General features: G+C 40.9%; 2 protein-coding genes and 1 pseudogene across 2 annotated transcripts; all 3 read right to left on the reverse strand.

Annotated features, from left to right (window-relative positions):
• Positions 1 to 706: 706 nt before the first annotated feature.
• On the reverse strand, positions 707 to 14,468 carry LOC133114849 (receptor activity-modifying protein 1-like). Its single transcript, XM_061224527.1, has 5 exons — positions 14,382 to 14,468; positions 11,216 to 11,272; positions 10,863 to 10,901; positions 5,811 to 5,979; positions 707 to 3,589 (listed from the first exon to the last, which is right to left on the reverse strand). Exons 1-5 carry the CDS (start codon positions 14,428 to 14,430, stop codon positions 3,340 to 3,342), a joined length of 564 nt encoding a protein of 187 aa, XP_061080511.1. The 5' UTR covers positions 14,431 to 14,468; the 3' UTR covers positions 707 to 3,339.
• A 16,795-nt stretch (positions 14,469 to 31,263) lies between these two features.
• On the reverse strand, positions 31,264 to 34,321 carry LOC133114486 (C-reactive protein-like). Its single transcript, XM_061223943.1, has 3 exons — positions 34,308 to 34,321; positions 33,883 to 33,955; positions 31,264 to 32,076 (listed from the first exon to the last, which is right to left on the reverse strand). Exons 1-3 carry the CDS (start codon positions 34,308 to 34,310, stop codon positions 31,463 to 31,465), a joined length of 690 nt encoding a protein of 229 aa, XP_061079927.1. The 5' UTR covers positions 34,311 to 34,321; the 3' UTR covers positions 31,264 to 31,462.
• A 28,589-nt stretch (positions 34,322 to 62,910) lies between these two features.
• Positions 62,911 to 72,030, reverse strand: LOC133114171 (C-reactive protein-like; annotated as a pseudogene).
• Positions 72,031 to 72,089: the final 59 nt, after the last annotated feature.

A 72,089-nucleotide genomic window follows, 5' to 3' on the forward strand; every position in this document is an offset into this window, starting at 1 on the left:
ACTGCTCTTACCGCCTGAGCCAATGTAGCCCCGGGTAAATTAAATTAATCATCTAAGTGTTGAAACATACCCAAAACCAGACTCTGTGGCCCCCTACAACTGGAATCTGACACCCCTGCTGTGTAGCCTTTCATATGACCTGATATTCAGGAAGAAGAGGCATTGTCCCAGACTTATTCTAAACTCTGGTCTAAAAAGGCAGTCATGATAGAGGACGCTAGACCTAGTTCCAGGCTAGCCTGATAACAGATTCCTCTGGCCTCCAATTGACAGACATCTTAAAAGAGTTTGTGCATTGCTGTCAACGCTGTAATCAATAAACCATCAAACAGTCATGTTGGAGACAGTAAAGAATACGACAGTATTATAATAATTGCATGAGATTTTGCATGAAAAATTAATCTGAGCGAATGTGTATTGTTGTTGCTGTTTGTTGTGTAGAATACAGTATGTACATAAGTTGTATGTATATATCTGCATACGAAAAGAACAGTGTGTGTTATGTGTGTTGGCCACCATCTAGTGGAAGCTGAATCCATGCTGCAAATAATTCACTCTTCTGGAGGCCTACCCGGTACTAGCTGCTACCTACTCAACAGTACTGTATATAATAAAGTGGCCATTGAGTATATGTGAGTGTCTGTGTGTGTGTGTGTGTGTGTGTGTGTGTGCATTAGGGATAAAAACTTTAGATGCTTTAGACTGTTTATTGTATCTTTTTCATCCATACAATGCACAAGGCTCAACATCCCATGTACTACTTGCTCAATAAATTGTACAGATCACAGATGGTTAAGAAATGTAAAGATTTTGTTCCATTTATTTTTGTAAGCACTCAAACCCCCTTATGTCTAAATAGCCATAGACCATGTAATAATACTCCCCTGCTATCCAATCGCTGCTGGAAGTGATGTAGAAGCAAGCAAATCTTTAACAATTGATAGCTATGAAACATTATCCAACTTCCAAGAGTCACCATACCCAAACACTGATGAGATACTGCACTTGAGGCAGCTGACATTTTAGCTCACATTGCCAACAACTCAGCTCGTACAGTAGCTAGCATAGCAGTTAGCTTGGAGCATGAGGTATCAGCCTAGTACAGATCTCAGGGCGAATCCCATTGAGTTTAAAAATGACATTTTAAAGGGACCAAGGATGCAGCAAAGATACAAGTGGCACAAAACCATTTCATAAAGTATGATCTCAGGACTTTTTGTGATTGCACAATAAAAAGCCATTCAGATGTTCATAAAACACATGATTCACACCAAATTGTTCAGAGGAATGGAGCTGTCAAATAAAAACAAAATTACAGATTTAATTATAAAACATAATTTAAAATTTCTGTCATGCACAGCAAACAGTTTTCCAATCTGGGGTTGTGAAACATGATGGAAATTCCCATAACTTATTTCAGGAGTATCTCATTGGTGACTTTGCAATTAATTTTGGGAGCCTGTGACAAATAAAGATATATAAATTTTAAAGAGGAATATGGACCCACAAATGATTGGACTGACCGAGTACACGTACTCACACGTATCTTTGTTTAGAAATCGCAAATACAAGCACAAATAGTGGAGAGCATGAATGTACAATAGCTATTTATATCCCACTAGTTCTACATTATGAGAAGCAATTCATCTAAACCTTACTTGCGTTATCAACAAGCAGGCCATTACACATACTGTACCACACAATGGCCATTGTTATCACTTGCAGATATTGCAGAAGGGTATTTTTCATGTTTTGGGTGAAATCTTCTTTTAAGGATTTTCAAGAACGGGATTTTTCAAGAAGATTTAAGAATGTGTGAAGGAGTGGTCCGTGTGTCTTGGGTTGAGTTTTGGGTGTTGCGTTTACGTTGGATCCGACGTTGGATTTTGATCTGCTGTACACTCACAGGGGCGGTCAGAGGCATCTCTCTTTGCTAGGGAGTGTAGGAAATTGTTGGGCGGACAAAGGCAGGAAAGTCATTTGAGCCGCATGATGTTCCTGCCTTTGTCTTTAGCCTGTCACCTTCACCTTCCTCTTCCTCAGATGGGTCCAAAAAAACCCAAAGAAACATCCTGGTGCTTTGCCCCGGCAATGGGAGCCTGGGTGTAACCAATATACACACCTAACTACAACACGTTTAATTTAGAGCTTGGTGTCAAATGCCAAATAAATGTTCTCAGGGGTTTCCTTTTCGATTCAGTATTCACTTGCTTCCAGTGGGAGAGACCTCAGAATATATTTTTAAGAGCGAGCAAAGTTTTTTGACTTTGCATTTAAAAGCGGTTCACACACACATGTAATGTGAGGTGTTATTCACAAAAGCATCGATGCTTATGAGGAAAAGTAAAGGTAAGGAGCGATGAACGCTACTGGACTAAAGGCAGTGGCACCATCGTGTGGCTAACCTCAGGAACTTCAGGAACACTTGGAGTGAAGATGTACGGCAAACAGCAGGTACACATCAAAAGCTCTGAATCCATCTCATTGGCCATATTTCAACTAAAAATGGCAAATGGGCTGGTGACAGCTTAATGACGTGCCTTCTACCTGTCTCTCCTGCAGTTTTGCTCCCAGAAGCTGTATTTACACCGCAATGGCCAATAGAGGTTTCAGTTGCAGCCATTCTAAGACAATAGGCTGAGCTATAACATATTTTTCAGACAAAATGACAATCTTTTATATTTACCTTTATATATATATTCAGTCAGGACAGTACTTTAAATGCATTCATTTCATGTCTTTTTTTGCTATTATTTTGGCATTTATATTGGTTTTGTTATAAATGGTATTAAGTGGCATTTAAAAAAGTCCTTTGGTCAAAAAGTCAAATTGCTCAAACATACATAAACCTTCAAAGAGATCTGAGGCAAAACAATGTCCTCAAACTAATTTTGGATCTGTGTGTGTGCCTACATGCATTGAGTGTGTCCCAAATGTATCCATATTGTATGCGCATGTTTAAATAGGCAACTAAGTGTGTGTGGGTCAGACAGTGTGTTTCTGTGTATGTGAATATTATAATATTGTGTGTGTGTGTGTCTCCTGTGTGCATGCGGCAGGGTGAGTGCATACACACGCATCTTAGTACACACATCAGACCTGGGTCAAATACGTAATATTTTGGATTCAAATACAATTCAATGCTTCACTCAGCTTATCTGGTGTATTGGAACCAGTAAAATTCCGTTCCACTTGTTTGGCTCGACTCCACAAGGCAAAATCAAAATCGGAGCCACGGAAAAGATTGAATCCAAAACGGCTACGTCCTCGACCCAGGTCCGTACGCGTTTTTCCGTGTGCGGTCTAGGACGGAGAGGTCTACCCCGGTCTACCCCCGGTCTACCAGGAGCTGCCGTCCCCGTTCTTAGTCTTCAGCACCACCAGCACCACCATGACGGGGATGATGCAGATGGGCGTCATGGCCAGAGCGAAGCCCACGCTCGCCGGAGGGTCCCGCAGCTCCTCCGGGCAGTCCAGGAAGTAGGAGGAGTGGATCAACCGGAAGGTTTCCTCCACCACCGGGTTGGGCCAGGGGATGAGGAGGCAGTCTGCCGCGTCCTCCGAACACAGGGTGAAGGTGTTGTAGGGCCTGTGTGGGGGCCGGGGGGGGGGGGGAGGATGGCGTCAGTGATCGGGCGTGGTAGCTGCTCGCGTACGTTTACGGGCGGCCTGTAGCGTAGTGGTTAAGGTACACGACAGGGACACGCAAGGTCGGTGGTTCTAATCCCGGTGTAGCCACAATAAGATCCGCACAGCTGTTGGGCCCTTGAGCAAGGCTCTTAACCCTGCATTGCTCCAGGGGAGGGTTGTATCCTGCTTAGTCTAATCAACTGTACGTCGCTCTGGATAAGAGCGTCTGCCAAACGGCATTAATGTAATGCAATGTAATGTAATGTTTCCCGTGACCTCCTGATGTCGCTACACTGCATAATCGCTCGAGGTCCACTAATACTCAAGCGACACAGCATGAGAGGAATTGCTTTATCGTTATTAAAACAACATTAAAGGTACAATAGGTCATTTCGGACTCCTAGCGGTCAAGTGAGGAATTGCAGCAACAAACATGCCCAAACAAGAAAACTGTTTATCCCGCCCCTTCTCTGTGAACGCGCTGACGTTGAACCGCCATTGGTTGTGGCAATTAGAACCAATGAGCTTGAATTACTGTACAGCTATACAATGTTTTGGTACAGAGTGTCGGTCCGTAAACTTTAACCAAATCTAAGGACTATAAACACAGGCAGAGTGTCAGTCAACATGTCAGTGAGCCTTTTTCAATGACAGGACAGGATTTACAATGGTCTTGTAACAATGTTTTAACACAAAAATCTTACCTATTGTACCTTTAATACAGTAAGTGCTACAGGGGTGTTGTTAGGCAGGACACTAGCCGTGACTGTATTGACAATATAGCATATAGCAGTGCTATATAGTAACAACACATAGAAACAGTTAACTTACTACACAATATTATTATACATATACAAATAAAAATATACACTGCTACTGTTTTGCATTTACATTCACTGCAGAGTATCAGCCAATCAGCATCCATGATTGAGCCCGCAATACCAATGCTGATCGTGCTGGAAAGGCTGATGAGCCAAAATCTGGGCATTTTATTTGTGTTTTTTCTGCTTGTGAAAAAGGTTCAAAATATTACATGCAGATTCCATGTCAGAAATCACAATTCTCACACCCAATACTGTACTTAAAGGATTCTTAAAATGACGTTAAGACTGAACTGGCCAATGCATGATGATAGGAAGACTGCTGCTATTATTATAGCAAAAGTTACAAGAGTGATTATGTGAATATGATATGCATATAAATAAGCTTTCCATTACAATTAGGTGTCAGGGGAAATGGAGACTGCAAGGAGCCGACTGCAAAACAAAGAACAGAAACTTCACAGAGTGTGAAATCCATTATGGAGATAGAGGCCATGCCGTCTGGACGCAAAGATGTGCATTTCTGTGCACTGGCAAACTGCACAGTAAGTGCCTGATACCATCAACATTGGGCCCCCCCAAAACTTCACACGGTTACACTACCATAGCCAGGAATTAATAATAATTGATGCTATTGTTTGAGTCCTGAAACATACAGCATAAGCCCATTATTCAATATGTGTTACGAACACGAAAGACATCCACACAAACATACAGATATTACATCAACCTAAAAATCTCCCAGATAAAACGCCTCACCATCAAATTGAAATTGCATTGTTGGACCAGGAGTTCAAATGCATTCAAATGGATTCTTGGACAAAACAGCACTTGGATCTTGGATCAGCGAGGCTATATATGTGCTGTGGGATATGTGTCGCTGATGGCTTCAGCTGAAACTCTGAGGGCCAGATATACTAAGAAAAGGTATTTACATTTTTAAATGACAGATATAATTTTCAAGTTAAGCTTACAATAACTTGAAAATGTAAATGCAAATCAAAATAATGAATAGAAAGCAATCATTTACATTTTGGATCAAAATGGCAATGCTTTTATTTGCTAGCCGCTAGTAAAAACTGGCTTACTAGCTTCTGCCAGTGTAACAGCCAGAAAGTTTATTCATCAACCCTGCTAGCCAGACCAAGTTAAATGTTTTGCCTGATCTCCAAATAGTTTCATATATTTTTTCTGACTCTTGTCTCTTTTGGGGCTCTGCCATTACAGACAATTTTAAAACAAATATGTTTTTTCGTTTTTTTTTCATCTGCAGGTGTTTTTATTTTATTTTTGATTTTAGAGACATCTAGTGCAGAGGTAAACAAGTTTAAAGTGTATACCAAATCTGGTGAATCTCACCTTTGTATATTATTCCATATGCACAGGTTGGTGTTGTTCATGGCATCCATTGCACGCACAAACTGCATGATGCAGTTATGTAAATGCATTGTGAAACAGGCTCCACGGGAGGCAGACCCTTCACAGGAACGGCATATCTGCGGACAGATTTTGGTCTTATCTCCGCAAGCTGAGAAGAAAAAGCAAAATACACAGTATCAGCTGCTTTATGGAGCTTTTTAATGCAAATATTTAATCAGCCAGTCGTGTGACAGCAACTAAATGCATAAGAGCATGCAATCATGGTCTGCAAACTGGCCAATACATCAACATTATCCAAGATGGCAAAAACAGGTCTCTCCAACGACTTGCCAACAACGACAGAAAGGAACGTTTTCATAATGTGTGTCGGTTGTGTCAGAGGGCACTCGTGCACTTTGTTTCATAATGTGAGAGTGTCGGTTGTGTCAGAGGGCACTTGTGCACTTTGTTTCATAATGTGAGCGTGTTGGTTGTGTCAGAGGGCACTCGTGCACTTTGTTTCATAATGTGAGAGTGTCGGTTGTGTCAGAGGGCACTCGAGCACTTTGTTTCATAATGTGAGAGTGTCGGTTGTGTCAGAAGGCACTCGAGCACTTTGTTTCATAATGTGAGTGTGTCGATTGTGTCAGAAGGCACTCGTGCACTTTGTTTCATAATGTGAGAGTGTCGGTTGTGTCAGAGGGCACTTGTGCACTTTGTTTCATAATGTGAGCGTGTTGGTTGTGTCAGAGGGCACTCGTGCACTTTGTTTCATAATGTGAGAGTGTCGGTTGTGTCAGAGGGCACTCGAGCACTTTGTTTCATAATGTGAGAGTGTCGGTTGTGTCAGAAGGCACTCGAGCACTTTGTTTCATAATGTGAGTGTGTCGGTTGTGTCAGAGGGCACTCGAGCACTTTGCTTCATAATGTGAGAGTATCGATTGTGTCAGAAGGCACTCGAGCACTTTGTTTCATAATGTGAGAGTGTCGATTGTGTCAGAGGGCACTCGTGCACTTTGTTTCATAATGTGAGCGTGTTGGTTGTGTCAGAGGGCACTCGTGCACTTTGTTTCATAATGTGAGAGTGTCGGTTGTGTCAGAGGGCACTCGAGCACTTTGTTTAATAATGTGAGAGTGTCGGTTGTGTCAGAGGGCACTCGAGCACTTTGTTTCATAATGTGAGAGTGTCGGTTGTGTCAGAAGGCACTCGAGCACTTTGTTTCATAATGTGAGTGTGTCGGTTGTGTCAGAGGGCACTCGAGCACTTTGCTTCATAATGTGAGAGTATCGATTGTGTCAGAAGGCACTCGAGCACTTTGTTTCATAATGTGAGAGTGTCGATTGTGTCAGAGGGCACTCGTGCACTTTGTTTCATAATGCGAGTGTGTCGGTTGTGTCAGAGGGCACTCGAGCACTTTGTTTCATAATGTGAGAGTGTCGGTTGTGTCAGAGGGCACTCGAGCACTTTGTTTAATAATGTGAGAGTGTCGGTTGTGTCAGAATTCACTCGAACACTTTGTTTCATAATGTGAGAGTGTTGGTTGTGTCAGAGGGCACTCGTGCACTTTGTTTCATAATGCGAGTGCGTCGGTTGTGTCAGAGGGCACTCGAGCACTTTGTTTCATAATGTGAGAGTGTTGGTTGTGTCAGAGGGCACTCGAGCACTTTGTTTCCCGTGACAGGGGCTGGACCCCAGCACACCCAAGCATAACAGGAAAATGTGTAAGGTGGAGGCAAGTGTGACTGCATTTACCAGATGTTCTTCTGGCCAGATTTCCCTTTCTCTTTTAAAAAAGTAACTTATACACTCAGCGATCACTTTATAAGGTAGAATTGGACACCAGCTTGTTAATGCAAATATTTAATCAGCCAGTCATGTGGCAGCAACTAAATGCATAAATGCATTCGGAAGTCGTCAATAGGTTTTCAGACCAAATGTCAGAATGGGGAAGAAATGTGATCTAAGTGACTTTGACCGTGGAATGATTGTTGGTGCCAGATATGGTGGTTTGAGTATCTCAGAAACTGCTGCTCTCCTGGGATTTTAACACACAACAGACTCTAGAGTTTGCAGAGAATGGTGCGAAAAACAAAAAACAGCAGCAATTGTGTGGGCAGAAACGCGTTGTTAATGAGAGAGGTCAGAGGAGAAGGGTCAGGCTGGTCAAAGCTGACAGGTGACTTACGTTTTTGTCACAGTGAGCAAATAACCACGCATTACAACGGTGGTATACAGCAGAGCATATCTGAACCCACAACGCATCAAACCTCTACAACGGCTGAAGACAAATGTCAAACAAATATCCATCCATCCATCCATTATCTGAACCCGCTTATCCTGAGCAGGGTCGCAGGGGGGCTGGAGCCTGTCCCAGCATACATTGGGCGAAAGGCAGGAATACACCCTGGACAGGTTGCCAGTCCATCGCAGGGCACACACACCATTCACTGACACACTCATACCCACGGGCAATTTAGACTCTCCAATCAGCCTAACCTGCATGTCTTTGGACTGTGGGAAGAAACCGGAGTACCCGGAGGAAACCCACGCAGACACGGGGAGAACATGCAAACTCCGCACAGAGAGGCCCTGGCCGACGGGGGACCTCCTTGCTGTGAGGCGGCAGTGCTACCCACTGCACGTCAAAAAAATATGTCTAATAAATACGTAATAAAGTGCTCAGTGAGTGTAAATGAATCCAACATAAAGGGGTAGTGGCATGGAGAGCGGTGGGGAATGCACTCAAGACTTGTATTTATGGGGAACAAAAGCGCCAGTTTCAGTTTAAACGTTCAGTAACTCAGTTCAGTATAAGTTAATCAGAAGCCAAATAACAGCATCAAAACAGCAACAAACATCCCTCAGGGCGGTGGTAACCAGCCCTGTTCCTGGAGACCATCCTGGAGGTTCTCTTTTCGACTAATTAGCAGGTCAATGCTATGGCTTTGTTAGGGTTAGTGTGAAAACCTCCAGGAACAGGGTTCGTCACCACCGGCCAAGGGTGTTCTTGCTCGTAACAATGCAGTAGCAAGTGTGTGATATTTGGCAGTAACATTCTCCTTTATAAGAAGCAAGGACCATTCTTATTTGACACGTTTTGTTTCTTTCAACAGCTATTGTTTGCGTTAAAGATGAGTGAGAAGTGAATGAGATGGAACACGCTGGGTAATGCTGGGTGAAAGCATCACTAGTGTTCTCAGCTCCTAAAACGAAAAGAAGGAAATTAACACAGCTTCAAACGACCCTACATCCCAATCTCCCACGATTCTTGTTGCCTCTAAAGATGCAGAAAATAAGTGTGTGATGTTTGCCAGTTTTTTGTAATGTCGCTCCACAGCATGTGCTACTTCTTAACACACTTATTATGCTGCAAGTTGGGGCTCGGGCAGACGAGACACTTTGTGTGCTGATTAACCGGTACTTTCCGGCCGAATCAGTGAGGTAGGTCTCTGGAGGAAGTGAGGAAATATGGATTCCAGCCGACTGAACCCTCCCTAACTCCATTTGCAATTTGTCACCCTAGGCCAGTGGTTCACAAACTTGGTCCTGGAGCCCCCCTGTGTATACTGTTGTTTGTTCCAGCCACAATTGCAATCCCATTGTTTGTAAATGAACCAATTGTTTGCAATATAACACAATAAGCAAAATGTGAACATGGGAATTTTGTTATTGATGTCACACATAGCTATTTCTGGCATAATGTGGCTTAAAAGGGTACATAATCCCTCTAACCACGAAAAACACCTAATTAAGAAGAAATAACAGCTTGTTAAAATAGTGAGAATGAATTGCAGTTGTAAGGAAAACCAGCATACACAGGACAGCCCCAGGGCCAGGTTTGGGAATGACTACCCTACCTAGGCAATGGTCTATAATGCCTAGGACTGCTACTGTCAACTATATTAGTGCAGTGCTATGAGGCTACTGGCCACAACTGGCACTGGCATCGTTAGGATTTGACCCCACACCAAGTCCAGGGTGCTGTAAAAAAGTGCAATTTCACAGTATGTGTGGTCACTATGAATGGGAATGAGAAAGTATTTGAGCTAGTGTTTTTAAAGAATGTTCTGGCACTAAAATGAAAGCAGGCTCAGATCACAGCCATGTCCCAAATTTTATATACCCATCTACTTTTCTATACTTATGGAGGTTTTCCGTTCCAATGTATGCCCCTCAATAATAAAACTTACTTTCATTAATTTGAAGACTAGATAGATCATTACATTTTATATAGTGCTTTTCTAGACACTCAATGCACTTACAGTGATGAAGGTAATACTCGCCTCAACCACCAACTTAGTTGCTGCTTGCTGAGCAACAGTTTTTCTCAAAAGGTTTCTCATCCAAGTACTAACCAAGCCCAAACCTGCTTAGCTTCAGCCAATCAGCAGGAGCTGGGTGCATTATAGTATGGTTGCTGGTATGCTGTGCAACTTTCCTAAATTATCAGCAGCCATACCATCAAATGGCAGCAGCTAAGCAGGTGTGGGCTTGATTAGTACTTGTAGTTCTTAGTTAGTAATGGGAAGTTGTGTTAGTAGACCAGTACAGGGCGATCTTCCCTCTGGTCAAATAATCGTAAATTCCCCAGCACAGTGATGGGAACACGGCGCTGTTGGAGACAGCGTCTTTTGGATGAGATGTTAAAACCGAGGTCCTGACTCACTGTAGTCATTGAGGATCCCATGACACTACTTCGCAAAATGTAGGGGGTTTCCCGGTGTCCTAGCGAAATTCCCAGCCCTGGCTCGTTCAACCCGCCACCTAATCATCATACCGATACAATTCGCAAAAACATTGTTCTCTCCCTCTCCACCTCAGCAGGTGTGTGGTGAGCTTCCTGGCACAAAATGGCAGCCGTGCATCACCCAGGTGGGTGCTGCACATTGGTGGTAGTTGAGGCGAGTTTTGAGTGTCTAGAAAAGTGCTATATAACTGTAACAATCTATATATCTAATTAAAATGTGGCAACATGGACCGATCAGCAGTCCGATGCATTAAGGATCAAATGATGGTGGTAGAGGGTAGGAATCATCAGGTGAAACACTTACCGTAATGTTGTGTGAAAGGATTACTGCTTATGGTAGGTCCTAAAATAGATAAAAATAAAAATCATAATCATAATTTTAGAAGCTTACTTTTTTCTACTTATACTTATATGATTGTAGCAGTCCAACACAGAAGTGTTTCAGCTTTCAACTGCCTTAGTGTGTCAGCATTAATTAAACCGGCTTGTCTTTTTATTCTCATTCTAAAGGATAAAGATGTACCTCCGATTTTAAGACAGTACATCAATTCATGTTAATGACTGGCAGCAGATATAGAGGTATTCTCCAGCTCAGTGCAGTTCATTTTGATTCATAATGATCTCATAATCTCCTCCAGTAATGAAATGTGCCCTTACCTGGAATTGTGACTGGCAAGGACTCTGTTCCTCCACACGCTGAGCCAACCCACATCACTATATCAGAATGACGAAACACATCAGGAGACATAATCTACAATTCAATTGAATATGTTTCCATTTAACAGATACAGTACCCTCTAGAAGTATGGGAACAGCTGTTTCTATAAAATTGTAAAACATGTATGCATCTAAATTCCATGAAATATACCGTAAATCCTCAAATTGTGGACGGGGTCTTTTATTTACTTGGGCTGCACAAAACACAGGCCTTTATTTGGGGCAGGCTTGTATTCGAGGCAGGCCTTTATTTCTTATTAGGCTTCTGTTGTAGAATTTTATTCTTAAGGATCTTTTTTTCCTAAAGTGCGTTTTATTGTGAGACATACGTTTCGTTTGGAGCAGCATACCGGTAGGATATCAAAAGATTTTCGCTTTGGTTTGGGATTTAATTGACTTTTGGACTGTTTGATTCTATTGCTAAATGTTGGGACTGATGGGCACTGAAATCTGGGGGGTATTTGATGGTTCACTGTTAAGCTTTATGTCGTTGAAAGATTGGGATTTCCACCCGTGTTTATTGCGAGCCAAGGGAGCCGCTTTCATTCACTCATTGAACGTGCGCTGTGCTGTAAAAACATGGAAACCTTATTGCGTAGCCAAGTAGCCTAAATTGCTCATGGACTGATAGCCCTACTGGTAGGCAATATTACCCTGGCTTGTATTTGGGGGCCGGCCTTTATTTGTCTGAATCGATCACGCCCCCGGCTATTATCCGAGGTCCGGCTTCAAATAGAATCCCGCACACAATTTGAGGATTTAGGGTAGCCAATTGTCCAATTACTTTTGGTCTCCTAAAATTGGGGGGCACTGTGTATAAAACGTGCTGTAATTCCTACATGGTTCACTGAACAAAAAATGTACCACAATCCAAATACTTACGGACTGTGCTGTATATAGCAAAAATAACGAAATTCACTATATCATGGCCATACATAAATACACTCTGTGAATACATTTCAATTCAACAGATATACACTTGCATTTTGTAAAAAACAAACTGTATGCATTTGGAATATTTTGCCTAGTATAGCGTAAATTATATTCACAGTAGGCTATAGCTAAGTGTGAGGTTCATTAATTGGTCAAAAAAGGAGCAGTGAGATGCTGGGATATCGCTTCAAAGGAGGTTATTGCATGCTATGCCACGCCTTTGTCAGAGCAGGCTTACAAATGTATGCAGAGTTCTGGGCACTAGGGGTGTGCAGAGACATTATCTGTAACTGTTTGACCAAAAATAGTTTGCAATTTAAGTTTTTCAATTCAATTCAAAGAGCCTTTTTTGGCATGAAAGTAATCAAGCAATATTGCCAAAGCAATAGAACCGATATACATGAATGAGTAAGACTGGGCATTTGATTGCTTATTGGTTACATAGGTGAGATGTAGGGATGGTTTTGATATAAGTCACGCAAAGCCGCTTTGTGACATGCCATGACACGCATACACCCATTAGGAATGGGGTTTGTTTGGAAATGAAATGTTTCAAAGTAAAATGACATACATTGGGATCTAAAAAGCTGTCTATTTATAGAGCATCAACATGACTTACAGCAGCAAATTAGATTTCAAAAGGAGTCACCCACAGTTTCACACCTACTAATCAGTTTCACACCTACTTAGCCACAACAGTGTCACATGAAAAATATACAGGGTGGTATGTCTGCAAGCACTTTGTTTTACTTTTTTCTATTTATTAACCTGCATTTTAATTCTTAATTGATATTAAGAATCTCAATTTTTCAAGAGAGCCCTGGCAGTATAACAGACAACAGATTAAGCTGTGGCAGTAGCAATTGTGTTCATTTTCATCATGGATTTAATTCACTTGTTTCTTGGGTTTCCTTACAGATTTCCACAACCAACAGGTTTTTACAATGCACTACACAGTTTTGTGCTAAAAACAGTGTGCTAAATAATCAACCTTTGTTCACAAACATAATCCACTACATTACCTAAAAACCACTAAAGGCATGGGCAGAAACTGTAGGAAAGGACATTATTTACAGTTGGAAATTTACGACAGACACAACTTGAAAGAGATATGAAGTACTGACACAAGACAATACACAAAACACTAACAACCAACTGCCACCGTATCGACAGTGCCAGTGCGGTGAAACTAAATCCTCCACAAAGGCACATGAGAGGGGGCTGCAGGTGCCGAACACATGCCTAGGGTCCACACCACCAGTGGTAGCTGCGCACTTTCACACAGCTTTCTGTTGTTTAGGCAGTGGGTTGTCATTGCAATAGGAATGACATAAAGCCATGCCAGGTCAATGGTAAACTACAATTAATTTCCCATTGACAGAGGTGCAAGGCCTCACAATGCTTGTATCCCCAAACAGTGACAATCTACTGACTGATGTGCACCAAAGAATTATTGCGTACGCGTGTCAGTGCACTAGGTCTCCAGCGTTGTAGGCTACAGCAAGGAAATTGCAATGAGGAGGAATAGATTTACATGATATGTAAATTAATTACTCTCTTTAACTTTCTCTATCCCTATTTCTATCGCTCTGTTTCTATTGTAAAGAAAAATACATGGTTTCTGGGACGGTGGACCTAAGAAAGTCAATGGCATCTGCGTTTCTCTTTAAAAATATATCATGACATGTGAACTCGGAATGTTCAAGAATGCTTGCATGGTAGGTGGATGGGAAGTGCCATTAGACTGCATCCTGAACTCATTTCCCAGAAAGTTTTATTGCAACCTACCGCAAAACATCCTTTACCAGGAACATATTTCTCATTATCATTTTAACTACTGACATCATTGTACTTGTATGAATTGATTTGTAGTCTTGGAACATAATTTATTTAAATACTGTACTAAACAAGAACATGTTAAATAGCATATATTAAAATAGAGACAATAGTGTGTGTGTGTGTATACATATATATGTATATATATATATATATATATATATATATATATATATATATATATATATATATATATATATATTCCCCAAACATAATTTAATACAAGAGACTCGCCAGCAGTGATTTCTTCCAGTAGTTCTCACCACTATTTGAGTGTTTTCTTTAAAAAGGTATTTAGGGGGTTTACAACTTATAAAGTTTTAAAGCAAACACTTACCCCAAAAGAGAATGGGCAAGATGAGTTGAGATGAAGAGGTGTTATCCATTTATTCCTGTTGAAAGCTGAGTAATTGTGTACCTCAAGCTTTCAGAAGGGTGGTTTTATAAAAGCTCCAGGAAACTCATTTCCTCTGACGGGCGGGGTTTTTTCTTGTTGTGACGGTGGCCTCAGATGAGATAGTAAACTATGCATACTCATCCTCTCTCTCTCACACACACACACACACACACACACTTGGCTGTTCGTATGCGCACACCATTTTTGAGCCTTGAGAACAGTTCCAATAGAAATGGCACCGCTCTGGATGTGTTGTGATTTCGTAAGGGATAATGAGGCGCAAAGCAGTAACGTAGACTTACTGTAGGTATTCCCAAAAGAACATGGGGAAGCGGCAGCTTCCACCTGAAGTTGACGTCTGTTCAATGGCAGTTTTTCTCCCGAGGAATGTTGTTTATGATAATGGTTGCTTATTGGCTATCAAAGACACTAAATTCGAACTGTGAATTCACTAAATGTGAATTGATTCATGTGAACTGGACAAATAATTATAGAGACACGGATACCTACACAACTTCCCTGTGTTTGCTCACGATGTTCCGAATGGCAACCTGAAGCACAACTACAACAGTTTTGCACTCTCCTATACAGGCACACCTCTATTAAATCTTTATCTGGTTAATCTCAACATTAATTTAAAAAAATCTCAACATTAATTAAAAACTGTATTAAATACCGTCTATATAAAACGATCTGTGTAACTTACGTGCGTGAGCAATTTTACAGGGAACACTGACTGCCCAGCCTGTTCGTAGTCACTCGTTAGCAACAGCTTCATCACCACACCGTCCCAGGGGAACAATTACCAATGGATCACGTACATGACTTGTACTAAGTTTTTATGAAAACGGAAGCAATCAGACTTACTCAATCACACACACTCAAAAACCAAAGCTGATCTGCAAGTGATTTCTTATTCACTCTTCATTAAAGTTGTACTGTTCGGAACATCGTGAGCTAACTTGATGTTCGGAACACGTTATAATCTATACGTTAGTTGCAATTTATCCGGCCTGCTAATTTATGTCAGCTAGACAAATCATGCAACATACCAAATTACTTCAATATACTTAGATCACGAACAAGTGTTTATCTAACAGTATTCCTCTCACGTTTACGTTAGCTACCGTTTGTTAGCTTCTCAATTGGAATGAATAACTTTATCGTTAGCTCGCTAAGGTTAGTTGTGTGTGTGTTAGCTAAATCCGCGATAGTAATATTTATTTGTCTGAAAGTCGCAGATATCACACAGTAAGTTATGATTTTGGCTTTCAAGTTATATGAGCAGTTTAAGATTTCTTTAGCTAATTAATATTGCTTCGCCTACCTGGAACGTAGGCCTATAAGTTAGGCGCGTTAAATGAAATGTCTCCGTGAATCGATGCGTAATGGCTTGCGTGTTGGCGCCCTCTAGTGTAAGTTAACGTCTATTCACATTCTTTCAATTTTCAGATTCGTATGACATTTAACTAAAAAATTTGTACTTCAACTAAAACAAAACGTGACCTGTTTTATGCAAATAAAATAACTGCAGTAAGAACTGAAGTAAAAATTATGTTATCCATGTGCTATAATAACGTTTGCAGGAGGTTGATGTATTCATTCATGTAAAAAAAAAAAGAAGCTTTATTGACAGAGTAAAATAATGTTTTGTGACAAACTTAAATTGGACATCTGGCAGAATCGCCATGCTCGAAACGGATCTGGCACATTTTGCCGAAACCAAACTCGGCCCAAATATGCTTGATCTCTGGGATGTCTCTCACACTAATTAGCCAACTAACTAGCGATCTCTGTATACATCTCTCTCACTAGTTAGCTACCTAGCTGGGGATCTATCTATCATCATTTCTAATATTATAAAGCAGAAAAATTCCGCGGGTTCAAAACGCGCTTACAAGCCCATGGAATGTCAATGGGTGACGTCACTGTCCATATCTTCGCCAATGACGATTTGGTTTTCTATATTCGAACCGAACAGAAGAGACATTCCTACGTCACAACAGTGAACTGACTTAGGATCATATAAACTGCCGTTATTTCGTGTTTAACGGCACAACAATACCAGAAGGCATCAGGTGAGTGTTTACGTTATGCAAAATGTATAATTGATTTTGAATGAAATATTCCATGCACGATCTTTATTGCAAAAATAATGTGAGGTTACCAACGTTTTCCGTTAGACCTCATGCTCAAGAAATCTTACAGATTTCAAAACAAATACTATCCTTTAGATCACTTGACACACCGCCTTGAATTTCTAGTGGCAACTTAACATATGTTCTTACTTGCACGATTTTCTTTGCTCTGACTAGCTAACTGACTTTGCGCTGTCAAACGAGTTGATTGATGATCAGCTGAAAACGTTTGCATTGTAGTCTACCAATAAAGCATTTTAAAATAAAAAAAATAAATAAAATAATAAAAATAGGGGTAAACTCCTAAACTAGCTAAGGTAACTAACATCAGACGTGTTTATAATCACACTTTACTTACTACATTGGAGAGCATCGGCTACAGTACATGCATTTATGGATAACATCCAGCTTGGCATTTTCCTTTATTTGACTGAGTATACTTATAGCGTGTCATGTTGAGGTGAAAGATTTAAATGTTTTGCTTAGTTCTTTTAATAAGTCTCATGTAGGGTGGTGGCATGACATCTGGCAGTCCTTGGATGGCGAAGAACATCAACATCAGGTAGACTGGTAAGACCACGGATTAAGACTCAGACTAAGTGTTCTGGCCATCCCCTCTCTAAAGGTGATAGTTTGTAGCAGTGGTTACAATGGATCAATTATCCGTTTTATCAATTATCCATGGTCACAGCATTATTGTGTTCAGAATCCACTCCTTTTGAAATATTTTTGGCTTCAGTAGTAAAATGGCGGAACGTTCGATACAGAGCTGAGTATCTGGTCTGTCTTATAAACTCTGTGGTATTTTGTTGGTTAAATGTTAAAGGGTCTTTGCTGAGGGCCAGCATGGCAAGTGGCTGCATGCACTGTACAAAATGTAAGGCACCTCTATATTCTGATGACAGAAATGCATTTTGGGTTGATACGGGGAAAAATGGCAGAGTGGTGTCACACAAAATCAGGTCAGAATCTCACATTTCCGTGCACAAGCCACATAATTTTATCAAAGAGCGTGAAGTCAAAAAGTGCATTGTAATTGCAAGTTATGTAGACATTTGTAGTTGGAGGAGCCTTACATCATTTACAGTGTGTGATGTGTGGTTTGTGTTTTCTTCTGCTATTTCAGTTCAATTGCTTATTAAGATATTTTCCAGTTTGTCATAAGCAATAAGCTGTAAATAATATTTTATATAAAAGTAGCAGGAATAGGTTGAAATTTAAAAGTAATAGCTCAAGTAAGTTCAAGTTTATGGAAAATAATTATTGTCATATTTCTTGTTTTTGGTATAGGTTATTGAGGTTGGTGTTTGTGAAATAATGTAGTCAGTTCAGTCAAATGCGTGATACGATGTACAGTGCCCTCCTTAATGTTTGGGACAAAGACCCAATTTATTTGCCTCTGTACTCCACAATTTGAGATTATGCAACAAAATACTAAACATGACTGCTTTCATTTATATAATATTGCTGTGTCCCAAACATTACTGTGCCCACTATGTATAAATGGTAAATGGTTGGCGTTTATGTAGCGCCTTTATCCAAAGCACTGTACAATTGATGCTTCTCATTCACCCATTCATACACACACTGACAGCGATTTGCTGCCATGCAAGGCACCGACCAGCTCGTCAGGAGCATTTGGGGGCTAGGTGTCTTGCTCACGGACACTTTGACACAGCCCGCCCGGGCGGGGGATCGAAACGGCAACCCTCCGACTGCCAGACAACTGCTCTTATGGCCTGAGCCATGTCTCCCCCATATAAACACCACTGTAATTTCTACATTTCTACACCAAAATGTATAAAAATACCCTTTAATAAAATCTGAGTCTGCAATGCTACTTGTGTGATACCAAATCTAAAATTGTGGATAATCAGGCATAATGGGTCTTTGTCTCAACCTTATGGAGGGCACTGTATATTGACCTATCAAGGAGAGCCATACATGGTTTCTGTCTTTAATGACACATTTTTCTATTCATTATTTATCCAGTCATATGCCTGGTTAATTGGGAGATTCTTTCTGTGTAAATACTTCTGTCCAGCAAGCAGTCATTTCAGGGGGTTAAGAAAGGGAATTGAATGCTGCAGTATGATAGTTATCAAAGAATTTCTGTGTGTTTGTAGCTCTGTAGCTGTTGGCTCACTTCTGGTGTACTGTGTGGCGTTTCGTAATGTTCACAGAGGACTCTGTGTTTCTTCGTTGCCACGCAAATTGAAAAAAAAACAGCAAACTGAACTTAGCTTTCCACCATGGCATATATATACAGGTTAACCCCACCCCCAGAGAAATGGCTCCCTGGAGCCAGAATGGTAGACTGGCAGCGATGTTCAAGGCCCACACAAATGGAACTGATCCTAATGCAGATCAGTTAAACACCCTAAACTAAATCTTAATATTCATTGTTAGCTGGAGCAGGCAAACTGTACTTAAATAACAAACTAACAAGACAAATTCTATTTCAGGAAAACTCAACTAATCCAGATTCCTTTTCACACTTTTAAATTCTTACAGGTTGACCCATGAAGACTCCCTGTGGTGAGATGTGGTTGGTTCACAGGATCACAGGAAACCTGATGGGGTCGAGGACAAAGCAGAAACTTGCCTGGTTGCACCTGGAGACTTTGTGCTGTTGAAAACATAAGGAAATACAAGGGTTAGACCCAACATGGGGCACAATAATCCACATCTACCCTTCTGGCTCCTGGGAGCCATTTTTCTTTTTCACAGTGCAAGAATGTGCACCAACTCTGCAAGCAGACATGGTTAAGGAAATACAAGGGTTAGACCCAACATGGGGCACAATAATCCCTGTCTACCCTTCTGGCTCCTGGGAGCCATTTTTCTTTTTTACTGTGCAAGAATGTGCACCAGCTCTGCCGGCTGACACGGTTAAGGAAATACAAGGGTTTGACCCAACATAGGGCACAATAATCCCTGTCTACCCTTCTGGCTCCTGGGAGCCATTTCTTTTGTTGCTTGTCTCCAAGAAGACACGTTTCCACAGGACAAGGATGTGCACCAACCATGTAGGCTGACATTACAGCCTGATGGAAATACAAGGGTTAGACCCAACATAGGGCACAATAATCCCTGTCTACCCTTCTGGCTCCTGGGAGCCATTTCTTTTGTTGTTTGTCTCAAAGAAGACACACGTTTCCACAGGACAAGGATGTGCACCAGCTCTGCAGGCAGACATGGTTAAGGAAATACAAGGGTTAGACCCAACATAGGGCACAATAATCCCTGTCTACCCTTCTGGCTCCTGGGAGCCATTTCCTTTGTTGTTTGTCTCCAAGAAGACACACGTTTCCACAGGACAAGGATGTGCACCAACCATGTAGGCTGACATTACAGCCTGATGGAAATACAAGGGTTAGACCCAACATAGGGCACAATAATCCCTGTCTACCCTTCTGGCTCCTGGGAGCCATTTCTTTTGTTGTTTGTCTCCAAGAAGACACACGTTTCCACAGGACAAGGATGTGCACCAGCTCTGCAGGCAGACATGGTTCAGGAAATACAAGGGTTAGACCCAACATAGGGCACAATAATCCCTGTCTACCCTTCTGGCTCCTGGGAGCCATTTCTTTTGTTGTTTGTCTCCAAGAAGACACACGTTTCCACAGGACAAGGATGTGCACCAACCATGTCGGCTGACATTACAGCTTGATGGAAATACAAGGGTTAGACCCAACATAGGGACCAATAATCCCTGTCTACCCTTCTGGCTCCTGGGAGCCATTTCTTTGGTTGTTTGTCTCCAAGAAGACACACGTTTCCACAGGACAAGGATGTGCACCAGCTCTGCAGGCAGACATGGTTAAGGAAATACAAGGGTTTGACCCAACATAGGGCACAATAATCCCTGTCTACCCTTCTGGCTCCTGGGGGCCATTTTTCTTTTTCACTGTGCAAGAATGTGCACAAGCTCTGCCGGCTGACACGGTTAAGGAAATACAAGGGTTTGACCCAACATAGGGCACAATAATCCCTGTCTACCCTTCTGGCTCCTGGGAGCCATTTCTTTTGTTGCTTGTCTCCAAGAAGACACACGTTTCCACAGGACAAGGATATGCACCAGCTCTGCCGGCTGACATTACAGCCTGATGGAAATAGAAGGGTTTGACCCAACATAGGGCACAATAATCCCTGTCTACCCTTCTGGCTCCTGGGAGCCATTTCTTTTGTTGTTTGTCTCCAAGAAGACACACGTTTCCACAGGACAAGGATGTGCACCAGCTCTGCAGGCAGACATGGTTAAGGAAATACAAGGGTTAGACCCAACATAGGGCACAATAATCCCTGTCTACCCTTCTGGCTCCCGGGAGCCATTTCTTTTGTTGTTTCTCTCCAAGAAGACACACGTTTCCACAGGACAAGGATGTGCACCAGCTCTGCAGGCAGACATGGTTAAGGAAATACAAGGGTTAGACCCAACATAGGGCACAATAATCCCTGTCTACCCTTCTGGCTCCTGGGAGCCATTTCTTTTGTTGTTTGTCTCCAAGAAGACACACGTTTCCACAGGACAAGGATGTGCACCAGCTCTGCAGGCAGACATGGTTAAGGAAATACAAGGCTTAGACCCAACATAGGGCACAATAATCCCTGTCTACCCTTCTGGCTCCTGGGAGCCATTTCTTTTGTTGTTTGTCTCCAAGAAGACACACGTTTCCACAGGAGAAGGATGGGCACCAGCTCTGCAGGCAGACATGGTTAAGGAAATACAAGGGTTAGACCCAACATAGGGCACAATAATCCCTGTCTACCCTTCTGGCTCCTGGGAGCCATTTCTTTTGTTGTTTGTCTCCAAGAAGACACACGTTTCCACAGGACAAGGATGTGCACCAGCTCTGCAGGCAGACATGGTTAAGGAAATACAAGAGTTAGACCCAACATAGGGCACAATAATCCCTGTCTACCCTTCTGGCTCCTGGGAGCCATTTCCTTTGTTGTTTGTCTCCAAGAAGACACATGTTTCCACAGGACAAGGATGTGCACCAACCATGTAGGCTGGCATTACAGCCTGATGGAAATACAAGGGTTAGACCCAACATAGGGCACAATAATCCCTGTCTACCCTTCTGGCTCCTGGGAGCCATTTCTTTTCTTGTTTGTCTCCAAGAAGACACACGTTTCCACAGGACAAGGATGTGCACCAGCTCTGCAGGCAGACATGGTTCAGGAAATACAAGGGTTAGACCCAACATAGGGCACAATAATCCCTGTCTACCCTTCTGGCTCCTGGGAGCCATTTCTTTCGTTGTTTGTCTCCAAGAAGACACACGTTTCCACAGGACAAGCATGTGCACCAACTATGTAGCCTGACATTACAGCCTCATGGAAATACAAGGGTTTGACCCAACATAGGGCACAATAATCCCTGTCTACCCTTCTGGCTCCTGGGAGCCATTTCTTTTGTTGTTTGTCTCCAAGAAGACACACGTTTCCACAGGACAAGGATGTGCACCAGCTCTGCAGGCAGACATGGTTAAGGAAATACAAGGGTTAGACCCAACATAGGGCACAATAATCCCTGTCTACCCTTCTGGCTCCTGGGAGCTATTTCTTCTGTTGCTTGTCTCCAAGAAGACACGTTTCCACAGGACAAGCATGTGCACCAACCATGTAGGCTGACATTACAGCCTGATGGAAATACAAGGGTTAGACCCAACATAGGGCACAATAATCCCTGTCTACCCTTCTGGCTCCTGGGAGCCATTTCTTTTGTTGTTTGTCTCTAAGAAGACACACGTTTCCACAGGACAAGGATGTGCACCAGCTCTGCAGGCAGACATGGTTCAGGAAATACAAGGGTTAGACCCAACATAGGGCACAATAATCCCTGTCTACCCTTCTGGCTCCTGGGAGCCATTTCTTTTGTTGTTTGTCTCCAAGAAGACACACGTTTCCACAGGACAAGGATGTGCACCAGCTCTGCAGGCAGACATGGTTAAGGAAATACAAGGGTTAGACCCAACATAGGGCACAATAATCCCTGTCTACCCTTCTGGCTCCTGGGAGCCATTTCTTTTGTTGTTTGTCTCCAAGAAGACACACGTTTCCACAGGACAAGGATGTGCACCAGCTCTGCCGGCTGACATTACAGCCTGATGGAAATACAAGGGTTTGACCCAACATAGGGCACAATAATCCCTGTCTACCCTTCTGGCTCCTGGGAGCCATTTCTTTTCTTGTTTGTCTCCAAGAAGACACACGTTTCCACAGGACAAGGATGTGCACCAGCTCTGCAGGCAGACATGGTTAAGGAAATACAAGGGTTAGACCCAACATAGGGCACAATAATCCCTGTCTACCCTTCTGGCTCCCGGGAGCCATTTCTTTTGTTGTTTCTCTCCAAGAAGACACACGTTTCCACAGGACAAGGATGTGCACCAACTATGTAGGCTGGCATTACAGCCTGATGGAAATACAAGGGTCTGACCCACCATAGGGCACAATAATCCCTGTCTACCCTTCTGGCTCCTGGGAGCCATTTCTTTTCTTGTTTGTCTCCAAGAAGACACACGTTTCCACAGGACAAGGATGTGCACCAGCTCTGCAGGCAGACATGGTTCAGGAAATACAAGGGTTAGACCCAACATAGGGCACAATAATCCCTGTCTACCCTTCTGGCTCCTGGGAGCCATTTCTTTTGTTGTTTGTCTCCAAGAAGACACACGTTTCCACAGGACAAGGATGTGCACCAGCTCTGCAGGCAGACATGGTTAAGGAAATACAAGGGTTAGACCCAACATAGGGCACAATAATCCCTGTCTACCCTTCTGGCTCCCGGGAGCCATTTCTTTTGTTGTTGTCTCCAAGAAGACACACCTTTCCACAGGACAAGGATGTGCACCAACTATGTAGGCTGAGATTACAGCCTGATGGAAATACAAGGGTTTGACCCAACATAGGGCACAATAATCCCTGTCTACCCTTCTGGCTCCTGGGAGCCATTTCTTTTGTTGTTTGTCTCCAAGAAGACACACGTTTCCACAGGACAAGGATGTGCACCAACTATGTAGGCTGACATTACAGCCTGATGGAAATACAAGGGTTTGACCCAACATAGGGCACAATAATCCCTGTCTACCCTTCTGGCTCCTGGGAGCCATTTCTTTTGTTGTTTGTCTCCAAGAAGACACACGTTTCCACAGGACAAGGACGTGCACCAACTATGTAGGCTGGCATTACAGCCTGATGGAAATACAAGGGTCTGACCCACCATAGGGCACAATAATCCCTGTCTACCCTTCTGGCTCCTGGGAGCCATTTCTTTTGTTGTTTGTCTCCAAGAAGACACACGTTTCCACAGGACAAGGATGTGCACCAGCTCTGCAGGCAGACATGGTTCAGGAAATACAAGAGTTAGACCCAACATAGGGCACAATAATCCCTGTCTACCCTTCTGGCTCCTGGGAGCCATTTCCTTTGTTGTTTGTCTCCAAGAAGACACATGTTTCCACAGGACAAGGATGTGCACCAACCATGTAGGCTGGCATTACAGCCTGATGGAAATACTAGGGTTAGACCCAACATAGGGCACAATAATCCCTGTCTACCCTTCTGGCTCCTGGGAGCCATTTCTTTTCTTGTTTGTCTCCAAGAAGACACACGTTTCCACAGGACAAGGATGTGCACCAGCTCTGCAGGCAGACATGGTTAAGGAAATACAAGGGTTAGACCCAACATAGGGCACAATAATCCCTGTCTACCCTTCTGGCTCCTGGGAGCCATTTTTCTTTTTCACTGTGCAAGAATGTGCACAAGCTCTGCCGGCTGACACGGTTAAGGAAATACAAGGGTTAGACCCAACATAGGGCACAATAATCCCTGTCTACCCTTCTGGCTCCCGGGAGCCATTTCTTTTTTTGCTTCTCTCCAAGAAGACACACGTTTCCACAGGACAAGGATGTGCACCAGCTCTGCAGGCAGACATGGTTAAGGAAATACAAGGGTCAGACCCAACATGGGGCACAATAATCCCTGTCTACCCTTCTGGCTCCTGGGAGCCATTTCTTTTGTTGTTTGTCTCCAAGAAGACACACGTTTCCACAGGACAAGGATGTGCACCAGCTCTGCAGGCAGACATGGTTAAGGAAATACAAGGGTTAGACCCAACATAGGGCACAATAATCCCTGTCTACCCTTCTGGCTCCTGGGAGCTATTTCTTCTGTTGCTTGTCTCCAAGAAGACACGTTTCCACAGGACAAGCATGTGCACCAACCATGTAGGCTGACATTACAGCCTGATGGAAATACAAGGGTTAGACCCAACATAGGGCACAATAATCCCTGTCTACCCTTCTGGCTCCTGGGAGCCATTTCTTTTGTTGTTTGTCTCCAAGAAGACACACGTTTCCACAGGACAAGGATGTGCACCAGCTCTGCAGGCAGACATGGTTCAGGAAATACAAGGGTTAGACCCAACATAGGGCACAATAATCCCTGTCTACCCTTCTGGCTCCTGGGAGCCATTTCTTTTGTTGTTTGTCTCCAAGATGACACACGTTTCCACAGGACAAGGATGTGCACCAGCTCTGCAGGCAGACATGGTTAAGGAAATACAAGGGTTAGACCCAACATAGGGCACAATAATCCCTGTCTACCCTTCTGGCTCCTGGGAGCCATTTCTTTTGTTGTTTGTCTCCAAGAAGACACACGTTTCCACAGGACAAGGATGTGCACCAGCTCTGCCGGCTGACATTACAGCCTGATGGAAATACAAGGGTTTGACCCAACATAGGGCACAATAATCCCTGTCTACCCTTCTGGCTCCTGGGAGCCATTTCTTTTGTTGTTTGTCTCCAAGAAGACACACGTTTCCACAGGACAAGGATGTGCACCAACTATGTAGGCTGGCATTACAGCCTGATGGAAATACAAGGGTCTGACCCACCATAGGGCACAATAATCCCTGTCTACCCTTCTGGCTCCTGGGAGCCATTTCTTTTCTTGTTTGTCTCCAAGAAGACACACGTTTCCACAGGACAAGGATGTGCACCAGCTCTGCAGGCAGACATGGTTAAGGAAATACAAGGGTTAGACCCAACATGGGGCACAATAATCCCTGTCTACCCTTCTGGCTCCTGGGAGCCATTTCTTTTGTTGTTTGTCTCCAAGAAGACACACGTTTCCACAGGACAAGGATGTGCACCAGCTCTGCAGGCAGACATGGTTAAGGAAATACAACGGTTAGACCCAACATAGGGCACAATAATCCCTGTCTACCCTTCTGGCTCCTGGGAGCTATTTCTTCTGTTGCTTGTCTCCAAGAAGACATGTTTCCACAGGACAAGCATGTGCACCAACCATGTAGGCTGACATTACAGCCTGATGGAAATACAAGGATTAGACCCAACATAGGGCACAATAATCCCTGTCTACCCTTCTGGCTCCTGGGAGCCATTTCTTTTGTTGTTTGTCTCCAAGAAGACACACGTTTCCACAGGACAAGGATGTGCACCAGCTCTGCAGGCAGACATGGTTCAGGAAATACAAGGGTTAGACCCAACATAGGGCACAATAATCCCTGTCTACCCTTCTGGCTCCCGGGAGCCATTTCTTTTGTTGTTGTCTCCAAGAAGACACACCTTTCCACAGGACAAGGATGTGCACCAACTATGTAGGCTGAGATTACAGCCTGATGGACATACAAGGGTTTGACCCAACATAGGGCACAATAATCCCTGTCTACCCTTCTGGCTCCTGGGAGCCATTTCTTTTGTTGTTTGTCTCCAAGAAGACACACGTTTCCACAGGACAAGCATGTGCACCAACTCTGCAGGCAGACATGGTTCAGGAAATACAAGGGTTAGACCCAACATAGGGCACAATAATCCCTGTCTACCCTTCTGGCTCCTGGGAGCCATTTCTTTTGTTGCTTGTCTCCAAGAAGACACACGTTTCCACAGGACAAGGATATGCACCAGCTCTGCCGGCTGACATTACAGCCTGATGGAAATACAAGGGTTAGACCCAACATAGGGCACAATAATCCCTGTCTACCCTTCTGGCTCCTCGGAGCCATTTCTTTTGTTGTTTGTCTCCAAGAAGACACGTTTCCACAGTACAATGATGTGCACCAGCTCTGCAGGCTCACATGGTTAAGGAAGTACAAGGGTTAGACCCAACATAGGGCACAATAATCCCTGTCTACCCTTTTGGATCCTGGGAGCCATTTTTATTGTTGTTTGTCTCCAAGAAGACAGGTTTCCACAGTACAATGATGTCCACAAACTAGGGATGAGTTAGAATTTTTGAATATTAGAATATTCGCGCAAGTCAAATTATTCAAATAGTATTCCAGGGTCGCATTTTAAATTAATTTATACACCGTGTATTGAACTACAGATATGCTGCAATTGGTAACGGTAGCCTATTGTGTAAGCGCCTATCTCCATCCTATATGAGCCTTGTGTACCTAATAGTAAGGTCCTCACACTGCCATCTGTTGGCCATTTAAATTCACTAAACTAGCCTGCATTATTGTCCAAGTACAGTAAACGCAAGACCTGGAAAGATTGGCACAACGAGGTAGAAGTTCCATTTGGAACTTCTTCGAAAAAACTACGGAGAACACCCTGAAATGCAAATTGTGCAGCACTAATTTGTCCTACCACAATTCAATTCAATTCAATTCCATCTTGTGCAGTACTGTCGCACAAGGTGGAATTCGATTTACGATATGTTTGAGTGCCTGCTTGAACAGCGATGGGCCATTGTGGCAGTCCTCTCGGATAGAGCTTTCACTAAGCTGTCTGACTCCCGAACCCTTGATTTAACTGACGATAACTGGTGTCTTATCGAGGAGTTGCTACCAGTGCTGCGCTCATTGAAATGTGCTACCACTGCTCTGTGTGGGGAATCAGGGGTGTCTAGTTCAATTATATATCCCGCTACAGCAACTCTGCTGTCCAAACATCTGTGTACATCTCCAGGCGAATCCACAAAAGTCACCCAGTTCAAAAACGCCGTGTCTGTGTCACTGAAACAGCGCATAGCACCCGATGAGGTGGATAGCGCACGTAAAGTTGCGTTCACTGCATCCTTTCTCGACCCAAGGCATAAACACTTGCGATTTGCCGACGAAGCGGTCAAGAATGCTGTCAAAGCCAGGGTTCATGAGCTTATTTCAATAAGCACGGCGGTGGTAGAGAACAGTGATGACCCTCAACCGGGTACATCAGAGATGGCCAAAAAACCCCGTCTTGACTCTGCCATTGCAGCTCTATTTGGCGAAGAGTACCATACAGAGACGGCTGCAACACTTGACACAGAATTAAAACTTTACTGCGAGGACGCATGTATCCCTCCGCACCTAGATCCACTAGATTGGTGGAAGATTCACGAAACGAAGTATGCGAGACTGGCGAAACTGGCGATGGCATACTTATGTGCGCCTGCTACTTCTGTGCCGTCGGAGAGAGTTTTCTCTGCAGCAGGACTGATAGTGAATCGGCTGCGCTCTCGCTTTCATCCAGATCACGTCGACATGCTGGTCTTTTTAAATAAGAACTTATAGAGACTTGCATTATAATGTTCATTGATTGACATGTCTCATCCAATTTGATGCTTTTGTTATTGTCGATTGTATGGTAGCCTAATTGTTAAAAATGTATAGACTACCCGAATAGCCTTTTATTTAACTTTGTTATTACCATTTTGATTGGAATAATAGGCTCTAGCCTAGTTCTATTTAAAAAGCCATCGCGGAATCAAACGCCTATTCCAATGAGGCCGGTGTTATTGTCGGTAGGTTAATTGTTTAAAAAATTATATCCTACAAAAAATAGCCTCTTATTTAACCATTGCTTTATGTAACCATTATTTTGAATGATACACAGTTATATTAAAAAGCCATTGTTGAACCAGGACTGCAAGGGTGCTCGTTTTTTATTTATATGTTTATGCCTAATTATTTATTTTTGCGTGTGTGCAGGGGATTTCGAATATTCGAATATTCTCCCTCAATAGCCATAAACTATTCGAAAATGATTTAGTCCTGTAATGCACATCCCTACCACCAACCATGCAGGCTCACATGGTTACGGAAATAAAAAGGGTTAGACCCAATATAGGGCACAATAATCTCTGTGTGGAGAGTTTTGGCTGATCCATGAATACAAAATGTAGAGAAAATGTAAAAAAGTTAGTTTATGACTAACTAGGTAGTTTATGTTTTGCTGAGTGGCATAATTGGCTCGCCACTCCAGGGGAGGGGCTTGGCAGGGTTAGTAGGGATTGCCGCATACAGCGCCCCGGAGTGCCTCGGAGTAACGGTCTAATTGAGACGAGACGGCTTGGAGAAGGCGTGTCACTCTCAGAGTCGCAAGATCCTACTGGCCCACCGAGGGACGGGGCCGTAAGGCGGTGTATCCCCAGCTAGCACCAATTGGATTAGACATGACACCCTATTGCCAAATATTTTTCTGTGACTATATTGTTTCTTTTTATGGCATGAATATTTCCTCTAATCCTTTTTGTTTATCTCTCAGTCATGGGCTTACAGGTATGTATCAAGCTGGGTATACATGTATAAATATGGCCAGAAAATACTGTAAATATACATAACAATGAAAAGTAGACTAACTAGCTAGATTAACTAACCAGATTAACTAGTTAATCAGAAGGGTTTGGGTTCACTTTTAACATCATGTTGCAGAAGCAGTGTTAATAATCTTTTTTATATGCAAATGCTGTTAGCTGTTGTTAGTCACAGGATTCTTGGCAATTAAATACAAGTGCAAATCTTGGTTTTAAACCTGTTCTCTGTGCAGTAAGCCACACAGCAGCTTTCTGGTGTTGCTGGCTAATGTTTTAATATACTATGACTACATTTTGTGCTCAATTAGGGACTTGTAACTGACCGCTTCATTGAATTCCTATGGAAATTCAACCACTTTCCCCTTTGGGGAATAAGATTTGAGAGATTATGATGTTTTCCTGGGTGTCTACTCCTGCCAACTGAATCTATAGCATGCACATTACCTTGCCATTATTATGTTTGTGGTCAAAAGTTTACATACATTTGTAAAGAACTTGTATGTCATGGCAGTCTGGAGTTTCCAATAATTTCTACAACTCTTTTTGAGAAAATAGCTGTTAAGTCATTAGCACATCATTTCCAGCACACACTGTAATGACCAACACCCCATTTGAATTCCTGCCACAGACCTTGTGTTTCAGTTAAAGATGAATACAAAAATGATGTGCTTGCAATAATCATCAAAATTTTATAAAGATATGTGACTAAAATGTTGAACTGCTTTATTGGTAATGTTTAATGTTTAGAAATCAGCAACTACCTGTTACTAGTTCCTAACTGTTTTTACATTGAAATCCATTGTATTTAATTTCTAATGAAATGGGATGGGATGGGAGTTACATTTTCCAATGACTTCATAATTGCATAAATATAATAATTACTGTAAGATTACTGCAGCCATTATCAGATACTGTATTGCAATAATATAATTTGTTCAAAAGAATGATATTGTGAGAAATGAGGAACACATATGCTGATGCACAGTCATTTGCACAGTGGAAATCCTTGCACTTTAAAAATGACTGGCTTATTTTTAACTGTCAAAAACAATTATCGTAAACAATTTTCCATGATTTTTTGTAATTGAAAGTGTGGCATTTTATAAATAACGGTGTTGAAACAAATAACTCTGAATTGTGGTTATTTCACTATTTTTGCCTGATCATTCATGAGGAGTCAGGAGTGTTCTGTTTTGTTGGTCCCAGGTGAAAGAAATGCCTTTTACACTTACTGAGCACTTTATTAGGAACACCTGTACACCTATTTATTCATGCAATTATCTTATCAGCCAATTGTGTGGCAGCAGGGCAATGCATATAATCTTGCAGATACGGGTCAGGAGATTCAGTCAATGTTCACATAAACCATCAGAATTGGGAAAAAATGTGATTTAAATTATTTCGACCGTGGCATGATTGTTGGTGCCAGATGGGCTGGTTTGGTACTGAGAATGGTGCGAAAAACAAAAAGCATCCATTGAGCAGCAGTACTGTGGCCGAAAACAACTTGTTAATGAGAGAGGTGAGAGTAGAAGGGCCAGACTGGCCAAAGCTGACACTTCAGCTAAATTACTTTTAACTGATCAAAATTAAAGACTGAGATGAATCACTAGGCTCTTAACTGGTGGAAGTGTAGACACCTGGCTACAAAAAGTAACCATCTGGAAGATAATGAAGAATAAGACAAGGCAAGTGATAACAACCAAAACATGCATTGCCTTAAAATGACATTCAGCAATTAAGAGTCCATTGAATAACCTCAGTCTTTCATTTGATACAAACAAAATGTTACTTCTTACAAAATTGCTTGCAATACAGCACAATAGGCACTCTGAACAAGCCAATTTTAATCATGGCATGCAGAGATATTTCTGACATAATATGGCTAAAGGTGACGTACCACAGGTGAATAGGGGGTTTTCCACTGCTGTTAAACTCAGGATATGGTTGTTTCTTAACGCGAGGAGAACACAAGGATTAACATTATCACCAAATGTAGAGTTGATATATGTTTGGTATCAAAACATTCCATTTATGAAACCTTTACAGAACTGTTAGCTTCTTGATTTCTTATTGATATTACAAAAGACTCGTAAAGACATCTTAATGCTTTAATTTGGTTTTGGCAAGCGAACAGAAATGCATTGCATTGAAATATAATTTATGATTTTACAAAAAAACTGTCTGATTCTGAAGTGTAAGTTAATGGAAGCTGCAGATTAGACACAATATTAGATACTTTAATTGAATTAAATCTATACTGTGTATCACAGCACATCATTTACAGGTGAAGTGCTGTGTGAAGTTGCAATAGAACTGAAGGATATCCCATCAAATTCTAGAGTTTGCAACAATTACCCTACCGTAGATCTGGTACTGAATTGTCTTCCAGTCAAGAATGTTACCTTTGGGAACATGTCCACCACAGGAATACAATGCCTTAATCTGACTTTCAGACAGGACATAGTCCCACATGTTAACATCAGACATTTCACCAACAAAACTCTGGTCAGCCTCAAATTTCCCCAAAAAATGGTCAGGGTCCTGCCCTAGAAGGACGATACCATTGGGTCGAACTGTGTGTCCCTGTTTGTACACTTTCCTAATGCTCCGCTTGCCATCCACCCAGAATGCAGACAGACCTGTGGCAGATTCCCATGTGACACACAAGTGGGTCTTGAATGTGTTTAGTTGCGGTATTTCAAAAAATACCCCCTCTCCACTTAGGTAGAAGGAATAGCGCCCATCCAGCTCTCGCCAGATGTTGAGCTCGTCAAAGTCTCTGGTGCGGTAAGCAAAGAGGATGACCTCCCTCTTGCCTTTCAGCTCCGTGGCCACGTTCATGCAGATAGTAAAGGCTTTAAGCTCCAGGGGCTTCTGTGGAGTCAGTTTGACATAGCTGTTGTCCGTCTCGACAGGAAACACCAAGGCTTTCCCAAACAGACCTGCAAACAGTTAAAAATACATGAAAATATCTAAAATCCTCCATTCCTATACATATATAGCATAGTTTATTTAGAAATCTATAGGTAATCAAACCGCACTCATTGATCATTTTATTAGGTAGACCTGTACACCAGCTTGTTAAAGCAAATATTTAATCAGCCAGTCATGTGGCAGCAACTAAATGCATAAAAGTATGCAGATGTGGTCAAGAGATTCAGTTACTTTGAATGAAATGATTGTTTTTGCCTGAGTGGACTGAGTATCTCAGAAACTCCTGAGATTTTCACAGAATGGTGCGAAAAACTAAAGCAGAAGCAGCACTTCTGCGGGCAGAAACGCCTTGTTAATGAGTGAGGTCAGAGGAGAAGGACCAGCTGGTTGAAGCTGACAGGAAGGTGACAGTAATGCAACTAACCATGCATTAGAATAGTGGTATAAAGAAGAACATCTGTGAACACACAATGCATCAAAAGTGGATAGGCTACAGCTGCAGAAGACTTAATTGGTCAAAACATAAGTAATAAATATGTGAAAGTGCTCACTGAGTGTAAATTAGAATGTCAAATGATCAAACTCTGATTAAACTTTGCCTTGATGGGAAAATCTCACTGCTTTTCTGTGAATACTTGTATTAACAGTATGTTGTGGTATTATAGGATACTCTATGTAAATTATGTGAAAGAGGGGAAGAATCAGGACTTGTAATAAGTAATCATGTTTATCTGGACTAGTGTCGAGGCCAGTTTATAGTCCAGTGTAGCGTTGCTACAACTGAGGACGTGCAATAGATGTCGCTGGTTGCATTAGTTTATTCTCTGAGCGAATGTCACCCTGTGGTCGCTGTGATTGTCGATCCTGGCGCTGCCTCTGTTGTTAACTTTTGTCTGGGACAGCAGAGCCTTCAGAGCAGTCAACTGGTAAAATTTCTGGAAGGTCATGGGGTTGCCTAAACCTACCCATAGGCCCATGGCCATGCTGTGTACAAGGATTTAGTCAAGAAAGAGAATGACTGGTAACAGATTGCAATGAAGTTAACTATCTTGAATCAACATTGAGTGAGCAGACGCCATACTTAGATCACTTTCTACCTAAGTAAATGTGCAAATAGCACCATAAGTCGGTACAATTAACAATGAATAATAATGCAATTTAACTGACTTTTCTGAGCTAGATTATTTAGAGAATAAGATACAATCCAGCATGGAAGGCAGCTGGCTTCCAATGTAGCAAGTTACCAATGTTAAAAGTCTGTATTGTCGAGTTACAATGACACATTCTGCGCACTTTGGTTGATTCCATTGAATAATTAATAAATACTTTATGCATGTTAGAAAACAAAGCTTTTAATGGTCAATAGCCATTATTCTTTCGTGCACTTTCTGTGCGTATTTATCAAGGGCCAATAATTCCCCTAATAAGTAAGCAGGCATTTGGGCACATCTGTAAATGGTCACATTTGCACCAGTAACCCTATGTAGCTATGGAATGTGCAGGATTTATATGATTTAAATTATCATTTATAATTTTATTATTTATTTAAATCCCTGTCAATGTCACCTGCCGGGCTCTGTGTGAACCCTAGTTCTCGAACTAGAGAATGCCGTGTTTTTGCCTGTCATTTTGCCTGTCATTTGTCACTGGAGTGCGTTAATCATTTTTGCTAATGACAAGGACCAATTTAAATTTCAGTCCATTTCAGTCGAACGTCACTGACTATAAACTGGCCTTGTCACTAAATATTTTACAAAATGTGTGAATTTGCTATCTATTTTGTCATTTTAGTGAGGATTGTGAGCAGGCCATACCATCAGCTGCTGAGAGGGCGACACCACTGAGCAGGAGGGTAGCCAGCAACATCACCATTTCACCACATGCAAACTGAAAAAGGACAGCAAGATATCACACTGATCATCCACAGCCTTATAGAAGCAGTTTCTCTTGTAAGCAGTACAACATATAACCAACCAACGTTATTCATACCAAAGTGTGAAGTCAATCTGAAATAGATATTCATAAATGCTCAAATGTTAAGTTTTCAGGTGTGTTGAAGTATTTGGACAGTGGTACACAAATAGTAGTTCTTAAACAATACTTAAACAATCAGTTATTTTTGAGTGAGATAAGCATAAATATTACAGTTACTCTTAGCTTTCAATTACACACATATGCACAGACAACATTCCAATAGATGGCATAATTTAGTGAATGCACAGAAATAATTTCCCCATACCATTTTGTGTTTGATTTCCCCAGCAGCTAAAAATGAAGATTAATATTGCTCCTGCTACTGAAGATATTTATAATAATTTCCCCCCGCCCCTACTCCCTCCATGTTTACTTTATATGACATAACATTTTATTTGCCAGACACAGACAATATTATATTTCAATGGAAATGGGAAATAGTTTGTGGGGTAATTCCCTGAAACTCATTCCAAGTGTGTTCCATGTGGCACCTTTATGTACCTTTCTTTAGAAGAATGCCTAATCTTATATGCATTGTGGACACATATGCCCACATACATGGATGTCAATGTCAACAATGCCTTGTTCCCGCGAATTCCAACCTGAACGATTTCCTATTTCCTGAGAAATATAATAATGTCTGCATCTGCCAACAGTTTGGAATCTATCAAAATAATTCAGGAGGATTTAAACAGAAACCAGAAGTAGGTGGAAACCTGGAAAATGAAATGAAACATAACTAAATGTGGGAAATATAAAATTAAATTTTTTTACTTTATGGAAGGTACAAAACTGGAATGTGCTGAAAAAGACTTTTAGTAATAGTTGAGCAATAGTTGTAACAGTAAAAAAGGCCAACAGAATGCTGGGACTAAAAGAGTATCAATCCAAGGACATTATTCTTACCTTATAGAATGCCTTAGACTACTTTTAGTACTGTATGCAGTTATGGCGATCGTACCACAAGAAAGATATAGAGGCTCTCGAAAAGGTTCAAAGAAGGGCAACTACACTGATTCCTGGAATAAAAGATTCTGCCTTCGAAAGTAACATGTTTTTTGTCTGCACGCTCTCCCTCTGGAATTTACATTTGACAGAGGGCCTCAGTTCTCCAGTCGGCTCTGGAAGGCTTTCTGCTCACTGATCGGAGCAGAGGCCCAATTATACTCCGGCAAGCACCCCCAGACCAATGGCCAGACCGAGTGCATGAACCAGGAACTGGAGAAAACCAGGAGCTGTCTGGTCAAGAAGCCTCCTGTGTCCCGGGTCAACTCGTTCCCCTGGAGTGAGTACGCCCATAATTCTCTGCCTGTCTCATTTTGCCTGCTGTTTGGGCTATCAGACACCTCTCTTCCCAGTGGAAGAGAAAGAAGTAGAAGTTCCCGCGGCACAGCTATTAGTCCGGCGCATGCACTGGGCCTGGGGAAGAGCACACACTACTCTACTCCAACACGTCATGGAGATGAAAAGGTTTTTGGACTGCCATCGATGCCGCACTCCTCATTACATTGTGGAACAGAAGGTCTAACTGTCATCCTGAGACATTCCCCTCCACTCTGTCTGCCACAAACTCACACCCAGCTTCATCGGTCCTGACAACATCTCCAGAGTCATCTGGAGATGTTGCTATGTCTGCTATCCGTCTCAACCTCCCCTACGCCACATTCATCTTATCTTCCAGGTCTCCCACGTCAAGCCCTTCATCACCTCCCTCCTGCCACACCTCTCCCCTCCAGCTCATTGCTGGAGATCCAGTGTACACAGTTTGCCGCCAGCTTAGATGTCATCAAGGTACACAATCTTGGAGATCATGTCTCTCAGGACGCTGTTTATCATGTTCTGGAACACAGATGGAGCATTCGTGAGCCCAAACGGCATAACCAGGTACTCACAGTGTCCACTTGGGGTGTTGAAGGCAGTCTTCCACTCGTCCCCCTCTCTTATGTGAACCAGGTGGAAAGCATTACGTAAGTCCAGTTTAGTGAAGAACTTATACTGGAGACAGGAGAATGCAGGAGGAGATGACTGGAATGGAGTAGTGATTCTTAACTGAGATGCCATTTAATCCCTGGTATTGATGCCAGGGCACATGGATTTGTCCTTCTTCACCACAAAAAAGAACCCTGCTTCGGCAGGTGAGGATGAGGGATGGATCAGACCCAAAGGCAGGGACTTGTTGATGCACTTCTCCATTGCTTGTATCTCAGGTTCAGACAGGGAAAATAACAACCTCTGGGAGGTGTGGTGCCCGGGTGCAGGTTGATGGCTCAGTCATAAGGACAGTGAGGTGGGAAGGAGCTGACTTGGGACTTGCTGAATACTTGCTGGAGATCGTGGTACATGGACGGCACATTGGACAGGCCAGAGGGCGGATTCCCGGAGATCAGGAGTGGTGACGTTGCCGGCTTTAGCCTGAGGGGTGCCTGTGAGCACATTGGTACAGAGAGGCACTAAAGACAAAGCAGGCAAGCAGCTGGGGCAGTAGGGCTCTGAGTGGCCCTGCTAGTTGGAATGGATGAGGGAGAAGGCATTAATGCATGGACGGTCAGTGCTCATATGAAGGACAAAGGAGAGAATGCTAACCACACACTGCTAAACCAAAATACATCAGTTAGAGCATTATTACAGCTCATCATATGCTATATACAATATTACATTCTGCTACACCCAATTGTGTACAAAACAGTCACAAGCACATAAATAGCGGAGTCAACTCTGAAAGATAATATTCCTCAAAGCAATTTGCAGACAGTTAATATTTTGTGCTCATAAATCAAGAGAATTTAATTCAGTTTACACATTACTCTTACTCTTACACATTAATAAAACTATATTCTAAGATGTGCACTTCTGTTGTTGTCATGTCTCAGCACTGTAACACAGCACTGTTTCCTGCAGGGCCAGTTTGTGGGTTTTTTCATGAAAGTTTTGTTTTATTTAGGTAAACAGACTCACCTTCCAAAGTAAAGTATTTAAATCACACCTTTTATTTGTCTTTTCCAGGTAATCCTCAATGCAGCCACATAATTTGTATTACAAATTTGTATTGCGGTCACAAATAAATGTTACTGTGCTTGCTTCAGCACTTTTACTGGCAGTTGTTTAGCCAGCTTAATACTTGATGAAAAACTAAAAGACCTGTAGCATCTGAAAACTCTAGCACAGTAAACTTATGACAATAACAACCTAGTGGTATTTTGTAGACTATCAAATTCTGCCTTTTTTACTACTTAATAGTAAGTGCTCCTTAGAAGACAATGTTCTCTTTTACAGTGATTCAACAAAACTTACAACACATTAGTACACAGTTTTGTATACAGTGGGTGCAAAATGTCTGTTACAATTAATCTGTACGTAATCAAAAGCATACCTGAACTCTAAATGGTACAGAGTTAAAAATGAGGCCTTTCTGCAGTAAAAGGGCCCTGTGCACAAGTTTGGGAATTATTCTTTGTTCCTTTTTTAAAAGATGATTACTAAGGCCCAGACCCAGGTGATTTAGGGCTTCAATGAGTCCGGTTAATATCAATCTAGGGTTAAACTTTTTTTTTAAGTAACTCCATGCCTTCTAAAGTATCCAACTGCAGTGGTTCAGTCTGGTGTTAACAACCATGGGTTCCTCTAAACAGTTGTCCAAGGATTTCAGAATTAAGATGGTTTGTTTCCACCAAGAAGTTTGAAGGCTACGAAAACTCTCAATGTTTCAAACTATTTCCACTGTCAGAAACATTATTAGAAAATGGAAGATAAATGGAACAGTTGAAGTCAAGAAAGATTTCAGATAGAATGGCCTGCGCCTGGTGAGAAATGCGCTGTAAAAAAAAGAGCTGCAAAAAAGAGTAGCAGACACAGGTCTCGTACAACTTCAAATAACAAAGACCAACATAGGAGAGTTGCCAGAAAAAATGACCTCAAAACAAAATTAAGTGTCTGAAGTTTGCAAAAGAAAACATTGAGAATCCTGAAGCCTTTTGGAACAATGTGCTTTGGACTGATGAAACCAAAATTGAACTTTTTGGCCATCACCAAAGAAGGTATGTTGAGAGAAAAAAGGGTGAAGCCTTTGTAGAAAAGAACACCTTGGCAACTGTTAAGCATGGAGGTGGATCCATTTTGCTTTGGAGTTGTGTGGGATCACTTACCCTGTAAACAAATTTTCCAAAGAAGGAAGTCAGTTTATATGTTTCCATGGCATATATTCTCCTGTGAAACGGATTGTCAAAAGGTTTAGACTAACCCTTTTAATCCAAATAAAATTTCAATCGGAATAGGATTATTTGTTCCAATTGAGTGGTTACATGAGACAAAGGTTTAGTCCAATAGGCCTGTTAATCCCATTTCATGGAGCATTTTATTCCATGTTTAAACAGACTAATGTCTGACTGCATAACCCAATTATACTTCAGCTTCACCTCACAGATATTATTTTCAGCACGTTGCCTCATAGTATCCACAAATCACCATTGATATTGATCTTTTGGCTGTCACCTATGTATGATTTTATTGGTGGAGCTTTTTTTCCAATGGGTGACATTATGACAGCCTGAGCGGTATTATTTTATCCCTTGTGTGCCATCTTAAATTTGAATCACTGTCAGTGGTTCCCAAACTCTTAGTTTTGTTATGACCCTGATCAATTAAAAGTTATTGAAAGGTATTTAGGTTCAGTGTCCTGTTATTTTCTTTGTCTTTGAACTCATAATGCTGTAGTTCCAGTGACCAGGTGTCCAGTCTTTCCAGTTTGTCAGACTGGTTCAGGGCAGGCCGTAAATACGAGAGGCAGAAGCCGGCCAGGGCCTCATTTCTCAGGGGTAGAGAGACATCCTGAGCAACTTGTCACCATCTCATATTTTCCATCCTGCCAGGACTGATGACACCACCAGGGGGAGCTCCAGAGTCTGAGTCCAGCCACAAACTGAACTCTCAGAGAACTCCTGAGCCACAAAGAGCTGTTCCTTTGTTTTTATAATGCTTTTTCTACATTTCTTTGCAATGGCTAATTATACTCGAAGAACTACTCGAAGACGAAAGAAGAGCAAGGAATGCTGGACAATCCACAATCACCTGACCTCAACCCCACTCAACATTTATGGGGGGAAAACTGACAAAAGCCTGAATCATCAGGTTTTGCACAAATTTGTGTTGTCCATGCCAGTTTGAGTGCACGTTGCCATCTAGGGCACCTAAGCCTTTGCACAGTACTGTTTAAGGGATTGAGTTTTATATTGAGATCTGGATATGTCATACAGATATGAGATTTAGATATGCCGGTATATCCCCATTCCTTTGTAATATGTCACTATATAAAAGGGGCCATAATAATGTAAGAATAAATGTGTTTTATGTAAAATGATTTTTTTGTATATGATTTTTACAAACCTTTTGCATGTGGGATGAGCCAGAGGAAGACACTTCACCTGAGACAGGTGTGCGATGAGACCTTACCATTCTGGCCAGCTAAAGCCCTTCCTCCCTGGGTTATACTAGCAGCTGTTATGCATCAGACTGTGGGGCTGCTGGTCGTTCTGCACTGTCGGTCTGATTCTGAAACGAGACTACGGGGCCCGTTCGTGCACCAGAACAGCCAAACGGCTATTTCTGAATTTCAACAAAAACTCCACAGTGCCGTCATCCACTTCAAACTTTTTATTTATGCTTTCAAATACTCAGTCCGAGATACTCTCATTTCATTTAGATTTTCATGGTATAATGGTATAAATAGTCTGTTTCCAGCAAATGCAGCGATTCTGTGCGGTGCCTGCAGTTCATCACGTGCCATATTTACATTGTGTTCTCAAATAAGGCCAGTCCTCCAATGTACCTGTAACCTAACCTGGACAAATCAAATTCAGTGGAATTCACCATTGTTTACTAATGACAGCGTGCAAAATATGAGCAGAGTGTGAACTACTACTCTGCTCACAACTCGCATCTTTCTCCCCCAGCTCCCAGATCATACAGGTTACACTGCTTTTCTCCTGCGTCCCAGATCAGTCCGATGCCTTCCTTTCTAAAGAGTGAAGACTTTGGTATGCCTGCTCTTATGTTTTTACCACTGCAGCAGGGAACCCAAGGAGGGTCTGAACCCCGGGTCAAAGGGCACCTAGAGTTGTTCTCTATGGCTTCAGACCCCTTCACTTTTTGCACACTTTGTTTCATTTTAAATGAATAAAATCAACATTTATGCCCATCAATCTATACTCAATAACCAGTAATGACGAAGTGAAAACATGTTTTTAGAGATTTTTGCAAATTTATCAAGAATCAGTTCTTGATAAAGTATTCAGACCCTTAATTCAGTACTTTGTAGAAGCCCCTTTGTCAGCAATTACAACTTTGAGTCTTCTTGGGTAAGTCTCTACAAGGGGTTTGGGCAGTTTATCCCATTCTTCCTGGCAGCTCCTCTCAGCCTCCATCAGATTGGATGAGAAGGGTCTGTGAAGTGTCATTTTTTGGTCTCTCCACAGATGTTCTATGGGGTTTAAGTCTGGGCTTTGGCTGGGCCTCTCAAGGACAGTCAGAGACTTGTCCAGAAGTCATCTGTTTGCTTTGGGTCATTGACTGTGGGGTTCTGGCTCACCTCCCTGACCAAGGCCCTTCGTGCCTGGCAGCCAACTCAAGGAAAAGTCCTTGTGGTTCCGAACTTCACCATTTCACAATAATTGAGTGCGTCTGGAAACACTAAAAGCTTTAGGAATGGTTTTATACCCTTGCCCTGATGTATGCTTTGCCACAATTTTATCGCAGAGGTCCATATATTTCAGACTTCATGGCTTGCCTTTTGTCAACACAGTGTGAATGGTGGGACCACAGATTTCTTTTGTTGTTTGTCTCCAAGAAGACACACGTTTCCACAGGACAAGGATGTGCACCAGCTCTGCAGGCAGACATGGTTAAGGAAATACAAGGGTTAGACCCAACATAGGGCACAATAATCCCTGTCTACTCTTCTGGCTCCTGGGAGCCATTTCTTTTGTTGTTTGTCTCCAAGAAGTCACACGTTTCCACAGGACAAGGATGTGCACCAGCTCTGCAGGCAGACATGGTTAAGGAAATACAAGGGTTAGACCCAACATAGGGCACAATAATCCCTGTCTACCCTTCTGTCTCCTGGGAGCCATTTCTTTTGTTGTTTGTCTCCAAGAAAACACACGTTTCCACAGGACAAGGATATGCACCAGCTCTGCAGGCAGACATGGTTAAGGAAATACAAGGGTTAGACCCAACATAGGGCACAATAATCCCTGTCTACCCTTCTGGCTCCTGGGAGCCATTTCTTTTGTTGTTTGTCTCCAAGAAGACACACGTTTCCACAGGACAAGGATGTGCACCAGCTCTGCAGGCAGACATGGTTAAGGAAATACAAGGGTTAGACCCAACATAGGGCACAATAATCCCTGTCTACCCTTCAGTCTCCTGGGAGCCATTTCTTTTGTTGTTTGTCTCCAAGAAGACACACGTTTCCACAGGACAAGGATATGCACCAGCTCTGCAGGCAGACATGGTTAAGGAAATACAAGGGTTAGACCCAACATAGGGCACAATAATCCCTGTCTACCCTTCTGGCTCCTGGGAGCCATTTCTTTTGTTGTTTGTCTCCAAGAAGACACACGTTTCCACAGGACAAGGATGTGCACCAGCTCTGCAGGCAGACATGGTTAAGGAAATACAAGGGTTAGACCCAACATAGGGCACAATAATCCCTGTCTACCCTCCTGGCTCCTGGGAGCCATTTCTTTTGTTGTTTGTCTCCAAGAAGTCACACGTTTCCACAGGACAAGGATGTGCACCAGCTCTGCAGGCAGACATGGTTAAGGAAATACAAGGGTTAGACCCAACATAGGGCACAATAATCCCTGTCTACCCTTCTGGCTCCTGGGAGCCATTTCTTTTGTTGTTGTCTCCAAGAAGACACACATTTCCACAGGACAAGGATGTGCACCAACTATGTAGGCTGACATTACAGCCTGATGGAAATACAAGGGTTTGACCCAACATAGGGCACAATAATCCCTGTCTACCCTTCTGGCTCCTGGGAGCCATTTCTTTTGTTGTTTGTCTCCAAGAAGACACACGTTTCCACAGGACAAGGATGTGCACCAACTATGTAGGCTGACATTACAGCCTGATGGAAATACAAGGGTTTGACCCAACATAGGGCACAATTATCCCTGTCTACCCTTCTGGCTCCTGGGAGCCATTTCTTTTGTTGTTTGTCTCCAAGAAGACATGTTTCCACAGTACAATGATGTCCACCACCTAGGGATGAGTTAGAATTTTTGAATATTAGAATATTCGCGCAAATCAAATTATTCAAATAGTATTCCAGTGTCGCATTTTAAATTAATTTATACACCGTGTATTGAACTACAGATATGCTGCAATTGGTAACGGTAGCCTATTGTGTAAGCGCCTATCTCTATCCTATATGAGCCTTGTGTACCTAATAGTAAGGTCCTCACACTGCCATCTGTTGGCCATTTAAATTCACTACACTATCCTGCATTATTGTCCAAGTACAGTAAACGCAAGACATGGAAAGATTGGCACAACGTGGTAGAAGTTCCATTGGGAAAAAACTACGGAGAACACCGTGAAATGCAAATTGTGCAGCACTAATTTGTCCTTCCACAATTCAACGACAACTTTGCACTCGCATTTTAAGGCAAAGCATCCGAGCGAGTTACAGCCACGGGCCGTGAGTCCCCAACCATCTATAGCTAACTTTTCTATAAGGCAACGTCGTTGTGATGATGCGCGTGCAGGACAAGCAACAGCGCTTATCACAAAGATGATATCAAAAGACATGCTACCTATAAGTTTTGTGGAAGGAACGGGATTCCGTGAATTAATGGCATTCGCGGAACCCGAGTATACGGTCCCATCCCGGAAAACCATTACTGCAAGAATCGAAAAGCTGAAAAGCTCCCGAACCCTTGATTTAACTGACGATAACTGGTGTCTTATCGAGGAGTTGCTACCAGTGCTGCGCTCATTGAAATGTGCTACCACTGCTCTGTGTGGGGAATCAGGGGTGTCTAGTTCAATTATATATCCCGCCACAGCAACTCTGCTGTCCAAACATCTGTGTACATCTCCAGGCGAATCCACAAAAGTCACCCAGTTCAAAAACGCTGTGTCTGTGTCACTGAAACAGCGCATAGCACCCGATGAGGTGGATAGCGCACGTAAAGTTGCGTTCACTGCATCCTTTCTCGACCCAAGGCATAAACACTTGCGATTTGCCGACGAAGCGGTCAAGAATGCTGTCAAAGCCAGGGTTCATGAGCTTATTTCAATAAGCACGGAGGTGGTAGAGAACAGTGATGACCCTCAACCGGGTACATCAGAGATGGCCAAAAAACCCCGTCTTGACTCTGCCATTGCAGCTCTATTTGGCGAAGAGTACCATACAGAGACGACTGCAACACTTGACACAGAATTAAAACTTTACTGCGAGGACGCATGTATCCCTCCGCACCTAGATCCACTAGATTGGTGGAAGATTCACAAAACGAAGTATGCGAGACTGGTGAAACTGGCGATGGCATACTTATGTGCGCCTGCTACTTCTGTGCCGTCGGAGAGAGTTTTCTCTGCAGCAGGACTGATAGTGAATCGGCTGCGCTCTCGCCTTCATCCAGATCACGTCGACATGCTGGTCTTTTTAAATAAGAACTTATAGAGACTTGCATTATAATGTTCATTGATTGACATGTCTCATCCAATTTGATGCTTTTGTTATTGTCGATTGTATGGTAGCCTAATTGTTCAAAATATATAGACTACCCGAATAGCCTTTTATTTAACTTTGTTATTACCATTTTGATTGGAATAATAGGCTCTAGCCTAGTTCTATTTAAAAAGCCATCGCGGAATCAAACGCCTATTCCAATGAGGCCGGTGTTATTGTCGGTAGATTAATTGTTTAAAAAATTATATCCTACAAAAAATAGCCTCTTATTTAACCATTGCTTTATGTAACCATTACTTTTGAATGATACACAGTTATATTAAAAAGCCATTGTTGAACCAGGTCTGCTCGTTTTTTATTTATATGTTTATGCCTAATTATTAATTTTTGCGTGTGTGCAGGGGATTTCGAATATTAAAATATTCTCCCTCAATAGCCATAAACTATTCGAAAATGATTTAGTCCTGTAATGCACATCCCTACCACCAACTATGCAGGCTCACATGGTTACGGAAATAAAAAGGGTTAGACCCAATATAGGGCACAATAATCTCTGTGTGGAGAGTTTTGGCTGATCCATGAATACAAAATGTAGAGAAAATGTAAAAAAGTTAGTTTATGACTAACTAGGTAGTTTATGTTTTGCTGAGTGGCATAATTGGCTCGCCACTCCAGGGGAGGGGCTTGGCAGGGTTAGTAGGGATTGCCGCATACAGCGCCCCGGAGTGCCTCGGAGTAACGGTCTAATTGAGACGAGACGGCTTGGAAAAGGCGTGTCACTCTCAGAGTCGCAAGATCCTACTGGCCCACCGAGGGACGGGGCCGTAAGGCGGTGTATCCCCAGCTAGCATCAATTGGATTAGACATGACACCCTATTGCCAAATATTTTTCTGTGAATATATTGTTTCTTTTTATGGCATGAATATTTCCTCTAATCCTTTTTGCTTATCTCTCAGTCATGGGCTTATGATTGAACAGGTGTACTTGTATCAAGCTGGGTATACATGTATAAATATGGCCAGAAAATACTGTAAATATACATAACAATGAAAAGTAGACTAACTAGCTAGATTAACTAACCAGATTAACTAGTTAATCAGAAGGGTTTGGGTTCACTTTTAACATCATGTTGCAGAAGCAGTGTTAATAAGCTTTTTTATGTGCAAATGCTGTTAGCTGTTGTTAGTCACAGGATTCTTGGCAATTAAATACAAGTGCAAATCTTGGTTTTAAACCTGTGCAGTAAGCCACACAGCAGCTTTCTGGTGTTGCTGGCTAATGTTTTAATATACTATGACTACATTTTGTGCTCAATTAGGGACTTGTAACTGACCGCTTCATTGAATTCCTATGGAAATTCAACCACTTTCCCCTTTGGGGAATAAGATTTGAGAGATTATGATGTTTTCCTGGGTGTCTACTCCTGCCAATTGAATCTATAGCATGCACATTACCTTGCCATTATTATGTTTGTGGTCAAAAGTTTACATACATTTGTAAAGAACTTGTATGTCATGGCAGTCTGGAGTTTCCAATAATTTCTACAACTCTTTTTGAGAAAATTGCTGTTAAGTCAATAGCACATAATTTCCAGCACACACTGTAATTATTTTTTGAATTCCTGCCACAGACCTTGTGTTTCAGTTAAAGATGAATACAAAAATGATGTGCTTGCAGTAATCATCAAAATTTAATAAAAATATGTGACTAAAATGTTGAACTGCTTTATTGGTAATGTTTAATGTTTAGAAATCAGCAACTACCAGTTACTAGTTCCTAACTGTTTTTACATTGAAATCCATTGTATTTCATTTCTAATGAAATGGGATGGGATGGGAGTTACATTTTCCGATGACTTCATAATTGCATAAATATAATAATTACTGTAAGATTACTGCAGCCATTATCAGATACTGTATTGCAATAATATAATTTGTTCAAAAGAATGATATTGTGAGAAATGAGGAACACATATGCTGATGCACAGTCATTTGCACAGTGGAAATCCTTGCACTTTAAAAATGACTGGCTTATTTTTAACTGTCAAAAACAATTATCGTAAACAATTTTCCATGATTTTATGTAATTGAAAGTGTGACATTTTATAAATAACGGTGTTGAAACAAATAACTCTGAATTGTGGTTATTTCACTATTTTTGCCTGATCATTCATGAGGAGTCAGGAGTCAGGAGTGTTTTGGTGGTCCCAGGTGAAAGAAATGCCTTTTACACTTACTGAGCACTTTATTAGGAACACCTGTACTCCTATTTATTCATGCAATTATCTTATCAGCCAATTGTGTGGCAGCAGGGCAATGCATATAATCTTGCAGATACGGGTCAGGAGATTCAGTCAATGTTCACATAAACCATCAGAATTGGGAAAAAATGTGATTTCAATTATTTCGACCGTGGCATGATTGTTGGTGCCAGATGGGCTGGTTTGGTACTGAGAATGGTGCGAAAAACAAAAAGCATCCATTGAGCAGCAGTACTGTGGCCGAAACCAACTTGTTAATGAGAGAGGTGAGAGCAGAAGGGCCAGACTGGTCAAAGCTGACACTTCAGCTAAATTACTTTTAACTGATCAAAATTAAAGACTGAGATGAATCACTAGGCTCTTAACTGGTGGAAGTGTAGACACCTGGCTACAAAAAGTAACCATCTGGAAGATAATGAAGAATAAGACAAGGCAAGTGATAACAACCCAAACATGCATTGCCTTAAAATGACATTCAGCAACCTAATTAAGAGTCCATTGAATAACCTCAGTCTTTCATTTGATACAAACAAAATGTTACTTCTTACAAAATTGCTTGCAATACAGCACAATAGGCACTCTGAACATGCCAATTTTAATCATGGCATGCAGAGATATTTCTGACATAATATGGCTAAAGGTGACGTACCACAGGTGAATAGGGGGTTTTCCACTGCTGTTAAACTCAGGATATGGTTGTTTCTTAACGCGAGGACAACACAAGGATTAACATTATCACCAAATGTAGAGTTGATATATGTTTGGTATCAAAACATTCCATTTATGAAACCTTTACAGAACTGTTAGCTTCTTGATTTCTTATTGATATTACAAAAGACTCGTAAAGACATCTTAATGCTTTAATTTGGTTTTGGCAAGCGAACAGAAATGCATTGCATTGAAATATAATTTATGATTTTACAAAAAACTGTCTGATTCTGAAGTGTAAGTTAATGGAAGCTGCAGATTAGACACAATATTAGATACTTTAATTGAATTAAATCTATACTGTGTATCACAGCACATCATTTACAGGTGAAGTGCTGTGTGAAGTTGCAATAGAACTGAAGGATATCCCATCAAATTCTAGAGTTTGCAACAATTACCCTACCGTAGATCTGGTACTGAATTGTCTTCCAGTCAAGAATGTTACCTTTGGGAACATGTCCACCACAGGAATACAATGCCTTAATCTGACTTTAGGTAGAAGGAATAGCGCCCATCCAGCTCTCGCCAGATGTTGAGCTCGTCAAAGTCTCTGGTGCGGTAAGCAAAGAGGATGACCTCCCTCTTGCCTTTCAGCTCCGTGGCCACGTTCATGCAGATAGTAAAGGCTTTAAGCTCCAGGGGCTTCTGTGGAGTCAGCTGACATAGCTGTTGTCCGTCTCGACAGGAAACACCAAGGCTTTCCCAAACAGACCTGCAAACAGTTAAAAATACATGAAAATATCTAAAATCCTCCATTCCTATAAATATATAGCATAGTTTATTTAGAAATCTATAGGTAATCAAACCGCACTCATTGATCATTTTATTAGGTAGACCTGTACCCAAATACACAAATACAAATACAAATATTTAACCCACATTAATAAAACTATATTGTCATGTCTCAGCACTGTAACACAGCACTGTTTCCTGCAGGGCCAGTTTGTGGGTTTTTTCATGTCAGTTTTGTTTTATTGAAGTAAATAGACTCACCTTCCAAAGTAAAGTATTTAAATCACACCTTTTATTTGTCTTTTTCAGGTAATCCTCAATGCAGTCACATCATTTGAATTACAAATTTGTATTGCAGTCACAAACAAATGTTACAGTGCTTGCTTCAGCACTTTTACTGGCAATTGTTTAGCCAGCTTAATACCTGATGAAAAACTAAAAGACCTGTAGCATCTGAAAACTCTAGCACAGTAAGCTTATGACAATAACAACCTAGTGGTATTTTGTAGACTATCGAATTGTGCCTTTTTTACTACTTAATAGTAAGTGCTCCTTAGAAGACAATGTTCTCTTTTACAGTGATTCAACAAAACTTACAACACATTAGTACATAGTTTTGTATACAGTGGGTGAAAAATGTCTGTTACAATTAATCTGTACGTGATCAAAAGCATACCTGAACTCTAAATGGTACAGAGTTAAAAATGAGGCCTTTCTGCAGTAAAAGGGCCCTGTGCACAAGTTTGGGAATTATTCTTTGTTCCTTTTTTAAAAGATGATTACTAAGGCCCAGACCCAGGTGATTTAGGGCTTCAATGAGTCTGGTTAATATCAGTCTACGGTTATGCCTCATGCCTTCTAAAGTATCCAACTGCAGTGGCTGTTCAGTCTGGTGTTAACAACCATGGGTTCCTCTAAACAGTTGTCCAAGGATTTCAGAATTAAGATGGTTTGTTTCCACCAAGAAGTTTGAAGGCTACGAAAACTCTCAATGTTTCAAACTATTTCCACTGTCAGAAACATTATTAGAAAATGGAAGATAAATGGAACAGTTGAAGTCAAGAAAGATTTCAGATAGAATGGCCTGAGCCTGGTGAGAAATGTGCTGCAAAAAAAAGAGCTGCAAAAAAGAGTAGCAGACACAGGTCTCATACAACTTCAAATAACAAAGACCAACATAGGAGAGTTGCCAGAAAGAATGACCTCAAAACCAAATTAAGTGTCTGAAGTATGCAAAAGAAAACATTGAGAATCCTGAAGCCTTTTGGAACAATGTGCTTTGGACTGATGAAACCAAAATTGAACTTTTTGGCCATCACCAAAGAAGGTATGTTGAGAGAAAAAAGGGTGAAGCCTTTGTAGAAAAGAACACCTTGGCAACTGTTAAGCATGGAGGTGGATCCATTTTGCTTTGGAGTTGTGTGGGATCACTTACCCTGTGAACAAATTTTCCAAAGAAGGAAGTCAGTTTATATGTTTCCATGGCATATATTCTCCTGTGAAACGGATTGTCAAAAGGTTTAGACTAACCCTTTTAATCCAAATAAAATTTCAATCGGAATAGGATTATTTGTTCCAATTGAGTGGTTACATGAGACAAAGGTTTAGTCCAATAGGCCTGTTAATCCAATTTCATGGAGCATTTTATTCCACGTTTAAACAGACTAACTGACTGCATAACCCAATTATACTTCAGCTTCACCTCACAGATATTATTTTCAGCACGTTGCCTCATAGTATCCACAAATCACCATTGATATTGATCTTTTGGCTGTCACCTATGTATGATTTTATTGGTGGAGCTTTTTTTCCAATGGGTGACATTATGACAGCCTGAGCGGTATTATTTTATCCCTTGTGTGCCATCTTAAATTTGAATCACTGTCAGTGGTTCCCAAACTCTTTTTTTGTTATGACCCTGATCAATTAAAAGTTATTGAAAGGTATTTAGGTTCAGTGTCCTGTTATTTTCTTTGTCGTTGAACTCATAATGCTGTAGTTTCAGTGACCAGGTGTCCAGTCTTTCCAGTTTGTCAGACTGGCTCTGCCAGGGCCTCATTTCTCAGGGGTAGAGAGACATCCTGAGGAACTTGTCACCATCTCATATTTTCCATCCTGCCAGGACTGATGATACCACCAGGGGGAGCTCCAGAGTCTGAGTGCAGCCACAAACTGAACTCTGGGAAGGGTTTGATCCAAGCTCTGCAAAATCAAAGTTCTTTCGATTTGAGCCGCAAAGAGCTGTTCCTTTGTTTTTATAATGCTTTTTCAAAAAAAATTTGCAATGGCTAATTATACTCGAAGAACTACTAAAAGACCAAAGAAGAGCAAGGAGTGCTGGACAATCCACAATCACCTGACCTCAACCCCACTCAACATTTATGGGGGGAAAACTGACAAAAGCCTGAATCATCAGGTTTTGCACAAATTTGTGTAGTCCATGCCAGTTTGAGTGCACGTTGCCATCTAGGGCACCTAAGCTTTTGCACAGTACTGTATAAGGGATTTAATTTTATACAGGGCGGCCTGTAGCGTAGTGGTTAAGGCACATGACTGGGACCCACAAGGTTGGTGGTTCTAATCCCGGTGTAGCCACAATAAGATCCGCACAGCCGTTGGGCCCTTGAGCAAGGCCCTTAACCCTGCATTGCTCCAGGGGAGGATTGTCTCCTGCTTAGTCTAATCAACTGTATGTCGCTCTGGATAAGAGCGTCTGCCAAATGCCAATAATGTAATGTAATATTGAGATCTAGATATGTCATACAGATATGAGATTTAGATATGAGGCTATAAGGGGACCTGTATATTCCCATTCCTTTGTAATTTGTCACTATATAAAAGGGGCCATAATAATGTAAGAATAAATGTGTTTTATGTCATAAAATGTTATGTGTTATTTCATGTAATAATGATTTTTTTGTATATGATTTTTACAAACCTTTTGCATGTGGGATGAGCCAGAGGAGACAGGTGTGCGATGAGACCTTACCATTCTGGCCAGCTAAAGCCCTTCCTCCCTGGGTTATACTAGCAGCTGTTATGCATCAGACTGTGGGGCTGCTGGTCGTTCTGCACTGTCGGTCTGATTCTGAAACGAGACTACGGGTCTCTACGGTGCCCGTTCGTGCACCAGAACAGCCAAACGGCTATTTCTGAATTTCAACAAAAACTCCACAGTGCCGTCATCCACTTCAAACTTTTTATTTATGCTTTCAGATACTCAGTCAGAGATACTCTCATTTCATTTAGATTTTCATGGATATTTACAACGGATGTTTACAAAACAAACTAAAAATAGTCTGTTTCCAGCAAATGCAGCGATTCTGTGCGGTGCCTGCAGTTCATCACGTGCCATATTTACATTGTGTTCTCAAACAAGGCCAGTCCTCCAATGTACCTGTAACCTAACCTGGACAAATCAAATTCAGTGGAATTCACCATTGTTTACTAATGACAGCGTGCAAAATATGAGCAGATCGTCCCAGATGAGTCCAATGCCTTCCTTTCTAAAGAGTGAAGACTTTGGTATGCCTGCTCTTATGTTTTTACCACTGCAACAGGGAACCCAAGGAGGGTCTGAACCCCGGGTCAAAGGGCACCTAGAGTTGTTATAACCAGTAATGACGAAGTGAAAACATGTTTTTAGAGATTTTTGCAAATTTATCAAGAATCAATTCTTGATAAAGTATTCAGACCCTTAATTCAGTACTTTGTAGAAGCCCCTTTGTCAGCAATTACAACTTTGAGTCTTCTTGGGTAAGTCTCTACAAGGGGTTTGGGCAGTTTATCCCATTCTTCCTGGCAGCTCCTCTCAGGCTCCATCAGATTGGATGAGAAGGGTCTGTGAACTGTCATTTTTAGGTCTCTCCACAGATGTTCTATGGGGTTTAAGGCTGGGCTTTGGCTGGGCCTCTCAAGGACAGTCAGAGACTTGTCCAGAAGCCACCTGTTTGCTTTGGGTCATTGACCGTGGGGTTCTTGCTCACCTCCCTGACCAAGGCCCTTCGTGCCTGGCAGCCAACTCAAGGAAAAGTCCTTGTGGTTCCGAACTTTTTCCATTTCACAATAATTGAGTGCGTCTGGAAACACTAAAAGCTTTAGGAATGGTTTTATACCCTTGCCCTGATGTATGCTTTGCCACAATTTTATCGCAGAGGTCCATATATTTCAGACTTCATGGCTTGCCTTTTGTCAACACAGTGTGAATGGTGGGACCACAGATGTGTGCTTTTCGAAACTGTCAATCAATTACATTTTCCACAGGTGATCTCCAATCAAGTTCTTAATACAATAATAATAAAAAGCAGCCAGGATACACCTGACCACATTTGGAATGCCACAGCAAAGGGTCTGAATACTTATGTAACTTAAAGATTTCAGTTTTAGATTTTTAATTTTTTTAAAATCAATTTTCACTTTGTCATTTTGGGTTATTGAGTGTAGATTAATAGGTTCCTGTGCAAGTTGCATAACAGTAAAACTGCAAATCAGTAGGTTTGTGGTGAAATACGCCCAGTGCACTTTAAGCCAGTCAACACTAACACTAACTGCAGGGCCAGCAGTATTTATTTGACCTGATGTTGGGATTCTTGAAGATTGCACACACACTGATGGTAATGTGGGCAGACTAACAAGGGGGTATTGCAGTGAACTTGGAAGACCCCTACGGCTGTTGGCTGGAAATATTTGTGCTTTTCAATAACTGCATGTACTGCTGTATAATGTTGTCCTGCAAAAGTAACATTTTAAACATCCACATTAACAACAGCATAGCTACAAAATCAACAATTATGCTGAGAAAAAGCAGCATTTTTTCTTTACTATTTTCTAGCACGTTCTGTATATACAGATAAGTCATTCAAATGCCAACAGCCAACTGCACACATCAAAGTACCACTTGTGTGTGTACACTCACCGAGCACTTCTACTTCTACTGCTGTAGCCTATCCACTCAGAGTTATGATGCGTTGTGTGTTCAGAGACGCTCTTCTGCATACCACTGTTGTATTGTGTGGATGTTTGCCTTACTGTCATTTTCCTGTCAGCTTTGGCCAGTCTGGCCATTCACCTCTGATGTCTCTCATTAACAAGGCGTTTCTGTCTGCAGAACTGCTGCTCACTGGATTTTAAAAGTTTTTCGCACCATCAAACCACCGTGTCTGGCACCAACAATCAATCCAGTCACTTTGATCACATTTCTTCCCCATTCTTCCCCAATATTAAACATTTGGTCTGAAAAACAGCTCACCACGTCTTGACCATATCTGCATGTTTTTATACATTTAGTTGTTGCCACATGATTGGCCAATTAAAGATTAGCATTAACCAGCTGGTGTACAGGTCTACCTAATAAAGTGAACACTAAGTCTATGCTTTGGTCATGAAAATAAATGAAGCTTTAATAATACAGAGTTATAAAGTTTTGGTTATACAGGGCTATTAAAGCTTTAGTATCATACATTCATAAAATGTTATTATTAAACTTTAGTAATATTAATTGTTTAATTACTGCAGCTTAATTGTTAAGCAGGGATCACTGATTACTTACATTGATTTTATTAATCAGATTGTTTGGGAAATGTATAATAGAGGAGGCACCTCTATTTATCAATTATCTGCCAAGTGCTATGAGCAAGATTAACATTCCCATAAATCAGACAACAAAGTAGGCATGCATGAGACAGGGTACATTTTAACAAACACAACATTTAAAAAAATATCTCCTTAATCACCTACTGCTGCTAGAGTTTAAGCAAAAAAATAGCAAAGGAATAAAATAAGTAGTGCTAAGTTAGAACCTAGGGCACAAATGCACACCAGTCAGGATTCTGGTGCTTCCCTGCCTCCTGGGTACATGTAGCCCTCCCAGGCAAAAGGAGCTTTTTTTCCCTTAAAATCGAACACCATAAGTGATTACAATAATTGGCAAGATTTATTTAGCTGACTCTTTTATCCAAAGTGACTTACAGTTAGACTAAGCATTGATTATAAAGGGGAACATTTCTGCAATTGTAATATCAGCTAACTGTGTGTCTTCGGAATTTTTGCCCACTCTTCTTTGCAGAACTGCGAATTGCAACTTAATTCAACTTGCACAATCGATATACTGCACCTACATTCGAGGAAAAAGCAGAAATAACTTAGCTAAACAGACCAACTCTAAGAGCATATTGGTAAATATGTGTGCTGTATTGCAACTTCTCTCTGTGTTCGTCTGAATATCCAATAATGCGTGTTTGTAAGTTACCACTCTGTTCTGAATGTATGAACGATTCTAACCATTACATCTCAAAATAATACCTCTGCACTTTTGCAAGATGTGCATGCTCTGCAGGATGGACATTGGGGGAAAAAACTGAACACTCTGTTGAAGTGCAAAGAGTGTGCTTGCAGCTAAACGGGACCAGTTTTGAAAAATGGCACGCAAACCTTTACTGAATCAAAAAATACATTTTGTTTCTGTCTTCTAAATGGCTCACTGAGTATTGCTTTGTTGAAAGACTTTGTCTTAGAGGTAGGGAGGGGTCATGCCAGGTGTGAAAATCCTACTTACCTGGCAGGACCGCATACCACATAAATATTCATTCAAGAAAGGCTATTAGCCCTCCCATTGTCAACTGGTGCTGAAAAATAGTAGTGACAACACTAGGTTTTAGTCATTTATTTTATATTTCTAATTGGATTTGCTACAATATCATGTTATCTCTCAATACCCAAGACCTCGATGAACAAATTTCAGTGATCCAAAAATGTGTTACAATAGATTAGTATGTGTTTTTACATCATTCCTGCACATGTTCAAAACTACTATTTAAACTACTGTGATTCTAGAGCAATTTACAACCAACATATGATTCTGACCTAATTACTCTTGCCATATTATTGTAGCTGAGTTTGTGCTGAAAACAACGATATGAAAAACTTTGGAATCAGGGTATATAAAGTTGATTAAAATGACGCAATTGTCAGAGCATGGCACAGTCACCAGTTTTCTTCATTTTGCCCTCAGACCCCAGAAGATTAAAACATCATCCTAAAACAAGTATTAGATTGTATAGAAGTGTATCAAATGTTGGAGTCATATTTTCTATAGCACTGCACTACATACAGTATGTACATTGAGTAGGCTATCACAATAGATATCCCTCTCAAACTCTCTGTGCCCACATTTAATACGATGTGGCACAGTCAAAACCTACCCAACCCACTTCAATCAAGCAGGTATACCAATGCTTTCCAGAAACAAATACTTGAAGATGGCATCCATCCAACTTAGTAAAAACAGACATGGCAATGATAAATTGTATTATTCCTGGACATAACTTAGCTCTTCTCGTGAGCATACACCAGCATTAAGTAGCCTTGGCTAAGTCGCTCAGTAATCCAATGTGCATTTACAACATACATTATATAGCTATGTTTGCATCTAGCTACTTAACAATACAATCTGACAAACTTCTGCATATGTAGCTAAACGCTATAGATTTACAGCTAGCTATAGCCATAAACTATTCGAAAATGATTTAGTCCTGTAATGCACATCCCTACCACCAACCATGCAGGCTCACATGGTTACGGAAATAAAAAGGGTTAGACCCAATATAGGGCACAATAATCTCTGTGTGGAGAGTTTTGGCTGATCCATGAATACAAAATGTAGAGAAAATGTAAAAAAGTTAGTTTATGACTAACTAGGTAGTTTATGTTTTGCTGAGTGGCATAATTGGCTCGCCACTCCAGGGGAGGGGCTTGGCAGGGTTAGTAGGGATTGCCGCATACAGCGCCCCGGAGTGCCTCGGAGTAACGGTCTAATTGAGACGAGACGGCTTGGAGAAGGCGTGTCACTCTCAGAGTCGCAAGATCCTACTGGCCCACCGAGGGACGGGGCCGTAAGGCGGTGTATCCCCAGCTAGCACCAATTGGATTAGACATGACACCCTATTGCCAAATATTTTTCTGTGAATATATTGTTTCTTTTTATGGCATGAATATTTCCTCTAATCCTTTTTGCTTATCTCTCAGTCATGGGCTTATGATTGAACAGGTGTACTTGTATCAAGCTGGGTATACATGTATAAATATGGCCAGAAAATACTGTAAATATACATAACAATGAAAAGTAGACTAACTAGCTAGATTAACTAACCAGATTAACTAGTTAATCAGAAGGGTTTGGGTTCACTTTTAACATCATGTTGCAGAAGCAGTGTTAATAAGCTTTTTTATATGCAAATGCTGTTAGATGTTGTTAGTCACAGGATTCTTGGCAATTAAATACAAGTGCAAATCTTGGTTTTAAACCTGTTCTCTGTGCAGTAAGCCACACAGCAGCTTTCTGGTGTTGCTGGCTAATGTTTTAATATACTATGACTACATTTTGTGCTCAATTAGGGACTTGTAACTGACCGCTTCATTGAATTCCTATGGAAATTCAACCACTTTCCCCTTTGGGGAATAAGATTTGAGAGATTATGATGTTTTCCTGGGTGTCTACTCCTGCCAACTGAATCTATAGCATGCACATTACCTTGCCATTATTATGTTTGTGGTCAAAAGTTTACATACATTTGTAAAGAACTTGTATGTCATGGCAGTCTGGAGTTTCCAATAATTTCTACAACTCTTTTTGAGAAAATTGCTGTTAAGTCAATAGCACATAATTTCCAGCACACACTGTAATTACCAACACCCCATTTGAATTCCTGCCACAGACCTTGTGTTTCAGTTAAAGATGAATACAATACAGATGAGTCCAATGCCTTCCTTTCTAAAGAGTGAAGACTTTGGTATGCCTGCTCTTATGTTTTTACCACTGCAACAGGGAACCCAAGGAGGGTCTGAACCCCGGGTCAAAGGGCACCTAGAGTTGTTATAACCAGTAATGACGAAGTGAAAACATGTTTTTAGAGATTTTTGCAAATTTATCAAGAATCAATTCTTGATAAAGTATTCAGACCCTTAATTCAGTACTTTGTAGAAGCCCCTTTGTCAGCAATTACAACTTTGAGTCTTCTTGGGTAAGTCTCTACAAGGGGTTTGGGCAGTTTATCCCATTCTTCCTGGCAGCTCCTCTCAGGCTCCATCAGATTGGATGAGAAGGGTCTGTGAACTGTCATTTTTAGGTCTCTCCACAGATGTTCTATGGGGTTTAAGGCTGGGCTTTGGCTGGGCCTCTCAAGGACAGTCAGAGACTTGTTCAGAAGCCACCTGTTTGCTTTGGGTCATTGACCGTGGGGTTCTTGCTCACCTCCCTGACCAAGGCCCTTCGTGCCTGGCAGCCAACTCAAGGAAAAGTCCTTGTGGTTCCGAACTTTTTCCATTTCACAATAATTGAGTGCGTCTGGAAACACTAAAAGCTTTAGGAATGGTTTTATACCCTTGCCCTGATGTATGCTTTGCCACAATTTTATCGCAGAGGTCCATATATTTCAGACTTCATGGCTTGCCTTTTGTCAACACAGTGTGAATGGTGGGACCACAGATGTGTGCTTTTCGAAACTGTCAATCAATTACATTTTCCACAGGTGATCTCCAATCAAGTTCTTAATACAATAATAATAAAAAGCAGCCAGGATACACCTGACCACATTTGGAATGCCACAGCAAAGGGTCTGAATACTTATGTAACTTAAAGATTTCAGTTTTAGATTTTTAATTTTTTTAAAATCAATTTTCACTTTGTCATTTTGGGTTATTGAGTGTAGATTAATAGGTTCCTGTGCAAGTTGCATAACAGTAAAACTGCAAATCAGTAGGTTTGTGGTGAAATACGCCCAGTGCACTTTAAGCCAGTCAACACTAACACTAACTGCAGGGCCAGCAGTATTTATTTGACCTGATGTTGGGATTCTTGAAGATTGCACACACACTGATGGTAATGTGGGCAGACTAACAAGGGGGTATTGCAGTGAACTTGGAAGACCCCTACGGCTGTTGGCTGGAAATATTTGTGCTTTTCAATAACTGCATGTACTGCTGTATAATGTTGTCCTGCAAAAGTAACATTTTAAACATCCACATTAACAACAGCATAGCTACAAAATCAACAATTATGCTGAGAAAAAGCAGCATTTTTTCTTTACTATTTTCTAGCACGTTCTGTATATACAGATAAGTCATTCAAATGCCAACAGCCAACTGCACACATCAAAGTACCACTTGTGTGTGTACACTCACCGAGCACTTCTACTTCTACTGCTGTAGCCTATCCACTCAGAGTTATGATGCGTTGTGTGTTCAGAGACGCTCTTCTGCATACCACTGTTGTATTGTGTGGATGTTTGCCTTACTGTCATTTTCCTGTCAGCTTTGGCCAGTCTGGCCATTCACCTCTGATGTCTCTCATTAACAAGGCGTTTCTGTCTGCAGAACTGCTGCTCACTGGATTTTAAAAGTTTTTCGCACCATCAAACCACCGTGTCTGGCACCAACAATCAATCCAGTCACTTTGATCACATTTCTTCCCCATTCTTCCCCAATATTAAACATTTGGTCTGAAAAACAGCTCACCACGTCTTGACCATATCTGCATGTTTTTATACATTTAGTTGTTGCCACATGATTGGCCAATTAAAGATTAGCATTAACCAGCTGGTGTACAGGTCTACCTAATAAAGTGAACACTAAGTCTATGCTTTGGTCATGAAAATAAATGAAGCTTTAATAATACAGAGTTATAAAGTTTTGGTTATACAGGGCTATTAAAGCTTTAGTATCATACATTCATAAAATGTTATTATTAAACTTTAGTAATATTAATTGTTTAATTACTGCAGCTTAATTGTTAAGCAGGGATCACTGATTACTTACATTGATTTTATTAATCAGATTGTTTGGGAAATGTATAATAGAGGAGGCACCTCTATTTATCAATTATCTGCCAAGTGCTATGAGCAAGATTAACATTCCCATAAATCAGACAACAAAGTAGGCATGCATGAGACAGGGTACATTTTAACAAACACAACATTTAAAAAAATATCTCCTTAATCACCTACTGCTGCTAGAGTTTAAGCAAAAAAATAGCAAAGGAATAAAATAAGTAGTGCTAAGTTAGAACCTAGGGCACAAATGCACACCAGTCAGGATTCTGGTGCTTCCCTGCCTCCTGGGTACATGTAGCCCTCCCAGGCAAAAGGAGCTTTTTTTCCCTTAAAATCGAACACCATAAGTGATTACAATAATTGGCAAGATTTATTTAGCTGACTCTTTTATCCAAAGTGACTTACAGTTAGACTAAGCATTGATTATAAAGGGGAACATTTCTGCAATTGTAATATCAGCTAACTGTGTGTCTTCGGAATTTTTGCCCACTCTTCTTTGCAGAACTGCGAATTGCAACTTAATTCAACTTGCACAATCGATATACTGCACCTACATTCGAGGAAAAAGCAGAAATAACTTAGCTAAACAGACCAACTCTAAGAGCATATTGGTAAATATGTGTGCTGTATTGCAACTTCTCTCTGTGTTCGTCTGAATATCCAATAATGCGTGTTTGTAAGTTACCACTCTGTTCTGAATGTATGAACGATTCTAACCATTACATCTCAAAATAATACCTCTGCACTTTTGCAAGATGTGCATGCTCTGCAGGATGGACATTGGGGGAAAAAACTGAACACTCTGTTGAAGTGCAAAGAGTGTGCTTGCAGCTAAACGGGACCAGTTTTGAAAAATGGCACGCAAACCTTTACTGAATCAAAAAATACATTTTGTTTCTGTCTTCTAAATGGCTCACTGAGTATTGCTTTGTTGAAAGACTTTGTCTTAGAGGTAGGGAGGGGTCATGCCAGGTGTGAAAATCCTACTTACCTGGCAGGACCGCATACCACATAAATATTCATTCAAGAAAGGCTATTAGCCCTCCCATTGTCAACTGGTGCTGAAAAATAGTAGTGACAACACTAGGTTTTAGTCATTTATTTTATATTTCTAATTGGATTTGCTACAATATCATGTTATCTCTCAATACCCAAGACCTCGATGAACAAATTTCAGTGATCCAAAAATGTGTTACAATAGATTAGTATGTGTTTTTACATCATTCCTGCACATGTTCAAAACTACTATTTAAACTACTGTGATTCTAGAGCAATTTACAACCAACATATGATTCTGACCTAATTACTCTTGCCATATTATTGTAGCTGAGTTTGTGCTGAAAACAACGATATGAAAAACTTTGGAATCAGGGTATATAAAGTTGATTAAAATGACGCAATTGTCAGAGCATGGCACAGTCACCAGTTTTCTTCATTTTGCCCTCAGACCCCAGAAGATTAAAACATCATCCTAAAACAAGTATTAGATTGTATAGAAGTGTATCAAATGTTGGAGTCATATTTTCTATAGCACTGCACTACATACAGTATGTACATTGAGTAGGCTATCACAATAGATATCCCTCTCAAACTCTCTGTGCCCACATTTAATACGATGTGGCACAGTCAAAACCTACCCAACCCACTTCAATCAAGCAGGTATACCAATGCTTTCCAGAAACAAATACTTGAAGATGGCATCCATCCAACTTAGTAAAAACAGACATGGCAATGATAAATTGTATTATTCCTGGACATAACTTAGCTCTTCTCGTGAGCATACACCAGCATTAAGTAGCCTTGGCTAAGTCGCTCAGTAATCCAATGTGCATTTACAACATACATTATATAGCTATGTTTGCATCTAGCTACTTAACAATACAATCTGACAAACTTCTGCATATGTAGCTAAACGCTATAGATTTACAGCTAGCTATAGCCATAAACTATTCGAAAATGATTTAGTCCTGTAATGCACATCCCTACCACCAACCATGCAGGCTCACATGGTTACGGAAATAAAAAGGGTTAGACCCAATATAGGGCACAATAATCTCTGTGTGGAGAGTTTTGGCTGATCCATGAATACAAAATGTAGAGAAAATGTAAAAAAGTTAGTTTATGACTAACTAGGTAGTTTATGTTTTGCTGAGTGGCATAATTGGCTCGCCACTCCAGGGGAGGGGCTTGGCAGGGTTAGTAGGGATTGCCGCATACAGCGCCCCGGAGTGCCTCGGAGTAACGGTCTAATTGAGACGAGACGGCTTGGAGAAGGCGTGTCACTCTCAGAGTCGCAAGATCCTACTGGCCCACCGAGGGACGGGGCCGTAAGGCGGTGTATCCCCAGCTAGCACCAATTGGATTAGACATGACACCCTATTGCCAAATATTTTTCTGTGAATATATTGTTTCTTTTTATGGCATGAATATTTCCTCTAATCCTTTTTGCTTATCTCTCAGTCATGGGCTTATGATTGAACAGGTGTACTTGTATCAAGCTGGGTATACATGTATAAATATGGCCAGAAAATACTGTAAATATACATAACAATGAAAAGTAGACTAACTAGCTAGATTAACTAACCAGATTAACTAGTTAATCAGAAGGGTTTGGGTTCACTTTTAACATCATGTTGCAGAAGCAGTGTTAATAAGCTTTTTTATATGCAAATGCTGTTAGATGTTGTTAGTCACAGGATTCTTGGCAATTAAATACAAGTGCAAATCTTGGTTTTAAACCTGTTCTCTGTGCAGTAAGCCACACAGCAGCTTTCTGGTGTTGCTGGCTAATGTTTTAATATACTATGACTACATTTTGTGCTCAATTAGGGACTTGTAACTGACCGCTTCATTGAATTCCTATGGAAATTCAACCACTTTCCCCTTTGGGGAATAAGATTTGAGAGATTATGATGTTTTCCTGGGTGTCTACTCCTGCCAACTGAATCTATAGCATGCACATTACCTTGCCATTATTATGTTTGTGGTCAAAAGTTTACATACATTTGTAAAGAACTTGTATGTCATGGCAGTCTGGAGTTTCCAATAATTTCTACAACTCTTTTTGAGAAAATTGCTGTTAAGTCAATAGCACATAATTTCCAGCACACACTGTAATTACCAACACCCCATTTGAATTCCTGCCACAGACCTTGTGTTTCAGTTAAAGATGAATACAAAAATGATGTGCTTGCAGTAATCATCAAAATTTAATAAAAATATGTGACTAAAATGTTGAACTGCTTTATTGGTAATGTTTAATGTTTAGAAATCAGCAACTACCTGTTACTAGTTCCTAACTGTTTTTACATTGAAATCCATTGTATTTCATTTCTAATGAAATGGGATGGGATGGGAGTTACATTTTCCGATGACTTCATAATTGCATAAATATAATAATTACTGTAAGATTACTGCAGCCATTATCAGATACTGTATTGCAATAATATAATTTGTTCAAAAGAATGATATTGTGAGAAATGAGGAACACATATGCTGATGCACAGTCATTTGCACAGTGGAAATCCTTGCACTTTAAAAATGACTGGCTTATTTTTAACTGTCAAAAACAATTATCGTAAACAATTTTCCATGATTTTATGTAATTGAAAGTGTGACATTTTATAAATAACGGTGTTGAAACAAATAACTCTGAATTGTGGTTATTTCACTATTTTTGCCTGATCATTCATGAGGAGTCAGGAGTGTTTTGGTGGCCCCAGGTGAAAGAAATGCCTTTTACACTTACTGAGCACTTTATTAGGAACACCTATTTATTCATGCAATTATCTTATCAGCCAATTGTGTGGCAGCAGGGCAATGCATATAATCTTGCAGATACGGGTCAGGAGATTCAGTCAATGTTCACATAAACCATCAGAATTGGGAAAAAATGTGATTTCAATTATTTCGACCGTGGCATGATTGTTGGTGCCAGATGGGCTGGTTTGGTACTGAGAATGGTGCGAAAAACAAAAAGCATCCATTGAGCAGCAGTACTGTGGCCGAAACCAACTTGTTAATGAGAGAGGTGAGAGCAGAAGGGCCAGACTGGTCAAAGCTGACACTTCAGCTAAATTACTTTTAACTGATCAAAATTAAAGACTGAGATGAATCACTAGGCTCTTAACTGGTGGAAGTGTAGACACCTGGCTACAAAAAGTAACCATCTGGAAGATAATGAAGAATAAGACAAGGCAAGTGATAACAACCCAAACATGCATTGCCTTAAAATGACATTCAGCAACCTAATTAAGAGTCCATTGAATAACCTCAGTCTTTCATTTGATACAAACAAAATGTTACTTCTTACAAAATTGCTTGCAATACAGCACAATAGGCACTCTGAACATGTCAATTTTAATCATGGCATGCAGAGATATTTCTGACATAATATGGCTAAAGGTGACGTACCACAGGTGAATAGGGGGTTTTCCACTGCTGTTAAACTCAGGATATGGTTGTTTCTTAATGCGAGGACAACACAAGGATTAACATTATCACCAAATGTAGAGTTGATATATGTTTGGTATCAAAACATTCCATTTATGAAACCTTTACAGAACTGTTAGCTTCTTGATTTCTTATTGATATTACAAAAGACTCGTAAAGACATCTTAATGCTTTAATTTGGTTTTGGCAAGCGAACAGAAATGCATTGCATTGAAATATAATTTATGATTTTACAAAAAAACTGTCTGATTCTGAAGTGTAAGTTAATGGAAGCTGCAGATTAGACACAATATTAGATACTTTAATTGAATTAAATCTATACTGTGTATCACAGCACATCATTTACAGGTGAAGTGCTGTGTGAAGTTGCAATAGAACTGAAGGATATCCCATCAAATTCTAGAGTTTGCAACAATTACCCTACCGTAGATCTGGTACTGAATTGTCTTCCAGTCAAGAATGTTACCTTTGGGAACATGTCCACCACAGGAATACAATGCCTTAATCTGACTTTCAGACAGGACATAGTCCCACATGTTAACATCAGACATTTCACCAACAAAACTCTGGTCAGCCTCAAATTTCCCCAAAAAATGGTCAGGGTCCTGCCCTAGAAGGATGATACCATTGGGTCGAACTGTGTGTCCCTGTTTGTACACTTTCCTAACGCTCCGCTTGCCATCCACCCAGAATGCAGACAGACCTGTGGCAGTTTCCCATGTGACACACAAGTGGGTCTTGAATGTGTTTAGTTGCGGTATTTCAAAAAATACCCCCTCTCCACTTAGGTAGAAGGAATAGCGCCCATCCAGCTCTCGCCAGATGTTGAGCTCGTCAAAGTCTCTGGTGCGGTAAGCAAAGAGGATGACCTCCCTCTTGCCTTTCAGCTCCGTGGCCACGTTCATGCAGATAGTAAAGGCTTTAAGCTCCATGGGCTTCTGTGGAGTCAGTTTGACATAGCTGTTGTCCGTCTCGACAGGAAACACCAAGGCTTTCCCAAACAGACCTGCAAACAGTTAAAAATACATGAAAATATCTAAAATCCTCCATTCCTATACATATATAGCATAGTTTATTTAGAAATCTATAGGTAATCAAACCGCACTCATTGATCATTTTATTAGGTAGACCTGTACACCAGCTTGTTAAAGCAAATATTTAATCAGCCAGTCATGTGGCAGCAACTAAATGCATAAAAGTATGCAGATGTGGTCAAGAGATTCAGTTACTTTGAATGAAATGATTGTTTTTGCCTGAGTGGACTGAGTATCTCAGAAACTCCTGAGATTTTCACAGAATGGTGCAAAAAACTAAAGCAGAAGCAGCACTTCTGCGGGCAGAAACGCCTTGTTAATGAGTGAGGTCAGAGGAGAAGGACCAGCTGGTTGAAGCTGACAGGAAGGTGACAGTAATGCAACTAACCATGCATTAGAATAGTGGTATAAAGAAGAACATCTGTGAACACACAATGCATCAAATGTCGTAAGTGGATAGGCTACAGCTGCAGAAGACTTAATTGGTCAAAACATAAGTAATAAATATGTGAAAGTGCTCACTGAGTGTAAATTAGAATGTCAAATGATCAAACTCTGATTAAACTTTGCCTTGATGGGAAAATCTCACTGCTTTTCTGTGAATACTTGTATTAACAGTATGATGTGGTATTATAGGATACTCTATGTAAATTATGTGAAAGAGGGGAAGAATCAGGACTTGTAATAAGTAATCATGTTTATCTGGACTAGTGTCGAGGCCAGTTTATAGTCCAGTGTAGCGTCGCTACAACTGAGGACGTGCAATGGATGTCGCTGGTTGCATTAGTTTATTCTCTGAGCGACTGTCACCCTGTGGTCGCTGTGATTGTCGATCCTGGCGCTGTGTCTGTTGTTAACTTTTGTCTGGGACAGCAGAGCCTTCAGAGCAGTCAACTGGTAAAATTTCTGGAAGGTCATGGGGTTGCCTAAACCTACCCATAGGCCCATGGCCATGCTGTGTACAAGGATTTAGTCAAGAAAGAGAATGACTGGTAACAGATTGCAATGAAGTTAACTATCTTGAATCAACATTGAGTGAGCAGACTCCATACTTAGATCACTTTCTACCTAAGTAAATGTGCAAATAGCACCATAAGTCGGTACAATTAACAATGAATAATAATGCAATTTAACTGATTTTTCTGAGCTAGATTATTTAGAGAATAAGATACAATCCAGCATGGAAGGCAGCTGGCTTCCAATGTAGCAAGTTACCAATGTTAAAAGTCTGTATTGTCGATAGTTACAATGACACATTCTGCGGGTTGATTCTATTGAATAATTAATAAATACTTTATGCATGTTAGAAAACAAAGCTTTTAATGGTCAATAGCCATTATTCTTTCGTGCACTTTCTGTGCATATTTATCAAGAGCCAATAATTCTTGAGCCCACAGTAAGTAGGCATTTGGGCACATCTGTAAATGGTCACATTTGCACCAGTAACCCTATGTAGCTATGGAATGTGCAGGATTTATATGATTTAAATTATCATTTATAATTTTATTATTTATTTAAATCCCTGTCAATGTCACCTGCCGGGCTCTGTGTGAACCCTATTTCTCGAAATAGAGAATGCCGTGTTTGATTTCATCTGGCATAAGGCGTGTACACTTCTGAAGCTGCTTCTTCCTCCATCTTTCTCCAACTGTCATTTGTCACTGGAGTGCGTTAATCATTTTTGCTAATGACAAGGACCAATTTCAATTTCAGTCGAACGTCACTGACTATAAACTGGCATTGTCACTAAATATTTTACAAAATATTTTACAATTTCCTCTAGTTGGAATGGATGAGGGAGAAGGCATTAATGCATGGACGGTCAGTGCTCATATGAAGGACAAAGGAGAGAATGCTAACCACACACTGCTAAACCAAAATACATCAGTTAGAGCATTATTACAGCTCATCATATGCTATATAGAATATTACATTCTGCTACACCCAATTGTGTACAAAACAGTCACAAGCACATAAATAGTGGTCAACTCTGAAAGATAATATTCCTCAAAGCAATTTGCAGACAGTTAATATTTTGTGCTCATAAATCAAGAGAATTTCATTCAGTTTACACATTACTCTTACTCTTACACATTAATAAAACTATATTGTCATGTCTCAGCACTGTAACACAGCACTGTTTCCTGCAGGGCCAGTTTGTGGGTTTTTTCATGTCAGTTTTGTTTTATTGAAGTAAATAGACTCACCTTCCAAAGTAAAGTATTTAAATCACACCTTTTATTTGTCTTTTTCAGGTAATCCTCAATGCAGTCACATCATTTGAATTACAAATTTGTATTGCAGTCACAAACAAATGTTACAGTGCTTGCTTCAGCACTTTTACTGGCAATTGTTTAGCCAGCTTAATACCTGATGAAAAACTAAAAGACCTGTAGCATCTGAAAACTCTAGCACAGTAAGCTTATGACAATAACAACCTAGTGGTATTTTGTAGACTATCAAATTGTGCCTTTTTTACTACTTAATAGTAAGTGCTCCTTAGAAGACAATGTTCTCTTTTACAGTGATTGAACAAAACTTACAACACATTAGTACATAGTTTTGTATACAGTGGGTGCAAAATGTCTGTTACAATTATTCTGTACGTGATCAAAAGCATACCTGAACTCTAAATGGTACAGAGTTAAAAATGAGGCCTTTCTGCAGTAAAAGGGCCCTGTGCACAAGTTTGGGAATTATTCTTTGTTCCTTTTTTAAAAGATGATTACTAAGGCCCAGACCCAGGTGATTTAGGGCTTCAATGAGTCCGGTTAATATCAGTCTAGGGTTATGCCTCATGCCTTCTAAAGTATCCAACTGCAGTGGCTGTTCAGTCTGGTGTTAACAACCATGGGTTCCTCTAAACAGTTGTCCAAGGATTTCAGAATTAAGATGGTTTGTTTCCACCAAGAAGTTTGAAGGCTACGAAAACTCTCAATGTTTCAAACTATTTCCACTGTCAGAAACATTATTAGAAAATGGAAGATAAATGGAACAGTTGAAGTCAAGAAAGATTTCAGATAGAATGGCCTGAGCCTGGTGAGAAATGTGCTGCAAAAAAAGAGCTGCAAAAAAGAGTAGCAGACACAGGTCTCATACAACTTCAAATAACAAAGACCAACATAGGAGAGTTGCCAGAAAGAATGACCTCAAAACAAAATTAAGTGTCTGAAGTATGCAAAAGAAAACATTGAGAATCCTGAAGCCTTTTGGAACAATGTGCTTTGGACTGATGAAACCAAAATTTAACTTTTTGGCCATCACCAAAGAAGGTATGTTGAGAGAAAAAAGGGTGAAGCCTTTGTAGAAAAGAACACCTTGGCAACTGTTAAGCATGGAGGTGGATCCATTTTGCTTTGGAGTTGTGTGGGATCACTTACCCTGTGAACAAATTTTCCAAAGAAGGAAGTCAGTTTATATGTTTCCATGGCATATATTCTCCTGTGAAACGGATTGTCAAAAGGTTTAGACTAACCCTTTTAATCCAAATAAAATTTCAATCGGAATAGGATTATTTGTTCCAATTGAGTGGTTACATGAGACAAAGGTTTAGTCCAATAGGCCTGTTAATCCCATTTCATGGAGCATTTTATTCCACGTTTAAACAGACTAATGTCTGACTGCATAACCCAATTATACTTCAGCTTCACCTCACAGATATTATTTTCAGCACGTTGCCTCATAGTATCCACAAATCACCATTGATATTGATCGGCTGTCACCTATGTATGATTTTATTGGTGGAGCTTTTTTTCCAATGGGTGACATTATGACAGCCTGAGCGGTATTATTTTATCCCTTGTGTGCCATCTTAAATTTTAATCACTGTCAGTGGTTCCCAAACTCTTTTTTTGTTATGACTCTGATCAATTAAAAGTTATTGAAAGGTATTTAGGTTCAGTGTCCTGTTATTTTCTTTGTCGTTGAACTCATAATGCTGTAGTTTCAGTGACCAGGTGTCCAGTCTTTCCAGTTTGTCAGACTGGCTCTGCCAGGGCCTCATTTCTCAGGGGTAGAGAGACATCCTGAGGAACTTGTCACCATCTCATATTTTCCATCCTGCCAGGACTGATGATACCACCAGGGGGAGCTCCAGAGTCTGAGTCCAGCCACAAACTGAACTCTGGGAAGGGTTTGATCCAAGCTCTGCAAAATCAAAGTTCTTTCGATTTGAGCCGCAAAGAGCTGTTCCTTTGTTTTTATAATGCTTTTTCAAAAAAATGCAATGGCTAATTATACTCGAAGAACTACTAAAAGACCAAAGAAGAGCAAGGAGTGCTGGACAATCCACAATCACCTGACCTCAACCCCACTCAACATTTATGGGGGGAAAACTGACAAAAGCCTGAATCATCAGGTTTTGCACAAATTTGTGTAGTCCATGCCAGTTTGAGTGCACGTTGCCATCTAGGGCACCTAAGCTTTTGCACAGTACTGTATAAGGGATTTAATTTTATACAGGGCGGCCTGTAGCGTAGTGGTTAAGGCACATGACTGGGACCCACAAGGTTGGTGGTTCTAATCCCGGTGTAGCCACAATAAGATCCGCACAGCCGTTGGGCCCTTGAGCAAGGCCCTTAACCCTGCATTGCTCCAGGGGAGGATTGTCTCCTGCTTAGTCTAATCAACTGTATGTCGCTCTGGATAAGAGCGTCTGCCAAATGCCAATAATGTAATGTAATATTGAGATCTAGATATGTCATACAGATATGAGATTTAGATATGAGGCTATAAGGGGACCTGTATATTCCCATTCCTTTGTAATTTGTCACTATATAAAAGGGGCCATAATAATGTAAGAATAAATGTGTTTTATGTCATAAAATGTTATGTGTTATTTCATGTAATAATGATTTTTTTGTATATGATTTTTACAAACCTTTTGCATGTGGGATGAGCCAGAGGAGACAGGTGTGCGATGAGACCTTACCATTCTGGCCAGCTAAAGCCCTTCCTCCCTGGGTTATACTAGCAGCTGTTATGCATCAGACTGTGGGGCTGCTGGTCGTTCTGCACTGTCGGTCTGATTCTGAAACGAGACTACGGGTCTCTACGGTGCCCGTTCGTGCACCAGAACAGCCAAACGGCTATTTCTGAATTTCAACAAAAACTCCACAGTGCCGTCATCCACTTCAAACTTTTTATTTATGCTTTCAGATACTCAGTCAGAGATACTCTCATTTCATTTAGATTTTCATGGATATTTACAACGGATGTTTACAAAACAAACTAAAAATAGTCTGTTTCCAGCAAATGCAGCGATTCTGTGCGGTGCCTGCAGTTCATCACGTGCCATATTTACATTGTGTTCTCAAACAAGGCCAGTCCTCCAATGTACCTGTAACCTAACCTGGACAAATCAAATTCAGTGGAATTCACCATTGTTTACTAATGACAGCGTGCAAAATATGAGCAGATCGTCCCAGATGAGTCCAATGCCTTCCTTTCTAAAGAGTGAAGACTTTGGTATGCCTGCTCTTATGTTTTTACCACTGCAACAGGGAACCCAAGGAGGGTCTGAACCCCGGGTCAAAGGGCACCTAGAGTTGTTATAACCAGTAATGACGAAGTGAAAACATGTTTTTAGAGATTTTTGCAAATTTATCAAGAATCAATTCTTGATAAAGTATTCAGACCCTTAATTCAGTACTTTGTAGAAGCCCCTTTGTCAGCAATTACAACTTTGAGTCTTCTTGGGTAAGTCTCTACAAGGGGTTTGGGCAGTTTATCCCATTCTTCCTGGCAGCTCCTCTCAGGCTCCATCAGATTGGATGAGAAGGGTCTGTGAACTGTCATTTTTAGGTCTCTCCACAGATGTTCTATGGGGTTTAAGGCTGGGCTTTGGCTGGGCCTCTCAAGGACAGTCAGAGACTTGTCCAGAAGCCACCTGTTTGCTTTGGGTCATTGACCGTGGGGTTCTTGCTCACCTCCCTGACCAAGGCCCTTCGTGCCTGGCAGCCAACTCAAGGAAAAGTCCTTGTGGTTCCGAACTTTTTCCATTTCACAATAATTGAGTGCGTCTGGAAACACTAAAAGCTTTAGGAATGGTTTTATACCCTTGCCCTGATGTATGCTTTGCCACAATTTTATCGCAGAGGTCCATATATTTCAGACTTCATGGCTTGCCTTTTGTCAACACAGTGTGAATGGTGGGACCACAGATGTGTGCTTTTCGAAACTGTCAATCAATTACATTTTCCACAGGTGATCTCCAATCAAGTTCTTAATACAATAATAATAAAAAGCAGCCAGGATACACCTGACCACATTTGGAATGCCACAGCAAAGGGTCTGAATACTTATGTAACTTAAAGATTTCAGTTTTAGATTTTTAATTTTTTTAAAATCAATTTTCACTTTGTCATTTTGGGTTTAGATTAATAGATTAATAGGTTCCTGTGCAAGTTGCATAACAGTAAAACTGCAAATCAGTAGGTTTGTGGTGAAATACGCCCAGTGCACTTTAAGCCAGTCAACACTAACACTAACTGCAGGGCCAGCAGTATTTATTTGACCTGATGTTGGGATTCTTGAAGATTGCACACACACTGATGGTAATGTGGGCAGACTAACAAGGGGGTATTGCAGTGAACTTGGAAGACCCCTACGGCTGTTGGCTGGAAATATTTGTGCTTTTCAATAACTGCATGTACTGCTGTATAATGTTGTCCTGCAAAAGTAACATTTTAAACATCCACATTAACAACAGCATAGCTACAAAATCAACAATTATGCTGAGAAAAAGCAGCATTTTTTCTTTACTATTTTCTAGCACGTTCTGTATATACAGATAAGTCATTCAAATGCCAACAGCCAACTGCACACATCAAAGTACCACTTGTGTGTGTACACTCACCGAGCACTTCTACTTCTACTGCTGTAGCCTATCCACTCAGAGTTATGATGCGTTGTGTGTTCAGAGACGCTCTTCTGCATACCACTGTTGTATTGTGTGGATGTTTGCCTTACTGTCATTTTCCTGTCAGCTTTGGCCAGTCTGGCCATTCACCTCTGATGTCTCTCATTAACAAGGCGTTTCTGTCTGCAGAACTGCTGCTCACTGGATTTTAAAAGTTTTTCGCACCATCAAACCACCGTGTCTGGCACCAACAATCAATCCAGTCACTTTGATCACATTTCTTCCCCATTCTTCCCCAATATTAAACATTTGGTCTGAAAAACAGCTCACCACGTCTTGACCATATCTGCATGTTTTTATACATTTAGTTGTTGCCACATGATTGGCCAATTAAAGATTAGCATTAACCAGCTGGTGTACAGGTCTACCTAATAAAGTGAACACTAAGTCTATGCTTTGGTCATGAAAATAAATGAAGCTTTAATAATACAGAGTTATAAAGTTTTGGTTATACAGGGCTATTAAAGCTTTAGTATCATACATTCATAAAATGTTATTATTAAACTTTAGTAATATTAATTGTTTAATTACTGCAGCTTAATTGTTAAGCAGGGATCACTGATTACTTACATTGATTTTATTAATCAGATTGTTTGGGAAATGTATAATAGAGGAGGCACCTCTATTTATCAATTATCTGCCAAGTGCTATGAGCAAGATTAACATTCCCATAAATCAGACAACAAAGTAGGCATGCATGAGACAGGGTACATTTTAACAAACACAACATTTAAAAAAATATCTCCTTAATCACCTACTGCTGCTAGAGTTTAAGCAAAAAAATAGCAAAGGAATAAAATAAGTAGTGCTAAGTTAGAACCTAGGGCACAAATGCACACCAGTCAGGATTCTGGTGCTTCCCTGCCTCCTGGGTACATGTAGCCCTCCCAGGCAAAAGGAGCTTTTTTTCCCTTAAAATCGAACACCATAAGTGATTACAATAATTGGCAAGATTTATTTAGCTGACTCTTTTATCCAAAGTGACTTACAGTTAGACTAAGCATTGATTATAAAGGGGAACATTTCTGCAATTGTAATATCAGCTAACTGTGTGTCTTCGGAATTTTTGCCCACTCTTCTTTGCAGAACTGCGAATTGCAACTTAATTCAACTTGCACAATCGATATACTGCACCTACATTCGAGGAAAAAGCAGAAATAACTTAGCTAAACAGACCAACTCTAAGAGCATATTGGTAAATATGTGTGCTGTATTGCAACTTCTCTCTGTGTTCGTCTGAATATCCAATAATGCGTGTTTGTAAGTTACCACTCTGTTCTGAATGTATGAACGATTCTAACCATTACATCTCAAAATAATACCTCTGCACTTTTGCAAGATGTGCATGCTCTGCAGGATGGACATTGGGGGAAAAAACTGAACACTCTGTTGAAGTGCAAAGAGTGTGCTTGCAGCTAAACGGG

Source organism: Conger conger, chromosome 16 (genome assembly GCF_963514075.1).
Source record: "Conger conger chromosome 16, fConCon1.1, whole genome shotgun sequence".
NCBI lineage: Eukaryota > Metazoa > Chordata > Actinopteri > Anguilliformes > Congridae > Conger > Conger conger.

What these genes read in the sequence shown, in the direction of transcription:
- LOC133114849 (XM_061224527.1), bottom strand. Translation starts at nt 14,430, where the DNA reads ATGGATAACACCTCTTCATCTCAACTCATCTTGCCCATTCTCTTTTGG. An exon ending in CTTGCCAGTCACAATTCCAG is followed by an intron (nt 10,902 to 11,215) that starts GTAAGGGCACAT and finishes TATCTATTTTAG; the next exon opens with GACCTACCATAAGCAGTAAT. An exon ending in ATATGGAATAATATACAAAG is followed by an intron (nt 3,590 to 5,810) that starts GTGAGATTCACC and finishes GCCCCCACACAG; the next exon opens with GCCCTACAACACCTTCACCC.
- LOC133114486 (XM_061223943.1), bottom strand. An exon ending in CGCCCTCTCAGCAGCTGATG is followed by an intron (nt 32,077 to 33,882) that starts GTATGGCCTGCT and finishes AACTGTTTGCAG; the next exon opens with GTCTGTTTGGGAAAGCCTTG.